At 41.5% G+C, this 62,416-nt stretch overlaps 1 protein-coding gene across 5 annotated transcripts; it reads right to left on the bottom strand.

Annotated features, from left to right (window-relative positions):
• Positions 1–15,305: 15,305 nt before the first annotated feature.
• Positions 15,306–58,637, bottom strand: VAMP7 (vesicle associated membrane protein 7). Of its 5 annotated transcripts, XM_074323253.1 has the most exons (10): positions 58,484–58,612; positions 52,491–52,592; positions 50,535–50,689; positions 44,904–44,961; positions 42,755–42,892; positions 40,456–40,546; positions 28,056–28,123; positions 25,262–25,334; positions 20,924–21,016; positions 16,964–17,186 (listed from the first exon to the last, which is right to left on the bottom strand). In XM_074323253.1, the coding sequence occupies exons 3-10, from the start codon at positions 50,678–50,680 to the stop codon at positions 17,059–17,061; spliced, it is 795 nt and encodes a 264-aa protein (XP_074179354.1). In that variant the 5' UTR covers positions 50,681–50,689; positions 52,491–52,592; positions 58,484–58,612; the 3' UTR covers positions 16,964–17,058. The 5 variants fall into 5 exon arrangements, with proteins under 5 accessions (XP_074179353.1, XP_019571646.1, XP_019571645.1 ...); XM_074323252.1 differs by lacking the exon at positions 52,491–52,592 and having other exon boundaries at positions 15,306–17,186; positions 58,484–58,623; XM_019716087.2 differs by lacking the exon at positions 25,262–25,334 and having other exon boundaries at positions 15,306–17,186.
• Between the last annotated feature and the right edge of the window lie 3,779 nt (positions 58,638–62,416).

The raw sequence follows: 62,416 nt of genomic DNA, 5'->3' as shown, positions 1-62,416 counted from the left end.
AACTGAAAATCACTTCTTACATTCATGAGGAAATTGAGGTCGCAAGGCAAATCAGTTCCCTGAAAACTGGAGAGACAGGCAAACACAGACAAATGCACCACGCCGGGAGTAGAAAAGGCTGCTGGAGTCAGCCTCTGGGAGGGATACTGAGACCATCATCGAGAGATTGCTGGAGATTTATCATGGATTCCCTTGAGAGATAAGAATGCCTGGAAGCCCAGTCTCAGGGGATTTCCAAGTTACTTGAGTTTTCTTCCGGAAGCCCCACCAGGTGCTCATTGTAAAGACCACAGAAAGCTTCCTACATTCTTCCAGAGGGGGAGGAAAATCATCCATTTTGGAGCGTGCTCAGAGTATTGTGTTCCCCTTAACACAGGCCTGGCTGCACAGGAAATTCTTTTACCTGGGCCTAGTCAACGCGTGGGAAAGGGCGTACCCACCTTGGGCCTGTCTGGCCTGCAAAGCAGGGGAACGATAACAGGGAACTCCCCCCCCCTCCTATCCTTCCTGTTTCACCTAAGTGATAAAGAAAAGCTGAGAAGTCCCTGTGGAAGTCATGGGCCAGGGGCACCGGGTCACTGAAAGCCTGAGGCTGAATCACAGGCCTATAGGACACTGGTACTCCCTCCCCTCCCCCAATCTCACCACCATAACAATAAGTGTTCTGCACACTAACAAAGGGTGGCAGCTAACAGGAATTGCAAGACTCAGACCCTGTTTAAAAAGGAATCTTTAGGGAAACCCAAGACCACAAGGGAGGAGGCTCAAAGAAGGATAGCAGGGGATTTTTAGCCTCTGACACCGACAGCGGCAGAAAACAGTGAACAGTCTCAGGTGTAACCTCATAGAACCCTGCTCCAAAGGCCTTAGAACTCATGCTAATATAACTCTTAACACACAGTGTGAAGAGACAGACCGAGCATCGCAACCAGACTCAGACGTGGCAACTATTTAGCGATGGCCACACTGAGCCTTAAAGGTAACTGAGAGTAATACTGCTAAGTCAGGGCTCCAATGGGGAAAGGGGACAACATGCAAGAACAGATGGCTAAAGTAAACAGAACGATGGAAACTCTGAGACTCCAGAGGAAATGGTGGAGATTAAAACAAAAACAGTAACAGAAGTAAAGAAAGCACACTTTTTAAAATGGATGTGAAGCTCCATTGCTTCTAGGAAATGCTACCACATTCTGAATAACAATAGGAACTGTCTGGCAAACCAGGTGATCACTTGTTTTTTGACTTTTTGTTGATCGGCCAAGTAATATGACCGAACTTGACAGAAGTCCACCATACAATTCCTGGACTTCTCCCTCAACTAAAATAGTAGAATGCAAAATCTTCAGGGGTTTGAAGTATCAAATGTTTTGGTCATTTGTTTCAAAGGCGGTTCATTTCTTTAAGGCTTTTATATATGAAGGCATTATGTTACATAACAGGCGACTGCTTCTTGTATATGAAATCGTATGAAAACCACATCACATGTGATATATTAAATCATCCTCAGGGAAGATCCAAGTAGCCTTGTCAAACCTAGGAAGGCAAAGGAATCCTGATGCAGAAACAGTGCCCATGGAGAGACAACGTACAAGCCTCGGGGAAACTGAGAAGGAAAGAAATAGGGATCATAACTGAAGGGGAAATTGTGTGACTTATCTTAAGATGATGGACGGTTTGAGACCTTTATAAAGGAGTGCCCATTTCTGTGAGGAGATGCTGCTTGTACTGAATCAGGTATTGGGATGTGAGAGGCGGAGGAGGACTAGAGGGAGAAGCCATGGCTGGAGGAGAAAATTAATTACACCTTCTGGGTTTTCCCGAACTTCTCCTTCCTCTAGCATTCTCTCCAAGGCGAAGAAGAGTTCTCCCTCACAGCCCCCTCCGAGGGTAAAAGCCTATTCTTTCTTCAGCTTGTCCTCCTTGATCGAAGCTCCCAGAGAAGACGTTTGCTTCAAACAAATTGTTTTGTTGGTTCTTTGGTCTTAAATTTCATTCTCCCCTTTCCCACCAAGAAAAATGAGTCAAGTGGTTGATTCACACTCTCACGTCACCTTGTAGAGCTTTGTAAAGCTCACAGTGTGTCTGTGCACCCAGTATGGGCGGGGGCAGGAGGTCTTGTTGTGCAACTCAACAATTCTTTCTCAGTACTTCCCCACCTTTACTGCTTGAAAGGAAGTGGGCAAGAGGAGAGTGAGGAGGAAGCTAATTTCTTTCTTTTGAACAGGTGGTGAGCCCTTGGAATCACCTGGGGGGGCGGGGGGAACAAACCCTGCATCTTGTGTAACATTACTTTTAAATGTGTTACTTGTAAGGACACACCTGGCATTGTAATTTGGTGAAATTTCTTGTGAAACAGCTTTGCAAAGACCACCTCAAAAATACAGTTGGCTACAGACCTTAGAACTAATAGACAAAAACACTTGAGAGTACAACAGTTGATGCTTCACAATTACATCGGATGATTTATTTGGACACAGGACAGCTGAGTGGACCATTTGAATATAGTGTTGAACCCATAATAGTTTGTGTGTTAAATCATCCTTGCGGGGTTACTCTGAAACAATGTTTGTGTAGGTGAAAAAGAATCGGGTCATCCCTCAGGCCATTTCCCCGGTAACATTGCAAACCATCTTGGGCCCACCCAGGTCTTGGGGGTAAAAATGGAAGCAAAAACATTCGTATTTATCCGTCAAATAAGCATAAGTAGAGCTTCAGAGGGAATTGAGTAATGATCAGATCTTGTAATTTCCCCTCAAAATGTGCTGGGGGGAGGTAAAGTCAGAGTGTTCATTGGGTTCAGACTACTAGTAAATATGGAATACGGCTGCTACAGGGGTAGCGTCTCCATAGAGGGCATTGCTTCCACCCAGGGTACGTTTTCTGCAGCCCCAGCCTGAGTACCCTGGAGGGAGCCGGGCTGTTACTGGGCGAGAGTGGTTGTGGGGTCCTCATTACCGGTGCTGGGCTTTTCCCTGGGTTGAGCATGGGTGTCTGCAGTCCCTGTTTCGTGCTCGCCCTCCCTCCCCTGGGGCTTGTGGACCTGGGCTTCCGGGGGTGGCGCCTGTGGGCGGCAGTGCAGCTCCTTAGGGGCAGTCACTAGGTAGCGCTGCAGGGGCCTATTCCGTGCGCTGCCGGCATCACATAGGCCCTCCGTGTCCTTTGCTCGAGGCTTCTCAGACGTGTGGGGTGAGAATCTTGGTCTTGAAACGGCGCTGCGGCCCCTTGGGCGACTCAGCAGGTCGTAGCAGGGGCCTGGCTCCCTGCGCGGCGCGCTTTCTGGGCCTATGGTCAGGGTGCATCCAGGCAGGTGAGCCGCACGCAGGCCGCTGCTGGGAAAAGGGCGGCAGGCTATGGCTGGGGCCCCTTGCAAGGGCGGGAGGCGCCGCACTTGTTGACCTACGCGGTTGTCAGGCAGCCGGCGACGAGGACCCTGGGCTGTGGCGAAGCAGTCCTCCTGCTCCTGATGCGTTTCTTTCTTCTGAGCCTGGGCGACCGTGGGCCCGTGGGGGGGCATGCGGTGGCGGATGGAGGATCCCCGATGGAAATAGGGGCGCTGAGCGGCGGCATCTTTGGCCCATTTCTGGTCCTCAGAGCACCGGAGGCCAGCCGGGGTTGCGCGGAGGCGCATGGCCGTGTTGCTGCGGTATTCGGGGCGCTCAGAGGCCAGGGCGCCGTCCCTGCCCGGCTTGTGACCCTGGGGACTCTCGGGATGGCGGAAGGGCACAAGGTACCTGAAGCGGAAGCCCCGGCGCTGGTCAGTGGTGTCCTTGTCCCCGTCCTGGTCGTCAGAGCTGCGAGGGCCATACGGGGGTGCTGGGCGCCGAATGGACAAGCCACGGGGGGTGCTGGGATGGTCAGCGGTGGTGGCGGGGCTGCCGTCCACCCCTCGGTCCCCCACTCCCCAGGGGCCGGGAGAGTGTGTGCCTGGGGACATGAAGAACCCGCTGTGCTGGCGGTGACGGCCATCGGTGTTGTCCCTGTCCGCCTCTTCCTGGTGGGAGCCCAAGTGGCCTCGTGACGGCACCTGGCAGCACAGGTATGAGCTCCTGCGGACCCCGTGGCGTTTGCTGGCATGACAGCTGCCCTGGACTGGGGTGCCCCCCGGCCCGGTCACCTTGGCTGCCTCGGTACCCTGAAGGCTCCGCAGCACATCGAATTCGGCCATCTCACCGTCCCCCGCGCTTGGCTGGTACTTATACGCGTTGTCCTGGGTGATGGCCGATTGATGAATGAACACGTGTTCCCGTGTGTCCTGCGTCCTGATGAAACCGTAGCCGTTCTGCACGTTAAACCACTTTACGCTGCCTATCACCTGCTTTGCAGTGGTCTTCTTGGATTCCTTTCCCTTGGTGTCTGTGGCCCCAGTGGCCTCGCGGGTCACTTCCCGGGTGACCTCGCCCTGGACTAGGCCCTGGGGGGAGTCTCCACTGGTGAAAGAGTCCTCCTCGGGCGTTGGCGTGTCTTCGGAGGAGGGTGAGTCAGAAACCTCCGAGGGGGCGTCCTCTTCCCTTGCACTCATGAGTCTGACTTTTCTCAACCTCTAGGGACAAAGTGAACAAAAGTTGGCCTCTGAGAGTGGGGGTTGAGGTGGGGGGGGCAGACGGGGATCGGCGGAAAGAGGGCTCCAGGCAGGGGCCTCGCATGGGGAGGGTTAGAGCTGGGGAAACGAGGACTCTGGACACTGGCAGAGAGGCTTATGTGGTCACCCGGGGCAACAGGACAGAGAACGTGTGACGCCCCAGTGACGTCTCAGTGATGTCCTCGCTCTGGCTGGGGGGTGGGGAAGGGTGAGTTCCCTGAGCTCGTGGCTCAGCCTCACAACAGATCTTTGTGCCGCGTGGACAATGGACACACTTGAAGCTACAGGGAGTGGTCAGTGTGAAGACCGTCGGTTTGGTTGGATGAGAAGACGAGACTCACCTCCTATCCCCCTCCCTAGGTGGAGGGGTGCTCATCGTCTTCACAGGTCACACTGTCAAAATCACCTCTTGCAAAGCCCTCCTGGTCTGGTAAGCCCGCGTGGAGCTTCCGTGTGGGTGAGGTACTCTGTGTAAAGTAGAGTTGACACAGACTGACGTCCACATGGAACTAAGACTCTAACGGGGAGGCCCACTCTTTCTCAGAGGGACACAGGCGAGCTGCCAGAGCAAGAATGCCAATAAGAAGAAGACACTAAACTCACACAGGCTTATCCAGACTAGGGTTAATCTCCTCATGGAGTACAGCTTAGTAGGAATACTTTTGTGACTCAGATATTCTGAACACTGTCTTCTTGCACACAGAAAGCAGTATGCAGGCACAGTAAGATGGAACTGAGGGAATTGGCCCTTACTGTTAATGGCAGATCAAAACATTCGTTCAAATAGCTCGTGACTCTGTGGTCCTCATCCCAAATTGGGCTTCTACTTTAATTATATACGCACCCTAAGAATGTACAAGTTGTTATTAGGGTGCTTACGCACAGCGGCTGATGTTAATATAAACTTTCTGAGGTGATAGATGACGTGACTAGGTATGTCAGAGATATAAATTAATAGATATTCGCTGGTCAGAACAGTCAGTGTCCCTTGTCAATGAGAAAAAGAAAGACAAGCTGTGTTGTCCTAGCCCTTCAGACTTCAAACAACCTTTCACATTTCATGTGCTTGGTCCTTGCAATAACCCTGTACTGTAGGATACTGGGCAGATGCTGTTTCAGCTTCCGTTTAGCAGATGGGGGCACTGGTGTCCAGAGCGAGGAATTGGCTAGCCTGACTTCACATGTTCATGATGACCCAGATAGGTTTCCCCCAAGATCCAGGTCTCTTCCAGTCACCCTGCTCTAGCCTTCAGGAGCACAGTCCTGTCTCCTGTTTCATCTGATGTCAGAAGCCAAAAACTTCTCAGAGATGTCACTGTTTGGCACATCACAGCACGGAACCCAAGAAACACTTCTGTCTCCCCTGCTCAAACTCCCCACAGGGGTAAAGATGGTCTTCTCCTTTCCTAATCACCTGCCACACCCCGCCATGGCGGTAATCTTCCTCCCGCAGCACACAAGAAATCAAACCCCGCTGTGGGCCGTGGAGCACTTTCTCAGCATGCCGATGCCGTACAAGGTTGAAGAAGGGGGTCTTGATTTTCAATTTATTGTTTAACATACATCTCTTCACGCATCACCTTTCCTAGTTGTGTAAGAAACATGAAAGAACAGCAGGCTCTTATCAGCATCCTCCTGTGAAAGTGACTACAGCCAGGACTCTAAGTGACTGAATGACCTCATGAAGGCTACCCACCTAGTAAGGGCAGAACCAGAATAATTCCTGAAGCCTTCTGATCCTCTCAGTTGCGATCCACTGTGCTCTCCATGAACCTACAAGGCAGCTCCTATGATGTCTCCCACAGACTTTTCTTTCCCTGTCTAGGTAGCTCTCTTTGCTGTTCCCCACACTTGCCATGCTCATTCCCATCCCTACATCTTTGTTCACATTTCCCTCATTTTCCTATTATCCTCTCCTCTGTCTGTGTAAAACCTGCCTGCCTTTCTAGGCTTCGTTTTACAACCCCCTCCTACCACCTTTCCAAATGCTGCAGTCCATGTTGACCTCTCCTCTCAGAAAACCGGTTTATGATTTCTGGTCAAGAACGAGGAGTAGGTAAACACTGTGCTCACCTGTTCCCCTGACCACATGCAAATCACAACTAAACTACAAACAACCATCACTGAGAATTGCCTCAAGCCTACCTGAAGCGAAGCCCCACAATTAAGGACCGGCAGAGGAGGCCACCTAGAGACTGGTAGGAGGAGCAGAGTAGCAGAACGGGCTGGTCCCACAGCCATGCATGACCTTTAAACATGGGGAGAGATGTTTCAGCTGGGGACGTTCCCTGCCCTCCCAGGAGTGAGGGTCCCGGCCCCACACCAACCTTCCTAGCACAGAGTTCCAGTCCTGGGAGAGAGGTCCCCAAAACCTCTGGCTGTCAAAAGCAGCAGAGATTGTGGTTGAATGAGACTGAAGGTGGCTGCAGTCTCAGGTGCTCTACTTGAAGGGTCGGCACAGGGACTTACCCGCTGACGGACTCACTCACTCTGAGCTCCAATCCTCGGGCAATGGCTCAAAAAGCACCAGAGACATATGGGGATGAACTGAGTTCTCTAGCTGCAGGGCGAGGGCTGGAGGGGCAGCTTTCTCAGGATCGGAGGAACTGGCGAAAGCCGTTGTACATTTGTTGAGCCCTGCCCCTTTCTGGCATGCAGACACAGGTTGCCCTGATATCTGAGTCTCCATCAACCTGGCTAACCACAATCATTGGTCGTGCCCTGGTGATTCTGAGCCTCCGCCCTACCCTATTTTGGGGCACACCCCAAGCTCTTTCCATTGGCTTTTCAGTACAAACTGCCTGCCTTCACTCATGTTGCAGACTTTCCTAAAATCTCTCAAAGGTTCACAAAGTGCAGACAAGAGCATCTGTCTTCGGTGGGTCCTATACCACTGGCAGAGCAGCCCTACCCCGGCACTAGCAACCGGTGACCTGTGTTTGTGGCATGGCTTCTTGACGTACCTGTAAGCCCAGCCCAGCTGGCGACCATTTACAGATTGCTTTGTGGCTCATGCCAGGTGGCCCCCCGCAGGGCACAGGCTGCTGCTGAACTTGGCCTGTGGCTGGTCCCCTTCCAGGTGGCCCCTGGTCTGGCACACCCAGTGGCCAACTTCAGACCGAGCCAGAGCAATACCTGGTCGACTATAAGGATGAGACACCCAAAGGGCAGACTGGGCAGGCATCGGAGCCCCACTGAAGCAAATCCTGCTCTGTAGTGTTAGCCCCTGCGTAGCAGCTTCTCCACTGTAGTCACAGCCATTCCTCACAACCATGGAGCCTGAGGGTCAATCCCTCCGAATGGTATGCAAACAGCAACCAAGGCTGAACTACAATAGGAGGACACACACATCCCACACAGGGACACACGTGGAGCATACGGGAGCACTGTACCCCACAGGACACCTACTATATAAGGCTACTCTAATAAAAAAGGGAGCCGTAGCAGCCCTTCCTAACACATAGAAACAAACACAGGGAGGCAGCCAGAATGGGGAGACAAAGAAACATGTCCCAAATAAAAGAACAGAACAAAGCTTCAGAAAAGGAAGTGAACAGAATGGTGACAAGCAATCTACCAGAAGCATAATTCAAAACATAGGTTACAAAAATGCTTCATGATCAGGGAGAACTTCAACAAAGAGATGGGAAATACAAAAATGGAAATAGTAAACATGAAAAAAGATCCTGTCAGAAATGAAGAATACAATGACTGAAATGAAGAATACATTAGAGGGAATCAACAGTAGATTAGATGAAGCAGAGGGTCAAATCAGCCATTTAGAAGATAATACTCAGATGGGGGGTGGGAGATGAAGTTAAGGGGGCTCAAATATATGGTGATGGAAGGAGAACTGACTCTCTGGGTGATGAACACACAATGGGATTTATAGATGATGTAATACAGAATTGTACACCTGAAATCTATGTAATTTTACTAACAAATGTCACCCCAGTAAATTTAATTAAATTTAAAAAAAAGAAGATAGTACTCAATCAGAACAGAAAAAAAAGATGTTTAAAAAATGAGGGGAGTTTAAGGGGCCTCTGGGACAACATCAAGCACACCAACTTTCACCTCATAGGGGTACTGGAAGGAGAAGAGAGGGAGCAAGGAATTGAAAACCTATTTGAAGAAATAATGATGGAACACCTCTGTAATCCAGTGAACAAAATAGACATACAAGCCAGGAAATGGAGAGTGTCCCAAACAAGATGAACACAAACAGGCCCACACCAAGACACATCATATTTTAAATGCCAAAGGTTAAAGACAAAGAGAGAATCTTAACAGCAGCAAGAGAAAAGCTGTTAGTTACTTACAAAGGAGCTCCCATAAGACTGTCAAGTGATTGCTTATCAGAAACTTTGCAGGCACGAAGGGATTGGTATGAAATAGTCGAAGTGATGAAGAGCAAGGACCTACAACCAAGATTACACTACCCAGCAAGGCTATTATTTAGAATCGAAGGACAGATAAAGAGTTTCCCAGACAAGAAAAAGCTAAAGGAGCTCATCACCGCCAAACCAGTATTACAAGGAATCTTAAAGGGTCTACTTTAAGAGGGAAAAAAAAAGATAAAAAATATGAATAATAAAATGGCATTAACTACATAATCTCACTTCTGGGTATGTATCTGAAGAAACCCAAAACCCTATTTTGAGTGGATATCTATATCCATATGTTCATTGCAGCATTGTACATTGATGGGTGTACATTGATGGATGAATGGATAAAGAGTAGGTGGTACATATGTACAGTGGAATGTTGCTCGGCCCTGGAAGGGAATGGGTTCTTGCTGGCATCGGTGGCATGGATAGACTGGGAAGGTGTTGTGCTGAGTGGAATGTCAGACAGAAAAAGGCAGATGCTATGTGTTTTCACTCATGTGGAATCTAAACAAAATAAACAGTCAAATCAGAAACGAACTCATAGATACAGAGAACATTGTGATGGTTATGGGAGAGGGGGTTGAGAGGCTGGATGAAAAAAGATGAAGGGATTAAGTACAAATTGGTTGTTACACAGTTGTCATGGGAATGTAAAGTGCAGCATAGGGAATATACTCAATAATATTATAACTATGTTTGGTGCCAGGTGGGTACTAGACTTATTGGGGTGATCACTTTTGTAGGTTATATAAATGTCTAATCACTATGTTGTACACCTGAAACTAATGTAATATTGTATGTTAACTGTAATTGAAAAATAAAAAAATATTTTTAAAAATAAAAATTTTCTCATTCTAAATGCAACAAAAAAATATTGCCTGTGGTTCTTAGTATGCATAAATGTATAGGGCAGGAATACGCAGTGCTGACTGGCCCCAAAGCACTGCCTAGTTTAGCCTGAGCCCTTTCGAGTTGCCACTTGGAGGCTGGCTGATGGTAATGTATTCCCCTGTAGCTCAACCCCATTCTCTCCAGTTACTAGAGGCCACCTCTCCAGGTACTTGGCTCCACCTCCAGAGGAGCTCAGGCCCTGGAAGACCCTAGTGGCCAGAAAGAAGAGCAGAGGGTGAGGAGAACCAGCTAAGAGTGGAAACTACATCACAGTGACAGGGGACCCTCCAGGGCAGTGGCAGAAATGACAGAAAGAGCAGGGCACAGCCAAAGGGCCAGTGATCACAGACACCCAGGAGCCAGGTCAGCTGATGGGTGGTGGCAATGGACCACAGTGGCAAGAGCTGAAGAAATGGTCAGAGATTGACACAGAGGAAGATGACCAGTGAGATGAAGAGCCCCGCCTAATCAGAGAATGATGGAGAGACAGAGATTAAGGAAGGGTAAGGAGGGGCAACAAAAAGTGCCTGAAGCTGGTGATGGAGAAGACAGTGGGGGTGAAGCAAGTATCTGTATACTGGCCTGGAAGGAGAATGTCATAATGAAGAAGTGATAGGGAGGAAGGGAGAGGAGTGAGGGAGGGGGCATTGACCAGGATCAGGAGTTCAGCCTTTGCAGAGTGAGGATGAGGGATGAAAAGTGCGAAACTTGAACCTAGTCAGATGAAGATGGACATTGACAGAGAATACAGGAGTTGGCTGGACGGTGATGAAAGGAGACAGCAAATGTACGGTGTGGATGCTGAGCTGCTGCTAGCCCATGGTTGCTGATTGTGAGTAGTGTATGGGTTTGGGATCTCTTTGGGGAGTCTTGACTGACTCTTCACTGTTTTCCAGGTCTTCCATATATGCCTTTTGTTCTTCCAGAGCTTGAAGTTCCCACACCGGCCCAGCCCTCTGGACCTGAGAGTGGCCCCACGTTTGAACAAGACACCTTATGCCAGAGCAAAGCTGACAGACTCTATCTGAACCCTCCAGACAGGTCCAGCTACCCCAGCTGTGCAGGGGGGAGGCTGTTCCAGCAAGGCTGCCCGAGGAGCCTGGTGTTCAGCTCCCCCTGCATATACTGTACCTGGACTTGAATCCCCAAGAACCCCTCAGCCCCAGCCCACAGGGCAGAGCCCAGAATCCCTCACAGCCTGCCTACCCAGCTCTCCCTGGGGGCTGCAGTCTGGCTCCTGCAAGCCTCCCTGTGGTCTTTTCATATCTAAGCTTTCTGCTCTCAGACCTGGGTTTCTTTTGATCAGGTCCTGCTGGGTTGCCTCATTTACATGTAAAGTAAATCTTTGGCTTGCACCCCACTGGCCCTGGACGTGATGACTTACAGAGCCTCTCTAAGCACACTGTTAGTTCAAAACCGGCTCCAGGAAATGTAGGGAGCCAAGAGGAAAGGCGGGGGCATAAGGCATGCATACGTAAAAGGCAGGTGAGAAGGCAGTTGACTCAGGGTGTGCCAAGTTTCACCTTGAGGACTCCATATTAACTGTGTGCAGCTTCCAAGGCACAGGTGACCATATCTGGTGCACAGCACGTTCTTAGTTGGCTTAAAATCTGTGAAGAGAGAAAAAAGCTTTTCCTGGTGATCTCCCCTCAGGTGTTATTCCCAAGATGCACACTAGATGGCAGCAGAGAAGAGCTTTTCCTGGTGACCTCCATTCAGCTGTTATTCCCAAGGTGCACACTAGAAGGCAGCAGAGAACAACATTCCCCTTTCTTAGGGTCTCTGCCCACTTGGCATTAAAATGAGAATGCAGACCCCTGGTACTAAGCTCGCTTTGAGATAAATCCTGTTTTAGGCCCTGCAACGTCCTATCTCACCTACTGCTCCCATTTGCCAGATGAGAAAGGGACAATATCTTCTCCATTTTATAGGTATTTAATCTGAAGACTGATTCTAACACAATTCTGAGTTCAGAATCCAGGCCCAAATGGGTCAAGATGGGCCAGAAGAGCATACACACACACAGAAGCCTGGACAGAGTAATCCAAATAGTCCTTGAAGCTTTGGGTTGAATCTTGGTCATTGTACTTGAAGAAAATCTGCACATAACCTAGTGGCCCAGTTTGCCATGCACTCACCCAGGCTAGTTTTGGGGTGGGACTTGGGCAGTCAGCTGGGGATGGGGACAGGTGTGGAGGGAGGAGGTGGCTTCTTCCTTCACATGCTACAATCAGCACCAGATCCCTGACAACGAATCCCACACTTCTATGCCCTGCCTGTGTTCAGGCCTTTTACAATGTTCTTCTTCTGTCCAGAGCACGGGTCTGCTTCTGTCCATGTTCCTTTCCTCTGAGGTCTCAACTGACAAGAGCTTCCTGGCTACTCAGAATACAGTCCGGGGTGACAGTGTCTTTATGGGGGAGAGCCTGAGCCCCAGACAGGTGCAGACCTGACTTGTGGCCAACCACCTACTACTTGTGTGACTTCAGGCAAAGAAATGGAAACTCAGTCTCCTCACCTATCAGATGGGGATAACCACGCCCACTCAGGATGGCTGTGAGGCGTCAGTGAGGTGGTGTGTCAGCTCCTGCCCAACACGTGATCGGCATTCTCCCTCCCTCTTCTTTTTTAATTTTTATTATTTATTTTTTTCAGTTACAGTTAACATTCAGTATTATTTTATATTAATGTCAAGAGTACAGCATACTGGGTACACATGTATATGAGTTAGGTACTGATCCCCCCGATTAGTCTAGTACCCACCTGGCACTATACATACCTGCTGCAACATCACTGACTCTCATTGTTCTGGGGTTCCAGGACCTCTGCCCTCTGCTGGTTCCCCTCTCCTTGTTCTGGGGTTCCTTCTCTTGGGACACGGAATGAACAGGGACAGAGCTGTTCAGCAGGTGCCTTAAGATCTGACCCCACAGTGTCCTCATGTCCCCCAGCTATGCCATGCCCAGTGATGACACTGTGCTGGAGAGAGTCTCAGGGATTATTGATTCTGATGTGTCAGCCAGGACTTTGATTGCAAGGAACTGGACCCATTTACTCACTAAATGGTAGAAATAAATTGATTGCAAGAGGCAAGTTTAAGAGTGGGTTTGGACCTAGCAGGTCCCGGTTCTCATACTCATGCAATGTGACTTGTTTTCTGTCCAACCCTCTGTCCTGCTAAGTGCCTTTGGGCAGCCCCATTCACAGGCACAATTTCCCTGCATTCAACAACGCCAGGTTGACACCCACTCACCGTCCATTCTACAGGAGAAGGGGTTCTCCTTCCCTTGGGTTCCATGCAAGGTCACGACTTAAAAAACCTATGGCTTGGCTTGGGTTACAGTCTCATGCTCAAACCCATCACAGCACCCAGAGGATGGATCGGGGACGGGCTAGACGTGAGGTCAGCCCTTTGGAACTGTTTGGACCGGAAGCAGGTGAGATGAATTCTCAAAGGAAGCTGAGGTGCTGGACTTGGGCCTGGAAAGCAGCATTTTCCACGTCACCGACACCCCAATTGTAGGACCTGAAGCCCATGGAAGGAGGGCTTCACAAGGACAGTGGCGGCAGCCACCTGTCCAGTGCTCTTGCTGTCCCCCCACAATGGCAAGAAGCAATTCCACTTGCTGAAAAAGCAACATTGTTAGTGGTAAACTCAGGGCTTCCACCTTGGGCATCGGGTCCTCGCATCTCATTCTTTGGAAAAGAGATGCAGAAAATCACAACGTATTTCAGATTTAGATAATGCTTTTGTTTTATAAACAGCATGAATCCAACATGATTTTGTACAATGTACCATGACCAAAAGAATGCTTTAACTTACCCAAATGGCTTTTCTGCATAAGATAAAGCAGTTGAACTGATCTCATGACTACCGTGCTGCCCCGAAAATAAGACCTAGCTGGACAATCAGCTTCAATGCATCTTTTGGAGCGAAAATTAATGTAAGACTCAGTCTTATTTTACTATAAGACCCAGTAGAATATAAGACCGGATCTTATATTAATTTTTGTTCCAAAAGACACATTAGAGCTGATTGTCCGGCTAGATCTTTTTTTCTGGGAAACAGGGTAAACCTGGGAACAACCACAGCTCTTGCCAGAAGCTGGGAATTTCATTAAGTCTTTCCCTGTTTGGACAGCGAAATGAACTCGCGTTGAGACTTGGAAAGCAGAGAGGAAGTGGATGGCAATACTCTCTGAAGGTCAGGGCAATGAGACACGAAGATGCTCAGGTGCCTGGTGTCCACTCTACACCCAGCTCTTCCTATTGGCCCTGCCTGCCAATTTGGGCACAAGTTATGTACTTGGCATCATGTCTACTGGGGCTGTGGCTTCCACAAACCTTTCCACACATCACTCTTCACACACCCACTTTGGCAAACAGATACGTAGGCATTCTCAGGTTTTTCAGCAAGGTCCAACCTGTGCTTCAAGTGCAAATGAAGTCCTTCAAGTGCAAATACTTAGGACTGCTCCTCTGATCCCCTGGGGCCTCCCTTCCAGGCCTTCTCTTCCTTGTCGGTCACATACCCGCATAAGCTTGACTCCTGTATTAAACCCCTTGTTTCCATAACACTTGTTTTGGCTCTGTTTTCCTCACTGAATTCAAACTGAATATGTCAACTACCACCACTCCACAACATTTATTATTCTTGAAAAAAAATGGAGCGGTCAGAAAGAGACCTGCTTCTAACGTGGAATGTTGATGCAGGGCCAGAGGGGTGTCTAGGGCTACTATTATTATTGTTACATCCATTTCCACCAAGATACCCTGGAAAGCAACCCAATTTCTTCGTCTATCTCAAGACCAGGAAAGAGGTACCAGCCGAGCTAAGCAAGGAGAACCCATTATCTGATGCAAGCCGTATCCATTCATTCAGAAGGAAAACTTACGGATTGTGACACTATTTGATCTTGTGGCCAAGGTTTTGAGGTTAGGAGAAATACAATCCTGGAGGTATTTGTTGTTGTTGTTGTTGTTCTGTCTCAGCTTGTTATCAGGATAATTGTGGAGGCTGTGTGGTCATTTCAGGATCTTTCATTGCTTTCAGTATAACCTACAAGTATTTTTAAGTTCTTTTGTGTCTTTTGGATTTCAAGACATTTTATAAACCTGAGACAATGCTTTTGCTGAAAGGCTACAAGTCACACTTCTTTTTTTTCCCTAGTATTGTTTAATTCTTCTGTATTCTTATGTTTTCGGTCTGCCTGTTCTATCACTTCTTTTTCTTTTTTTAAAAAATAATTGTTTTCTTTGTCACTTGCAGTTGACATCCAATATTATACTAGTTTCAGGTATACAACATAGTGATTTAAAATGTCTTGTATACAAGTCACACTTCTTAATGTATTTCCAGCGTAAGTAAAATACATTTGATCTGTAAACTATGGCAAAATGTCATCAGAAGTTAGATTCCAGAAATAAATTCTAAAACAAGCAACTCATTGTATTACTCTTAAATTTTATTAATGCCTTCAGTTTGTGCATCATTTAAAACAATATATGTGCTTTAAAAAGCATTCTTATACATAAAGAGATCAAGGGACAGTTAAGTAATTTATCCCTAAAACATGCACATCATTTTTACTCAGTTGTGTATAAGAAAGGGGAATAAACTTTAAGTCTTTTTCTTTGGATTAAAGACATTTGGAAATTATTATTCAGGAATGCCACGTTTTCCTGGAACAAATGCGTTTTCCAATAGGAAATGCTCATGTAATTAAAAGGCATTAGTGTTGATAAAAAGAACTGGAAAAACATTGGAGCGCTGCATGATCACCAGGAAAAGAGTTCCAGTGGGGCCTAAAATACATGTCAAATAAATGAACTGGAAGGTGTAGAAGGAAGAACAGGTAGCATGAGCCAGATTCTGTCACACATATGTATTCAAGGCACATGACTAGGCTACACAGGTGGCTAGGCTTTATAGACTAATTTGTTCTTTCATTGGGAAAATGTCAAATGTAATGTGACTTCCATTTACTGGCACTTATTGATAAATAAATGCAATTAGGTCTAGAGCAGCAAATGTCCTTTTAGATACACACCAAAAGAACATAGCGGCTTGCAGACGCCAGAGTAGACGAAGCAGTGCGATGGCATTCCAGTTTTCTTACAGTGCACTTAAATGAATGTTACACTGCCTTGGATTGTTTCTATACATCATACTGCCTACTCTCGTTTCTCAAGAGTTCTTCAAGACTAGGCAGATTAAAGGACTTACTGAACCACACAGGATGCTCCGACGAGTACTGAACAGCAGTCAAAGCCAAACCTTGCAGTTGACCGTTGACTAGATTATATTGTTTGGGCTTTTCCCAGACTGGAAAAAATTACCCACATTATCTGCCTTCACACAGCTAAAATGCTAGCACATCCACTGTGGTTCTCTTCTTTTTCTTTGGTGAGCCAGAGGAATTTGCCTCCCCACTCCCTCCACTATGTGGTCTATTAACTATAGAATTGCCCTAAAAATCAAGTAAAGAAAAAGAAACATAAAAAACCATAACCTTAAACAATATTTAAACCATCATCTTCTCAAATCAACTGCAATGGCAAAACAGGATATCAAGCTCTGCAAGGTTTGTGAACAGTCAATCTTTTTCCTAAAAGTGAATACTAGGAGGTCAAAGATAATTAATTCCATGTGCTTCTAACAGGCTAGCAAAATGATCTCCCTCTGACTGAGATGCAATGTCTAATACTTTACCTGCTTGGGCTCCTAGATGCAAGCAGCACCAACAATTTAATTACAGTTCCCCAAATAACAATGAATCTCCATTTATATATTGTTCTCAAGTACCTAAAACTCTTCAATTACAAAAGACATAAAGATGAGACGTGAGCAATGCTCTGTCTCTTGAACACCTCTGTGCACACACAACGTTCATCTGCAGTGTTCACAGACAACTACTCATCAGACTGGTGCGTTGCACCCTGGTCATAGCTGTGTGCAATCACAAACAAAAATGTTTCTCTATGGAGGTGACACTAGTTAAGAAACCGAAGAAACAAACAAAGGGCCTTTTTAAGGCTACTCCTGCAATAAATGGCTCAATTTGAAGTGGACTGGAATAAACTGGTTAACAGGACAAAGAAAAATCTGGATGCATAAAACAAGATTAAAAACAGAAAAAGAAACAAGAGGGTTGAAGAGACTGGCAGACACCATCTGTCGCTATTAAAAGGCTTCAATCACAGGGAGCCTTTGACTCCGTGTTCTCTTGTACCCTTTGGTTGATGGTAACTTTTCCTTATTTCTTCACACAGCTTGGCCATGTAAATCCACCACAGAGAGGTGACACGATGATATAGATGAAGACCTGGATGGAAGAGGGAGGTAATTTTATTTTCTTGAATCCATTACAAGCTTCTAACCTGTTAACAAATACTGGTCCCATCAGAGTGTGGCTGTGTAATAATACACTACACTAATCAAGTATTTTCAAAGATGGAAGCGCAATTAAATTACCCTTCCTGATAAAGTCTCACCCACTTGAATTCTGTTGTGCTTTCTTCAGCAGGACAGAGAGCAGGGCGTGTTTGTCTTTATGGTAATTGGAAAGAATGGAGGTAGGGGAGCCTGTCCTACAGAGACGCCATTGTCATAAGGATCCCAAATTGCTGTAGTTCCCTTGAAGTATGATTTTATTAAGTACAATCTTAGGCTTTATACATGGATTAGGATCATAAAAAATTAAAAAGCGTGAGTAGAGACTCTTCCTCTCTACCACTTGTGAGCAAGAATGTCATTACTAACATCTCAGTGAAGACACAATTATAATCACCAAATCAAAGGAAAACTGATGATAAAAGAAACACAGCAAAAACCCCAGTCCTATGAGAGATGTGTTAGCTTTTTAATTAGAGTATTGTCATTTTAAATTATGGTATTTTAATAGTATATGCTTGCTCACATCACTTCATTCCAAAAGTAGATTTATTTTAAACATCAGGTTCACTGCAATAAATTAGTCATTCTGGTGTGCTTTAAATTACAACTTTTTGAGATCTTTAAGTGACTGATGTCATTATTCACATGCTTGGGGGAAAAAAAATTACGAATTTCACGCCCCCTCCCAAAAGTCATCAAACTGTTTTACCTTACTTGTCTACAAATGTTGGGAGGTGGTTTACAGCAAATTCTGCTTATTAATGAATCAGTTAAACCATGCACATCACATACACTGACACACATATACAGTCACACACACTCACACATGCACACACATATTCCAATTTGATATAAAGTCGACCATTTGCCATAAGTGAAATATAAGGAATTTTAAAGCTGAAGTACAATGTTAGGTGACAACACCATTTGGCAAAGATTGGCATTACACTTAGAGCAGTACTCTGCATGTGCTAAGTAATCAATAAATACAATTTGAATGTAACAACAACCCAGCTTCATAAATCAATCAAAATTCCCAGACCAAAGAAGAGGGGAGAAAAAAGCCGAGGAGCCTAGAATGTGCCACCTGGGGATCGTGAGCGAGGAGACATTTCAGGTCATGACGCAATGGCCAGTGAAACACCAACAGGTCTGTGCCTGCCCTTCTGCCAAACCTGAGGACCTCCAACAGGGGTCGAGGCAAAGTGGACTGAGGCAGGGTATCTGCTCGGAGGGAACTTCGGGCTTCTGCAAATGCCAAGAGGACAGGGAGGAAAGCCTGCTTGCCCAGTCACCAAGCACCCCCAAAGTTATGCATCCCCCCTCCTTAGAGCAGCAGCTCTCAAATGTTTGCTCCAGGAACACTTGACACTCTTAAAAATTAGTGAAGACTCCAACAGGCTCTCACTGAAGGGCGTCAAAATGATCAATACTTACCATATTAGAAATGAAAAATTAAAAAAAAAGACCTAGAATGCATTGCAAAATAACAATAATGAACTCATTACATATATAGAAACTATATTTCTGTGAGATCGGCTTTATGTGTCCACTCGGCTTGGCTACAGTGTGCTGTTTTATTCTGCAGCTGTGATTAGAACGCCTAACAGTTGACTTTAAGTAAGACAGTTTATTCTATATGATCTGAATGAGCCTGACTCAGCCAGTTAAAAGGCCTTAAGAACAAAGCTGAGGTTTCCTTGAAGAAGGAATTCTGCCCTTCTTGACAGCCTGCTCTACAGATTTGGGGCTTGCCTAGCCAGCTCCCAGCATTGTGGAAGCTATGTGATTCCCTGTGATATAGCTCTCACTATGTATCCAGAGAAATTCAAGGATACAGTACATCTGTTAACAAGTACAAGTTCCATTAAAAACAAGGTTAAAGTAAAGAAGAAGGAAACTTCTTAGAAATCTAAAACACGGCTATACAAATAAATAAACAGAAGAGCTAGATAGCAGAATGAACAGAGCTGAAAATAAATTTAGTTTGCTGGAAGAATTAGCTGAGTGATTCTCCCAGAATGCAATGCAAAAAGGAGTTTAAACATGCTAAAAAGGTTACTAGAGATGCAGAATAGTGCACAGAGGTCCAATAATCTGTTTACATAAGAGTTCCAAAAGGAGAATAGCATATAGACTAATTTATACTTACAGACAAGAGAACTACTAAATAAATATTAGGAAGTTGAACTCATCATGCATTAAAAGACTACATAATAACTTCTTAGTATTTATCCCAGAAATGAAAGAATAGTTATCTATAAATGCATTTATTAATGTAATTCAATACATTAATATTAAATATAGTCACATCAATTCATTGGGTAAAGAAACATCATTTCCTAAAGTTAAAAGCCTATTCCTGATAAAAGTTTTAGCAACCTAGAAATAAAAGTTCCTTAACTTGACAAGAAAAATCTAGTGAGAATTCACAGTAAGTATCACTCTTCTGAATGAAACATTGTAAGCATTTCAGTTAAAACCGGGAACTAAAAAATGCCCACTGACACCATAATTATTGAACATTGCTACTAGTAAATTCAAGAAAAAAAGTATAAGTATATACAATTATATGTAGTGTGTGTGTGTACACACACACACACACATACATATATGAATTTGATGAAGTGAAAATTATTAACAGATGATACTATAAATTTAGTTATATAGCAGGGGTCAGTAAACTACAGCCCATGGCTTGTGAGCTAAGAATAGTTTTTATAATTTTAAAGGGTTGCTTAAAAATAAGAATTATGTAACAGACTGTATGTGGCCCGCAAAGCTTAAAATATTTATTATCTGGCACTTTACAGAACATGTTTGCTGACTCCTGACCTATAGTACACTGAAGAATCAACTAACAAACTATGGTGATTAATAAGAGGTATGTGGGGCAGACAGGTGTCTCAGTTGGTTAGAGGGCGAGCTCTGGGCAACGGGGCTGCCGGTTCGATTCCCACATGGGCCAGCGAGCTGCGCCCTCCGCAACTAGAATGAAGTCAATGAGCTGCTGCTCAGCTCCCGAGTGACCAGATGGCTCAGCTAGTTGGAGGACGGGCTCTCAACCACAAGGCTGCCAGTTCAACTCCTTGACTCCCACAAGGGATGGTGGGCTCTGCCCTCTGCAACTAACAACAGCAACTGGACCTGGAGCTGAGCTGCGCCCTCCACAACAAAGATTGAAAGGACAACAACTTGACTTAGAAGAAGTCCTGGAAGTATACACTGTTCCCCAATAAAGTTCTGTTCTGCTTCCCTAATAAAATCTTTAAAAAAAAAGAGGTATACAAAATTGCCAGACACACAATACAGCAATTAGAAAACAGAAAACAGAAATAAAGTAGTAGTAAATAGAATCAACTACTAAACAGAAATATAATTAGAAAATATGGAGTAAGAAAATGCAATTTTAAAAGAATCCCATTTCAGTAGTGGCAAAAACATTAAACATCCAGGAATATTTGGAATGCCTTGCACAACTCCTCATAGTAAGAATTCTCAACAGGGAGATGGGGTTTAAGTCAAGATAATATTCCAATGTGACTTCATAGGCAAGCCCCTGCCTACGTAGCTCATGTTAGAGTGCTCATTATTAGAAAGAATTCCACCACCCAATTTCCTAGAGATTGAAAAATAAGATCAAACACAAAAAGAACAAAAACTTACAATTGATACGATGATGATGATGATGGTGAGCTTGAGATTCTTCATACACATGGCTCGGGCAAGATTTCTGCTGGTTGTTTTGAAGGTGACAGACTAGAAAAAAAAGCACGAATTGTTTGGTTCCTGGCACTGAGTACGTGATTGATTTGCAGAAAGACCTCCAAAACTTTTATTTTCATTTACTCTGTTAGGTCCCAGTGTTTCTAGCCCTCCTTCTCTTCACGTGAGACTGGCCATTCATGATCACTAGTTCCCCCAAAGCAGTCGGAGCCCAGGGGAAAGGCTTCTCTCCTTTTTCTTCACCGTAGCCATACCCATGATGTCAACCATCAGAAGTGGTTCCTCCTGTTGGTGGGAAAGCCTTATCCTCCATGCTTCCAATGAGAATGGCTTCTAGGCCAGCTGGCTGCAAACACATTTGCCTGTTCTGCTCAGTATAATGCTGGGATGCTGAGCCATTAAGCCTGTTCAATTTCCACAGGAAGGGTAAGTTCTTACTTGTATGAGGCCAAAACCCAAAAATTTCACTCCTTCAGTTATTCATTTTCTTTTGAAACATCAATTTCTCAGTATCAACTGAACCACTCCCACCAGGACACATGCAGTTTAAATCAAACAAACAGTAAAATTTCCTAATAGCCCAGCAATTCCACTCCTAGGTATACACCCAAAAGAGATGCATGCACAAGTTCACCAAAAGACACACACAAAAATATTTCCAACTGTGCTATCTGTCTTATCTCAAAACTGGAAACGACCCAAATGCCCATCAGCTGTACTGTGTAGTGAAGAACCTAAACTTGCCCCAAAAGGGGTCTGACATTTGCCCTCAGCTCCTGGGAGGTAATTGTTGCTTGCCTGGGGGCCACTGGCTAGCCAAAGAGTAACAATGCCATTGAGGATGGGGACTAGTCACTACAGAGAAACCAGCTGTACACCTAGAGAAGCTGGGCACTGGAGAGAAATCAAGCAAGTCAGTTGTGCTTACGTAATGAGATCTCAATAAAAACTGATCACCAAGGCCTGGACAAGCTTCCCTGCTTGATGATATTGTATGCATGTTGTCACACATCTATGCTGGGACAGTAAAGCGTCCTGACTCCATGAAGGCAGGACAACAGGTACCTGTGAGTGTAACAGCTTTCATGGGGTTCTGTGAGTCCTTCTAGTCAATGAGCAAACCTGAGGGTGGTTTGGGGAACAAATACACTTGCAGTTGGAGTCAGAACAGGCAGGTCTTGGGGACTGTGTCCTCTAAACTGTACAGTTTGTGAACGTCTCAGTTATCTGAACTCTGCAATTACTCACAAATTAAATCACAATAAAGAATCCAAGAAAGAGGACAATAATGCGGATCAGAAAATATAGTGAGCAACAAAACGAATAAACCTAAATGTAGTCGTGTGATTCAATACATCGGAGTGGAGATTCCTCTACAATCCTCAAGTCAATATATGAACACTTACAAATCACCTATTTTAAAACCAGTTCAGCTATAAAGGACAATTGTTTCACCTTACCAAAGCTTCCCTTGGGGAGTCGAGTAGGGGGTAGAAGAGAACAAGAAGATATAAAAATCCCTGTGAGAATGACAGGGGCAAGCTGACCAGCCTGATGATCTCTTTGCTCCATATAGATGGTTTCATTAGAAGCTGATGACTCCCTTTTAAAAAATGGGCAAAGGACTTGAATAATTTCTCCAAAGAAGATATACAAATGGGCGATAGCACATGAAAAGATGCTCAATGTCATTAGTCATCAGGAAAGAGCAAATCAAAACCACAATGAGATACCACTTCATAACCACCAGGATGGCTAAAATAAAAAGATGGAAAAATAACAAGTGTTGTTGAGGATGTGGAAAAACTGATACCCTTGTATATTGCTGGTGGGAATGTAAAATGGTGCAGGAACTATGGAAAAGTTTGGCAGACCCTCAAAAAGCTAAATATAGAACTACTATATGACCCAGCAATTCTACTCCTAGGTACAGACCCAAAGGAACTGAACACACGGACTTGAACAGATACTTCTATGTCAACATTCACAGTAGCCTTACTCACAATATCCCAAAGATGGACACAACCCAAAGGGTCCATCCATATTAATGGATACAAAAAATGTAGTGTACGCATACAATGGAATATTATTCAGTCACAAAAAGAAAGGAAATTCTGACACACGCTACAACATGGGTGAATCTTGAAAATATTATGCTAAGTGAAATAAGCCAGATGCAAAAGGGCAAATATTGTGGAATTCCAGTTATATGAATGTACCTGGAATAGGAAAATTCATAGAGACAGTAAATACGATTAGAACTGGGGTCTGGAAGTAAGGGGAGTGAGGAGTTACTGATTAATGGCTACAGAATTTCTGCTTGGGATGATGAGAAAGTTTTGGAATTAGTGATGGTTGCACCACATTGTGAATATAATTAATGTCACTGAATTATACGGTTAAAATGGCAAATTTTATGTTATACTCGTATATATCTTAACCACAATTGAAAGAATTGTAATATTCCAAGAAACCATTGAAGTGTATACTTTAAATGATGGGTCAATCATATGTCTGTGGATTATTTATCAATAAAATAATAGTTCAATAAAGCTGTTAAAAAACAAGATGTGATAAAATGAAATAATTTTTAAAATACCTGAGTAAACAAATTAAGAAAGATAAAGAGGAACAAAGACACTGGGGCAAATACAAACCAAAGACCAACATATCTTACTTAAACCCAACTCTATCAATATTTACATGACACGTAAGTAGAATAAACATTTTAATTATAAACATACTCCATATATTCAAGAAGGTAGAGGAAGGCATGCACATGTTAAAGAGACACATGGACGATATGAAACGATGTAAATCAAACTTGTAGAGATGAAAAATACATGATATGGGAGTATTAGCACATTACAAACTGCAGAAGATACGTAAACTTGAAGACATACCAATAGAAACTATCCTAAGTGAAAACAGAAAGAAAAGAGACTGACAAAAATGAGCACGGCATCAGTGAGCTGCGGGACAACTTCAAGTGGCTTAATGTACATGTAACTGGAGTCCTAGAAGGAGAGAAGAGGGATAGAAAAATATTTGCAGAAATAATGGCTGTATATTCTCATGATTTGTCAAAAATTACAAACCCACAGCTCAACACACCCAAAGCTGTAGAAACATGAAAAAACCACACCAAAGCACATTATAATCAAATTTCTTAAAACCAATGATAAAAAGTAAACCTTTAAAGCACCAGGGGGATCACTTCATAGACTGTGTAGATGCCTGACCTCCACGCTATACATCTGAAGCTGAATAACACTGAATGTCAAACACACACACACACACACACACACACACATAGTCTGTATATATAGTCATGGGATGTAGAGTATAGGGAATACAGTCAATGGTATTGTAACAGCTATACATGATATTAGAGGGGTAGTAGATTGGGGAGGCTTATCACTTTGTGAGGGGTGTAAATGTCTAACCATTATGCCGTTTTGTACACCTGAAATTAATAAAAAAGGAAGCACCTAGAGGAGAAAAATATACATTATGTATGTAAGAATGACAGAATTTTTGTCAGAAAGAATGTGTAAGACAGTGATGGAACACCTTTAAAATATTGAAAGAAAATACCTTTAAAATAAGGAAGTGAAATAAATAAAGGCTTTTTTTGGACATACAAACACTGAAAATAATTCATTATTAGCAGAACTGCACTATGGAAAATGTTAAAAGACGTCCTATGGGTAGAAATAAAATGACACCAGATGAAAATCTGGATCCAGAAAAGAATGAAGTTACAAGAAATGGGTAAACAGAAAGATGTTTTTTCTTATTATTTAAATCGCTTTAAAAGATAATCAACTGTTTAAACAAAAATAATAACAATGTATTGTGAGGTTTCTAACATCTGTGTAAATAAAAGTATTATAAAACAGCACCATGGCCAGGAAGGTCGGATGGAGGTATGCTATTGGAAGGTTCTTATACTATTTTGTGAAGTGAAATAATACCACTTGAAGGCGGACTATGATAAGGTAATGACTTATACTGTAAACCCTAAGGCAAACATCAAATAACAAAGAGGTATAGCTAATAAGCTGATAGAGGAGGTAAAAGTGGAATTTAGACAACACTCAACGAGTTGATCAGAAGGCAGAAAAAGGCGGAGAAGGGAACAGACAGATGGTACAAATAGGAAACAAGTATCAAAATGGTAGATTTAAAACCTTCCCACAAACAAAACTCCAGGCTGAGACAGCTTCACTGGTGAATTCTTCCAAACAGTCAAGGAACAGATAATACCAACAGTACCTAAACTCTGTTGGAGGATAGAGAGGTCTTCCCAGCTCCTCTGATGAGGCCAGCATATCCTTGATACCAAAGCCTAAAAAGAGTAACATATTACAGACCAATATCCCTGATGAACGCAGATGCAAAATTCCTGAACAAAACAATAGCAAATCCAATAAGATGTTAAAAGCAAATGTTGACTGAGTAAGTTATATTCAGTCATAGTAACTGAATAAAGGAGAAAAACCATACAATCCTTTCAATGGATGGATTTGATAAAATTCATGAATAAAACTCTCAAATGAAGAACTGAAGTGAATTTCTTCCACCTGATGAAAGGAACGCTCTTAAAACAAAAAATCTATGGTTAACAACATAATTAGTGAAAATACTGAATTTTCCCCCATAAGATGTGCTACACAAAAAAATTTCCACTGTCACTGCCTGCATTCACTATTGTGTAGAAAATTCTACCAAGTGCAGTAAGGTAAGGCAAACAAATAAAAGGCAAGAATCTACAAAAAAGTTCCAAGAAGTAAGTAATAAGTGAATTTTGCAAAGTTGCAGGATACAAACCAGGTCAATATACAAAAATCAATTTTATTTCTATATATTAGCAATAAATATTGGAAAATGAAATTTAAAAATTTATAGACTACATAAGCACGACATTCTTAAGGGTAAATTTCACAAAATATGTGCAAGATCTGTACCACCAAAAACTACCAAACATTGTTGGAAAAAAACAAAAGATGTTCTACGCAGAAACAGAGACATGCCATATTTATGCAAAGGAAGACGCAATGCTGGCAAGATACCAATGCTCCCTAAATTGACCTATAGATTAAGTGCAATCACAATCAAAGATACAAGATTTTGTTAAAGGTGAAAAGCAACAAGCTTATTCTGAAACATAACTGGAAATGCACAAGACCGAAAATAGTGAAGACAGTCCTGGAGAAGAACGTAGTTGGAGGACGTAGGAAATTCTATAAAGCTCTAGTTATCAATACAGTGTGGTATTGGCATAAAGGCAGACAAACAGATCAGTGAAACAAAATAGAGAATCCAGAATTCAAGCCCCACAGAGGAGAATGTATAAACAAATTGGTGGTAGGCAGGTTTGTAAAATGAACAGTGAAAAATGATAAAGAATTAATGATGGACCTCACAGCTATGGTGAGGAAAAGAGGCCAGACACAAAAGCTTACATAACATATGATTCTATTTCTATACATTTTAAGAACAGGCAAAATATCGTCTAGGGTGATGTAAGTCAGAAACATGGTTACCTCTGTTGGGGATGATTACCTGGAAGGGGCATAAGCCAGCCTTCGGAGGTGCTGGAAATGTGTTCTATCTTGATCCAGGTGGTGGTCATATGGGTACAGACAGATGTGAAAACTAATGAACTGTACACTTACTAACAGTAGTACCCTTGCTGTGCATTATCATATGTATGTTATTCCTCCAGAAAGAGAGACATCTGTTAGTTAATTAGCACCTTTTGTTATCCTGGGATGTGTAGTCAACAAAATTAAGAAGACTTTCATTTGGAAAGTACAGACTATACTAATGCTGGTCAAATACAGACTGTTCCAGCTAAACGGGGTAACCTTCCTGGATTAGGAATAGCTAAGAGATGGACTGGGAACAGCAAAGACACTGGTCTGCAGATCTGGCATTGCATACTGCTTTGCCCTCTTCGGCCCCCAGCAATGGGTTATAAAGGGAGCCACTACAGCATCCTGGGGTTTTGACTTCCTGTATGGTGCCATCCTTCCTGCAACTACCATGGGCTTTGATAAAAAAACAAAACAAAACAAACAAACAAACACAAACAAAAAACTGTTGTCCTTCTAAGACATACTGTTAATGAATGTCCCAGTAAAACCAACAATAACAATAAATATCTAAATAGCTCTTACTATGTACCAGACACTGTGTTGGGCATTTTGCATGCATCATCTGACTTAACTCTCCAAACACTATGGAGTAGGTGTCTCTACTTTACAGATAATCACTAAAGTACAGAGAGGTTAAGTAACTTGCCTAAGGTCACATGACTAGTAAGTGGCAGAGATGGAGTCAATCCCAGGTAGCCGGCCTCTAGAACTTGTGCTCTTAACCTCTACAATCTAGCTGCCAGTAAGAATGAACCTGATCACCCATGGGTCTGTTCCAAGGTGTAAACTTCCACTCTGCATTTCAATTTGTAATTGTAGAGACCCAAACTGTAACTGATCTCTGCCCTCTTTCTATTCACCATGTATCTATCATCTTTCCTCAAAACCTTCATCCACTAATCGGATGGAGAGTGCAAAGACACACGGGACTGTAGCGTAAGTAGGTCACAGGGACACTGACTCTTTTAAGGCTCAGTGGCCCTTCCCGATACTGCCTCTCGCTTGACACACGGAAGGCTCAAGCTGTCACAGCGAGCAAGAAAATGAATGAATTGTCCAGTTTTCAGGATTCACACTAGGTCGCAAGGGGCCTGAAAATTTGTTTCGTGTTTTACAAAATGTGCTTAGGAGGTGTTGAATTATGTACACATCAGTCCAAAGCTTTAAACAAATTGTTTCTCTAAATTGAGTATGTTTTCCAAACCAAAGCTTCCTTAATGGGTATTAATGGGTCCTGGCTTTTTTTCTATGCCTCTTTGTTATCCTTGTAATCACAATGTAATCAGATAATGGAGGTTAGAAAAGAAAAAATACACTACAGTATTAAATTTAAGACATTTCCCTACTATGTTAGCTATCAACCACACATTCTCTACATCCTGAAAAATATTGTCATAGCCGGTACTTACCGAATCCACAAGATTTTCTGTTTTATCTATCAATAATTCCAATCTTTCTCCTCGCTGAGCTACCAGATCTAAAAATGGTGGAAAAACAGAAAATATCATGTTTACATTAAAAATCTGCTATTTTTGTCTTTGTTTTAAGACAAATCTTATTTTTAATTATACTTGGTATTCTTGACAATTCACATTTACTAGAGAAGCACTTATATCTTTAAGTAATAAAAGACTTTAGTAAAGCTTATCAATTAAAGTAGGGGTTGGCAGTTTTCTTTCTGTAAAGGGCCAGATACTAAATATCTGGCTTTATGGGCCAAACTGTCTCGGTAGCAATTACTCAACTCTGTCAGGCAGAGAAAATATGTAAACAAATGGGCATGACTGTTTTCCAAGGAAACTTTATGTAGAAAAATAGGGCAGATTCTATCCAAGGAATATAGTTTACAAACCTCTAAATTAAGGGTATAATCTGAAAGTGAACAAAAAGGAACCTTCAAAATAAGTTGAGAGTTGGAGACTTCAAGACTTGTGGTGTGAGGAACTGCACAGACCCTCTCTCCAACAAAACAACCATAACCAGAAAAAATAAAAATAAAAACAAACAAACAACAACCATTTAAAGTTTCTGAAAACTGGGACTGTCCCAAGGACATACAGCAAATGAAGAAACATTTATGGAAGAAAATCAACTAATTCTCAGTAAGAACAGTGAGTCTATGGCATTTAAACCAGGACCTGCTCTAACCCAAAGCTCAGAGAGATGGAAGCTCTGTTCCTGGCAAGTAAAGCCGGGGGGTTCTCTTTCTCCTGAGGTCCCAGTCAAAGGCTATGCTTACTACCCATGAAGGCAAGTCATCAGCCTCTATCCTCCTATCCCACCCCACCCCAAGCCACAATGCAGAAGTTCTCCTCCAGCAAGGCACAGGTGATAGGTCTGGGGCTTCCTTCCTCCACCTAGCCCCAACACACAGGGCAGAAGCTCAAGTGGCAGGCCGAGAATACTGGGCCCCGAGTGCCCTTGCCCTGACTTACTCATACAGCTGAGGTTCCATGCTGGCACAGGCAAGCCAAAGACCACAAGTTACCCAGCACTCCACAGGTAGAGCAAGGCTGTCACTCCAAGAGAAGTAGTCCACTGCCCCTACCCACAGCTCTAGAGCAGTGGCTTGGGGATTGTTCCCAGGCGGACTGGCAGGCCTTAGGAATAGAGAGCTTTCCTAAGAGAACAGACTTTATCTGGAACAGAGCATGGGGAAGTTCAAGCCTAAGGATGCTGTCAAAACAATGGAGATAAGCAATTAAGATGCAGCTTCAAGAGAACCACAAGTAAAGCCACAGGCCAGCCAGAAGTTTAACAGAGAGTATCAGGGGAAGAGACAACTAAGAACCCTCCTGAGGTCAGAACAAATGTCTAAGACTGGCCACAAAGACAAGGCAGCCCAAATCTAATTAGATCAGACTGGAGCAATTTATGTCTGGGGAACTGCTGGAAAAAAATAGAGCAATTAGCCTGCAATTAGTAGAGGCTAATAGCTGGGCGAGACACCCACAGGAGCAGACTAGCTGGAAGCACAACAGGGAGATCAGGAAAAGAGACACTCAATGACAGCCATGTCATTCCAGGGTGACTGTGTGCGTGCCCAAGGTTGTTCCCTCGGAGAAGTGCCATGAGAGGCTGCACACTGTGGGAGAAACACACTTAAAAAAAAAGCCCAGCCCAATCACTAAACAAATAATCAAGCAAACAACAAACCCTGGGCGTTGAGAATCAGTGCCCAGAGTTGCTACATTATCTAAAATGTCCAGCTTTCAACAACACAAAAATGATGAGATAAAAAACAAACAGGAAAGTGTGACCCATGCACAGGACAAGGAGCAGAGATTAGAAACTTACTTAGAGGGGGCTCAGCTGTTGGATTTAAAGTAACAGAAGGAAAGCACATGGGATGGACTGAAAGCAGTCGCACAGAAGGAAATTTATAGCAGTAAACACCTACATTAAAGAGAAGATGTTATATCCACTGAATTGTGTCCCCCCAGATTCAAACACTGAAATCTTGGCACCCAATGTGATGGCGGTTGGAGATGGGCCTTTGGGAGGTGATTTGGTTTAGATGAGGTCATGAGGGCTTATGAGGGGATAAGTGCCCTTATAAGAAGAGACACCAGAGGGCGTTCTCGTTCTCTCTCTCTCTCTCTCTCTCCCTCTCTCTCTTGAATACAGACATAAAATAGTCTCCAATAAAATACCAGCAGAATAAATCCAGCAATATATAAATCCAGCAATATATAAAAAGGATTATAGGGGTGGCTGGTTAGCTCAGTGGGTTAGAGTGCGGTGCTCTTAACACCAAGGTTGCCAGTTCGATCCCCACATGGGCCGCTGTGAGCTGCGCCCTCCACAACTAGATTGAAACAACTACTTGACTTGGAGCTGATGGGTCCTGGAAAAACATACTTAAAATAAAGTTTAAAAAATAAAAATAAATAAAAAAGGATTATAGACCATTATGAAGTGGCATTTATTTTAGAAATGCAAGGTTGATTTAATATCCAAAAATCAATTATTGTAATATAGTGTATTAATAGAATAAAGGACAAAAACCAGATGATCATTTCAATAGATTCAAAAAAGCAGTTGACAAAATCCAACACCTTTTCACTATAAAACCACTCTACAAACAGGAAACAGTAGGGCACTTCCTAAACCTGATAAATGGCATCTATGAAAGAGCCACAACTAATATCATCCTTAATTGTGAAAGACTCTCTAACACCAGGAATAAGACAAGGATGTCCAATCTTGCCACTTTTATTTGACATACTGGAGGTTCTAGAAATGGCAACTGGGTAGGAGAAAGAAATGAAAGGCATCAAGATTGTAAAGGAAGAATGAAACCCTATGTCTATTTTCAGATGATATGATCCTGTATATAGAAAATCATAAGGAATCCACTAAAAAGCTTTTAGAACTAATAAAGAAGTTGTCCCAGGGTTGCACAATACAAGATCAGTATAGAAAAATCACCTGTATTTCTATACATGAGCAATGTGTGCTCCTGAGTGCAATGGCAAGAGCGAGTGCCAGTCAGTAAAAGGAATGCTCTCAGAATATCAGACCAGGGGCTGTGGACAAAGGCAAAACCATAAAATTGAACTGTAGTGCCATCTTCTGGAAAACGAAAGAGAGGTTTCCAGGAGAGCCTGGTGAGTTTAAGACCAGAAAAGATATAAAAGTTTAAGAATTCTGCCACAAGAGGGAGCAAGAAGCATGGAGGTGTACCCGTACAAGGTTGACGAAAACTCCTGATATAAGAGGACTGATGAACAGTATTTCCCACCTGAAGGCAACTAGTAAAGATATGAGGGGGTGTCTGATACTTCAAATGAGAAAGCAGCAGTACAAAACTCCACGGAACATTAAGAATCAAGGAACTCATAGACATAGACAATAGTTTAGTGGTTACCAGAGGGTAAGGGGGGTGGGCGGTGGGAGATGAGGGTAAGGGAGATCAAATATATGGTGATGGAAGGAGAACTGACTCTGGGTGGTGAACACACAATGGGATTTATAGATGATGTAATACAGAATTGTACACCTGATATCTATGTAATTTTACTAACAATTGTCACCCCAATAAACTTAAAAAAAAAATCAAGGAAGCATGTCATCACCAAAAGGTAACAATCATCCTCCGATAACTGAAATCAGACACAAAATTTTGTGATCTAGTTGATAAAGAATTCAAAATAGCTGTTTTGTGGAAACTCTACAAGGTACAAGAAAACACAGAAAGGCAATTCAATGAAATCAGGAAAACAGTACATGAACAAAATCTGAGATTTAACAAAGAGACAGAAATCATAAAGGAGAACCAAACAGAAATTCTGGAGCTGAAGAATTCAATGAATGAAATGAAAAAATTGCAGTAAAGAGCATCCACCAGAGAGTAGGTCGAATGGAAAACAGGGTAAGTGAGCTAGAGGATAGGAAACTTGAAATAACCCAATCAGAGGGTACCAACAACAATGAACACAAAAGAGCAAAGAATGCCTATGTGATCTACATGAGACTCCATCAAATGTACAAATATTAGAATAAGTAGTGTTCCTGAAGGAGAAGGGTGGTAAAATTAGGTAGATTGTAACATTAAAAATATAACAGAGTAGGAGCAAATGGGGAGCTTTTGTGTGTGATTGAAGTTAAGCTGCTATCAGCTTAAAATGGACTATTAGGTTGGTGCAAAAGTAATTGTGGTTTTTGCAATTATTTTTAACCTTTTAAACTGCAATTACTTTTGCACAACCTTTATCAATAAGATGTTTTATGTAAGCCCCATGGTAACCACAAAACAAAAACCTAGAGTTGATTCACAAAAGATAAAGAAATGGGAAATAGAGTATACTACCACAGAAAATCCCCAATTTCAAAATGAAGGCAGAAATACAGGGAAAAAGGAACAATGAAACTAGAAAGCAATGGATACGATGGAATTAGTAAATCCTTACATATAAATAGTTACTCTAATTATAAATGCATTTAATTCAGCAATCAAAAGGCACAGAGTAACTGGGTGGATTAAAAAAAAAAAAAGCCCAAATATATGCTGCCTACAAGAGACTCACTTCAGATTTAAGTACACTCATAGTGAAGGAATGGAAAAAGATAATCCACACAAGTAGAAACCAAAAGAAAGTGAGGATAGGTATACTTATATCAAACAAATAAGACTGTACGCCAAGAACAGTAATAAGAGACAAATAAGGTCATTACATAACAGGAAAGTGGCCAATACATCAAGAAGATATGACAATCATAAATATGTACACACACAACATCGGAGAAGTATCTTAAGCAAACACTACCAAATCTGAAGACAGCAATAGACAACAATACAATAATAGGTGGGGAACTCAATACCCCACTTTCAGCAATGGATAGATCATCCAGACAGAAAATCAACAAGGAAATATTGCACTTGAACCATACATTACACTACACAGATCTAAACAGACATGTACAGAACATTTCATGCAACAGCAGCAGAATACAGGTTCTTCTGAATTGCACAAAGAACATTCTTCAGGATAGATCAGATGACAGAACACAAAACAAGTCTTCACAAATTTAAGAAGACTGAAATCATACTACCTATCTTTTACAACCACAATGGTATGAAACTAGAAATCAACGATAGGAAGGCTGGAAAATCTACAAATATGTGCAAACTAAACAACACACTCCTGAACAACCAGTAAGTAAAAGAGGAAATAAAAAAGGAAATAAAAAATACCTCAAAACAAATGAAAATGGGAACACAACACACCCAAAACCTATGGGCTGCTGAAAAAGCAGTTCTTCACTCTGGGTGGTGAACACACAATGTGAAATATAGATGATGTATTACAGAATTGTACACTTGAAACCTATGTAATTTTACTATCCATTGTCACCCAAATAAATTTTAATTAAAAAAAAACAAAGAAGACAATAATCAGATAATATTTGACTTAAAAACATCAACCAATATAAAAAAAGAAAAAAGCAGTTCTGACAGAAAAGTTTATAGTGATAAATGCATATATTAAGACTATAGAAAGATATCAGATAAATAACATAACTTTACATCTCAAGGAACTAGAAAAAGAAGAACTAAGCCCAACATTAGACAGAAGAAAATAACAATAAGAGTGGAAATAAATGAAATAGAGATCAGAAAAAACAATAGAAAAGATCAATGAAGCTAAGAGCTGTTTTTATTTTTTGTTTTTTGAAAAGATATACAAAATCGACAAACCTTTAGTTAGACTAAGAAAAAAAGGGAAGACTCAAATAAATAAAATCAGAAATGTGGACAAAAAAAGATGTACATATATACAGCGGAATACTACTCAGCCATAAAAAAGATGAAACATTGCCATTTGTGACAGCATGGTGGATACTGACAGTATTCTGCTAAGTGAAGGACGTCAGACTGAGAAGGACAAAAATTGTATGATTTCACTCAGTTGTGGCAAATAAAACCAAAATTAACAAACTAACAAAACAAAACTTACTCGCAGTTACAGGACACAGAATGGTGGTTACCAGAGAGGAACAGGGTGGGGGGAGGGGGAGGTAGGTAAGGGGGTCAAATATATGGTAACTGAAGGAAACTACTCTTCAGGAGTACACACAGATATCCAATTATAATCTTGTACACTTGAAAATTATATAATGTTATTAACCAATGTTACCCCCAATAAATTTAATAAATAAATTAACAAAATCAGAAGTAAAAGAGGAGACATTACAGCTGATATTACAGAAATACACAGGATCGTAGGATATTACTATGAACAATTATATGCCAACAAATTGGATAACCTAGAAGAAATGGACATACAGTTTACCCTTGAACAGCATGGGTGTTAGGGGCACTTACCCCCCCGTGCAGTCAAAATTCCATGTATAACTTAAATCAGCCCTCTGCACCCACAGATTCCCAACTGCAGATCAAATACTGTTTTCAATCCACGGCTGGCTGAATCTGTGGATGCAAAACTGGGGGATACGGAGGGCTGACTGTGTATTGTTCTGGGGAAAAAAATCCACATCTAGGTTGGATCCATGCAGCTGAAACCCATGCTGCTCAGGGGTCAACTGAATTCCAAGAAACATACAATCTCCCAAGACTGAATCAGGAAGAAATAGAAACTGAATACTCAAAGACCTCAAATAGCCAAAGCAATCCTGAGAAAACAAAGCCAGAGGCATCACACTTCTTGATTTCAAACTATTCAAAGCTATAGTAATTAAAAACAGCATGGTATTTGCATAAAGATAGACACATGGACCAATGGAAAAGAACATTCAGCCCCAAAATAAAGCCCCACATATACGGTCAACTAAGATTTGACAAGGGAACCAAGAATACTAACAGGGAAGGGATACTCTCTTTAACAAATGATGCGGGAAAACTGTATAATCACTCACAGAAAACTGAAACTGGTCTCCTATACACAGGAGGTCCTCAAATTACATCATTTCATTATAACATTGATGAGAAGGAAAAAAACTGATGCCTGGCCAGGGCCCCCATCTGTGTAGAGTTTGCACGTTCTCCCCATGTGTGTGGGTTTTCTCCAGGTACTCTGGTTTCCTCCCATAGCCCAAAGATGCACATGTTAGGTTAATTGGTAAATGTAAACTGTGTGTGTGTGTGTGTGTGTGTGTGTGTGTGTGTGTGTGTGTGATGGGATTGCATCTTTTCCAGGGAGGGTACCCGCCTTGCACCCTGAGCTACCAGGAGAGGCTCTGGCCATCCGCAACCCTGAACTGGAATAAGTGGGTTGGAAAATAATTCTACTTCTTCTTATTAATCTTTCTTAAATGTAGGTATAGCTCACACTCATTTCAATATTTAATATTAGAAGTGTTTTGGGTCTTTCTTTAGAAGTTTGGTGATATTTTTGTGACCAGAAATATGCTGTAGGAACTTAACTCTTGTTTATATCAATTAGCCTATGGTCAAATTGATTTCATTGTATGTCTTTGCACTTAAAGTTACAGTTTCCAAGAACCCATGGATGACGGTAAGTGAAGGCGTACAGTACACCACTCAAAAAAAAATTAACTCAGAATAGATTAAAGACTTAATTAAATGTAAGAACTGAAACCATAAAATACCTAGAAGAAAACATGGGAAGAAACTCCTTGACATTGCTCTTGGCAATGGTTTTTTAGGATATGACACCAAAGCACAAGCAACAAAAACAGAAATGAGCAAGTGGGACTATATCAAACTAAAAAGCTCTACACAGCCAAAGAAACAATCAACAAAATGAAAGGCAGCACACAGGATGGGAGAAAATATTTACAAACCATATATTGGATAAGGGGTTAATATCCAAAATATACAAAGAATTCATACAACTCAGTTACAAAAACCCAGTAAGCCAATGAAAAATGGGCAGAATTTTTTCATTGGTTGAATAGACATTTCTCCAAAGAGGACCTACAGATGGGCAATAGACATATGAAAAGACAATCAAAGTCATCAGGGAAATGCAAATCCAAAGCACAATGAGATACCACCTCACACCTGTCATGATGGCTGTCACCAAGAAGAGCTAACCAGTGATGGCAAGCACATGGAGAAAGGGAACGCCTTTGCTCTGTTGGTGGAAATGTAAAATGGTTCAGCCAGGTTTCTCAAAAAAATAAAAATACAACTACTATATGATCTAGCAATTCCACTTCTGGGTATATAGCCAAAGAAAATAAAAACAGGATTTTGTACAGATAACTGCACTCCCATGTTTTTTGTAGCATTATTCACAATAGCCAAGACATGGAAACAACCTAAGTACCCATTAATGAACGAATGGATGAAGAAAATGTGGTGTGTGTGTGTGACTGACACAACTACACACACACAAATATTGAGCCATGAGAAAGAAGGAAATCTTGTCATTTGCAACAGCACAGGTGGACCCTGAGAGCACTATGCCTTGTGAGATAAACCAGACAGAGAAAGATAAATACTGTCTATTACCTATGTGTGGAATCTAAAATTGCTGAACTCATAGAAACAGAATGGAATGGTAGTACCAAGGGAGAAACTGGGGAAGTATTGTTAAAGGCACAACCTTGCAACAAGACGAGGAATGTGTTCTGGAGATCTAATGCCAGCACAGTGATGACAGCCAAGAGTACAGTATTATAAACTTCCAAACTGCTAAGAGACTAGATCTTAAATGTTCTCACCACAGAAGAATAATTTATGTGATGTGATAGATGTCAGCTCAAGCAAAGGTGGTAATCATCTCGCAGTATTATAAATGTATTAAATCAACACATTATACACCTTCAACTCACAGGATATTGTATGTAAGTTCTATCTCAATAATTTTAAAAAAGGACAAGTGGGGATTTTTAGGCAATGAGCAGAGTGAGGGGGTAGCCACTGGATGGAAAATTACTAAGAGAAGAAAACAAGTATAGGGCAATCTTGCTAAACCAGCCTAAACGGATCTCCGTCAAGGCAGGACAAAGATTTCTACATCAAAGGTAGGGGATTAGGAACTGGATCAGCTATCAAGGGTGATAAGATATCAAGGGTAGCGGATTGACTTAGCAGGATTCTTTGCTAAGACTGGCTTAGGCAGGCAGAGGACAGAGTCCAAGGATGAGGCCTGGTCAAACAGAAGGCTCAGAGGAGCATGTCCAATGTTTGGTCAAGCAGAAAGTCTTTGTCATGTAAGACTTGCACACTGAAAACTACAAAATGTTGTTGAAAAAAACTTAAAGACCTAAATAAATGAAAAGGCATCTCGTGTGCATGGATCAGGCATTTAATATTGTTAAACGGGCAATACTCCCCAAATTGATCTACAGAGTCAAAACGATCCCTATCAAAATCCCAGCTACTTTGCCTGCAGAAACTGACAAGCTCACTTTAAAATTCTTATGGAAATGATAGGTACTCAGAACAGCCAAAGAAATCCTAAAAAAGAAGAGCAAAGTTGGGAGACACATACTTCCTGACTTTAAAACTTACTACACATGTACAATAATCATGACAGTGCAGGACAGACATACAGATTAAATGGCACAGAACTGAGAGTCCAGATAAACCCATACATCTATGAATAACTGATTTTTGGTAAGAGTGCTAAGACCATTCAATGGGAAAAAAAAAATCTCTTCAACAAATGGCATTGGGACAACTGGATGTACACATTTGAGAGAATTAAGTTGGACCCCTTCCTTACTTTATACATAACCATTAACTCAGAATAGATCATAGACCAAATGTTCAGAGCTAAAACTATAAAACTCTGAGAAGAAAACAAAAGAGTAAATCTGTACGACCTGGCTTAAGCAATGGTCTCTTAAATATGACATCCAAAGGACAAGCAACAGAAGAAAAAAATAAATTGAACTTCATCAAAATTAACCAAAAAGTAGAAACCACCAAAATGTCCATCAACTAACAGATGGTAAATAAAACGTATCAATACAATGGAATATTATTCAGCCATTACAAGGAATGAAGTACTGATATATGCTACAACATGGACCTCAAAATCATTATGTTGAGTAAAAGAAGCCAAGATACAAAGGCCACATATATGATTCCATTTACATGAAATTTCCAGAATAGGCAAATCCATAGACAGAAAAGAGGTTAATTGTTGCTTAGGTCTGGAGGTGAGAGGAAAAAAAGGAGTGAGTGTAAGTGGGTACAGGATTGCTTTTGGGGGTGATGAAAATGTTCTAAAATTGACTGTGGTGATGGTTTCACAATTCTGTGGTTATAGTAAAAACCACTGGCTTGTATACTTTAAATGGGTGAATTGTATGAGTGAGTTGTATCTCAATAAAATTGCTAAAAAATCAAATCAAAGGGAGATGGTTAGAAACGTTTTTGATTACAGTTTTAATCTGCTATTTATATTATTCTAAAACTAAGTAAGTCTAAAAGGAGCTGATGAAAGAGGTTCATTTTCTGGAAACATTATGCATCTGCAATGAAAAATATTGTAGTAGTTGGCTGCTTCCGCTTTCAGGCAAAACAAAGATGTTTGGAGACCAACAAAAGGGGAAAATAAATATTAGTAGTTTTTTCAATAGGTTCTCATCTGCATCTAAACATAGACTTAAAACTAAAATGAGCAAAAGGAAATCACTTCAAATAGCCAAGAGACATACCTATCAAGAACCACAAAAATGTCTCTGCCTTTTGAGTATTAATCTCGTTCCTGGAAATGAATCTTAAGAAAATAAAAAAAAACATAATAGGCATAAAAACATTTCTATCAGAACTGTTATTAGAACACGATCCTCTAAGTCAGGAGGACTGCTGCCAAAGAGGGCTTGTTACTGCTTTACCTAAGTCTCTAAGCACACTGTTCAGCCCAACGGGCATTTTCAAGGTCAGACGTTCATGAAGGAAGCAGTGTTTACACTCGGAAGTGAGCTCCTTATGTGGGTGTAAAACAGCACCCTGGGTACCACAGCTCTAAAGAGTCAGTGTCCCAAATAAGGACACAATTGGTAACTTATGACACAACTCAGTGAAACACTACATGAGCATAACGTAAACTAACAATTGCTAACAGTCACTCAGCTCTTACTTATGTGCCAGGCACGGTACAAAGTGCTTTTACATACATTACCTCCTTTACCCTGGTACCCTCAGGTTCCATTACCTCTCTTTTGCACATTAGGAAATAAAGCTCACAGAGGTTAGAGGATTGGTCAAGGGCTAACAGCAAGCAGGAAGTGAAATCAGGATTCAATCTCAGGCATGTCTGCCTCCACAAAACTGAATCTAAACTATGACCACAACTATGTATACATGTGGATAAAAATGGAAAGGAAAGAAAATGGAAATGAGTCTTTAGGATGGTGAGACCAAAAGTACATTTCTAAAAACGTCCTTTCATAATGTGTAACTGTTCTGATAATAAATATAAAAATAACTCAAATGCTAAATCCAAAATTGTAAGTAAATGGACATTTATGAAATTTGATAATGTCTCAATTAAATATCTTATAAAACAACTACATAATCACTTCTGTTCAATTTTATAATAGTTATTGTCTGTGAGATATTCATTCCCCTTAGAAGATATATTTAAAGGAGTGGTTCTCAAACTTGAGTGTGTGCTGGAATTCTCCAGAAGGCTTGTGGAAACAAAGATTGCTGAGCTTCACTCCCAGAGTGTCTGATTTGGTAGGTCTGGGTCGGGGCCTGAAAATCTGCTCATTTCTAACAGGATGCCAGGAGATGCTGCTGCTGCTGCTGGCCCTGGGACTACACTTTGAGAACCAGTGCTTTTTAAAAAATTAGCATCATCCTAAATCGAAATGCCACTGAATAATTAAAAATAAATTTGATGCATGTCTCTGGATTATTTTAATGTGCTAAACAGGTTCTTTAATGTGCTAAACAGGCTGATGGAATTTATATCACAGTTCATACTTTGGAAGGCTATTACAGTTTTTTGGTCCAATTCTTTTTTTTTCTTAATCAAGAGCCACAAACTTTCTAAGGATGTCAAATAGTTGTACTTTAAGTATCTAGTAGTGATAACATCAGCCATCTGAGTATCTCTACCCAAAACTGACTAAATGATGGTAAGTTGCTGGACTGTTGTCAGGGTGTCAGAAATTAGTTTTGCTAAGTAAATTAACAAATTTAGAATGAAGAACAGTTGTAAGTACTAAAAAGAAACTATTCTTTTCAGAATAGAGCCGTCTCACAGATAATTCATCTCTACATCTCACCTGACAATTAGCTTCCAATAGTAAGAATAAGGAAGTTCTGTTTCAGCCTCTCTAGAATAATTTGACCCCAATCACATATACTATTACCATTTTTACCCATGTGCGTATGGACTATGCCATGAAACATACCTATGTTTCTGACCATGATTCCTTTCAGTTCATCCACTTGGGCTTGAGTCTCCATCACTTTGTCTAGGCCCTTATTCTCAGAGTGATGCTTCTATAAGAAAACAATATTTAACTTATGTTATGGTATCCACACATTATTTACAATAGGAAAACAAAAAGAAGAGGAATGATGTTGAGAAATGCTATAAAATTATGTCTCTATTGATACAAAAGATATATGTAACTTCATTCAAAAACTGTTACCAGACCTAGCAAAAAATACAGGCAGCACACACAAAAAATGCTGCCATATGAAATGTGTTCCAGTATAAAAATACCAACCTATTTTAAATTAAATAAAGCTAAGTGTATTACAACATATTAAATATACATCTGAGACTCTTGGAGCAGAAGCAGGGGGTGATATGGTCTGTGCTCAGACAAGGAAGAAAGAAGAAAAGGTGACTGGAGTTGGGGCAAGAAGAACAGGACAGAGAAAGGGCACCCTCAATTCTTCCCCACTTCTTGGGTATCATGAGGTAGGGGATGACCCAGCTTCTGAGCATCTGTTCTTGTCTCAGCTGGGATCAGATATGCATCCTATTTTCATTGCCTTCTTATAGGATCTATAAATGTAAAACACTGATGATAGTATGTATTTTGAAATTATCATCCACAGCTAACAATTATGGAGTAATTAATAAAGGATATTCCAGTCACTTCACGGTGCGAAATGCTTCAAGTAGGGGATATTATTTAATCCACCCAAAACCTCTATGATGAAGATGCTATTATTATCTCCATTTATAGATGAGGAAATGGGCACAGATTTTTCAGAGGGTCACACACGGATCTGGAGCTAATGACAAATTGGCTAAGTTGCAAGCCTAGCTGCCAGCTGACCCTATTTACTTTGTGTGCTGGTACATTTTTGTTGGTGACGTTTTACATAGTTTCCTGTATATGAATGTTTCCTAGTGAGAAGTATAAAACAAACCAACTGACTGAATAATAAAGATTTATAACTAGGTAAAGAAACTTCGTCTCCAGAGGAATGCATATTTCAAAGTATAATACTCAAAAATCTAGAGTAAAAAAGAACACTCACAGAAGAAGTGAAAAGGAAAGTATACAATTAAAATAAGCCCTTTTTCTCATTCACTACACAGTCAAAGATAGAACTTATGTCTTTGCACTCAAATAGTTTCGTGGATAAAAGGTAAGCATTTCTAAAGGTCTCAACATCATTAGTCATCCGGGAAATGCAAATTAAAACCACAATGAGATTACCACTGCACACCCACTAGGATGACTAAAATTAAAAGGCAGACCATAACAAGTATTGGCAAGGATGCAGAAACACGGACCTGCTGGTAGGAATGTAAGTGGTACAACTACTTTGGAAAAAGTCTGATTTATTATAAAATTAAATAATACTCACCATCTGACCCAGCAATTCCATTCCAAGGTATTTACCCAAGAGAAATGAAAACATACATCTGCATAAAGACTTGTATATGGATGTTCATAACAGTTTTATTCACAATAGGGGAAACTGGAAGCAACTCAAATATCCAGAAACAAGTGAATGGATAAAGAAATTGTGCTATATGCATACAATACTGCTAGGCAAGAAAAGGCACTACTGATTTACAAAACATGGATGAATATCAAAAGCCTTACACTAAGTGAAACAAGCAAGGCACAAAAGAGTGTATAACGTATGATTCCATTTACAGGAAATTCTAGAAAAGACAAAACTAATTTATGGTGACAGCAAATAGAAATAAAACAGTGATTGCCTGAGGCAGAGCATTGGGGAAGGAACTTTTATTAGAGTCATGGAGATGTTTTCCGTCTTGGAAAGAGTGGTATTTCACCCGTAGGTGTATACATACGTCAAACTTCACTGAGCTGACAATTAGGTATTCATACAGATTAACAGATTTTCAAATGACTCCTTTGAGCAGCTCAAAAATGAAACTTGCCTCATGGGATGGTAGAAGATCAATGACTAGGTTAACAGGCCATGTGGCACGTTAAGTGGATTCTTGCATAAGATAGGTTGCTTAACTAGATAATCCTTAATGTCCTTCCCAGTCCTGAGATACTCTGACCACTATTAATCAAGAATGTCACCAGTTATTAGCTCTGCCCTAAAACGGCCCCTTTCCATTTTTTTATGAGGGAAACTTTACTATGTTGGCATATAATAACACAATAGGAAAACCACTGCAGGTCAGGGTCCCCTATATTTGTGGTGCTTTGATGTAATAAAGAAGATATGATTGAAAACACTGTATTCTGAGAAAGATCTTACCAGCTGTGCAGCCAAGACACTTGAGAACTCGCTATTCATGGCATATGGAAGTGCTGTCTGTGCTCTTGAACCATATGTAGTCTGGAACCTCTTCTTTATCTCATTCAGAAAATTAAAGGCTCGGGAACGTTCAAAATCCTGAGAGATCAACACAGAGTGTACATTAAAAAGTAAACAAAGGATGAGATGGATGATTAACAACAACCGTAAGAACAGCTAACATTTACTGAGCAATGATTCCATGAGCAGGAACTAGCACTGACCTCACTTTACGATAAGGAAACAAAGGTTCTGCAAAGAGAACTAACTTGCCAAAGGTCAGACAACTAGTAAATAAAAGAGCTGAGAGTCCAATCCAAATATGTTTGATTACTGCTCACTGAAGATAACAGAACCAAGGTTAGCTTCTTGAGAGCAGGCTTTGGGTTTTACCTCCTCTGTATCTTTCACAGGATCTATTAGATGGCCTAATACAAGATGTTTAATAAATCCTTAATAATAGCAGTCTTTCATACAAAGATAACACCACTGACATAAACTCTGAATGAATTTTTTTATTTCAACAATGGTGATAAATTTGAAAAGATCGAGTCTGGGCCCAGTTAGCCAAAAAGTGTTTATGTACACACACACACACACACACACACACACACACACACACACACACAATTATAGCTCGAGAAATACAAGAGTCATCTCTGTCCCAAATTTAGTGATATTTCTCAACTACTCCAAGCCCATTCACATTAGTCATTTCAGATGTAGCTGGATTTTTTTAAAGTAATTTTAGAAAATGCTGTGAAACCAAGAATAAAAATCTCTGTGGTGATCACTGTGGTTGACATTCATCTCCACGTCACCCAAGGTGTTCAGTCTCAGCCAGGGCTTCTTACACTGGGGTCAATGGTCCAAAATCAAGGGGCCCAGGTACTTGGATAGAAAAAAAAACTACATTGTTATTTTCACCAATCCTTAAGTTATATTTCAATTGTGAACATAAGAAACCATAATAGTATTAGAAAGTAGCTGTGACTCTGTCACCAACAGAAATCTTATTTCATCTTGAAATCTCGTTTTTACTCATCACCACTTAAAATTATTATTAGACCTATGACTAAATCTTGTTATTTAATGAATTCATAAAGCAGTATATACATCACTATATCAATTTTTAAAATATTTTACTGCCTTTCAATATACTTGGTTTCGTTTAGTCACATACTTTACTTTATATTTAAAAACACCGTGGGAGGGGCCCGTGAGTGTCAAAGGGGTCTGTGACACAGTAAAGGTTAAGAACCCTGACCTATGGCAGTCATGCCAATTGCATGCCTCTTGTCAGTGATCAATTTAGAAATAAGTATGTAACCTAGCCCTAGTCAATAACACATAAAAGGAAGTCCACTTTGAAAACAGGGGGAGGGGAGAGTATGCTTCTGGGAAAAGTTTCCTCATTCCTACAGCAAGACATAGTTCCTCTTCTCTGCACAGGGGTAGGCTCCATGCAACCAGGAGGGTAATGTGTCTAGGAAGAGGCTGACACTAAGGACAGCAGAGGAGAGAAAGGACCTTGATGACACGGTTAAGTTATTGAGCGTCTTGAGTCTAGAAACTACCAATGGGAACTATGGGTTTATGAAGCTGATCATAATGTATTGTGATTTTGTTTGCACAAAGTTCATATACATTAAAAAATTAAGTATTGACTGGAGGAACGAAATACTTTACTATTTCAGATAAATTTTGAGAGGATTTGATACCAAAGGGTCATAATTCTGAACACCAATTCTCATTACTCAATAGGATACATGTGTAAGTTACAAGGGGTTAAGTGAAAACGCTACCAAAACTGAGCTGATTTGCATATGCCCAGGTATCAACTTTTCTTGTCACCTGCTGCTCTATATGATAAATGCAAAAATTTCCAGCTGCAGACAGTTACATCTTGTCACCTTTACCTACTACAGATATAGCTGATTAAAAACTGACTCCGTGGTTCTCTGCTTTTTCTGTCTGAAATCTATGTAATTTTACTAACAATTGTCACCCCAATAAATTTAATAAAATAAAATTTAAAAAAACAAAACAAAAAAAACTGACTCCGTTAACAGTACACAGTTAAACAGCAACATGTCTTCAAGTTACTTACATCATCAGTGATACAAAGGTATATAATCCTGTCTTGGCAGATGTAATGAAACAAATAACTGCAGAATAAAAGATATAAAAATTACTGTGATTCTGAGCCATCTCTTTCACGTCTATCTTCCGTATATAAGCAACGTCAGGACCACTAATTACAGATACTGTCTGCCTGTTCTCCCTCTCCCCCTCCCCCATGCATACCTGTTTTTCTCAAGCCAAACCAATAAGAACAAATGAGAAATTAAAAGCAGCTCTCTACCCTAGCTACACAGCGCAGCAACATGCACAGTACGCATTAAAATGATAGTGACAAAAGCATAATTGGACTCTTAAGGCCTGAACATGAGAGGACACCTTAGGAGGGAGGCAGTTAGACTAACCTCCAGGAGCCATACGTTCTTCCTTGCCCTCTCCTAAGATCGCAAAGCAAACGCTTTTTTTTCTACCAAATACTCAACAGCAATATTTATTCGGTGTCTGCTTTGTGTCAGTAGCTGCCTGGGTGCTGAGGATACAAATAAGCCAAATCATCAGTCCCTGTCTTCAGAGATCAGTTGACAGAATTCCAGGGCAGCAGGGTAGGGTGAGGGGCTGAGGGCAGTACATGGCACTCCAGGGACACAGGAGGTACCTAACAGAGTTTGGTGAAGGGTAACAGGAGAGCGATGTCTAAGGTGAGAACTGAAGGCTAAGTAAGAGATGGCAAGGGGAGGAGTGTGCGAAGTGTTCCGGAGTGAGACCAAGCAGCACCAGGGCCTGCAGCACGTAACAGGTTCACGACAGTAAAATTAGGTCACGTGACCAGGGGCCGGAATGTAAGAACAATAAATAAAGTGACTGCACACATGAAGCTGGAGAAGTGAGCCAACACCAGATTATACAGGACTTTCAACCCTCCCTGTGCATCAGACTAGGAACAGTGAACAGGCATCAGAGGCCTTCAGCTCTGGGCGAGTGTGATCAGATTTCCAACAGGAAAGGATGCTTTGGTTAGAGTGTGGGGAACTGACTGAAAGGAGGGCCAGACAGGAGACTCCCCTGCAGCAGAGCAGGTAAGAAACAATAAGGGAAATAAACTCAAGTCCTGTAGGCAGTGAAGAAGAGGGCACACAAAAGAAATAGGAGGACAGAACTTGATGACTGGCTGTTGGGAGTGGGCCATGGGGATAATTCAACTCTGCCTCCCACATTTCTACCTGGGGCGAGTGGATAGACAGGAGTACCTGCTGAATTATATTATTAACGCTCACATGCAGGCTTGACAGGAAGTACGAGGAGGTATGGACACTCAGGCAAACTGTCTTCACTTCTCTAAAAGTTCACATCAATTTCACCAAGGATTTCCATGTGGCCATAGCCAGTGGCTCCCTCTGAAACACTTGGTAGTGTTGACCACTTTCTTCTTCTAGACAGTGTTTTCCCTCCACTATACTACTTGACACCAGGCTCCCCTGCTTTATGCTTCTCTGTTGATGTTTTCCAGCTTCTTCAGGCCCCAGCTTTTCTCACACATACTCCCTGGAGGGTGGCATCCACTTTCATGTTTTGTGGTTGATGTCCGTTTTCAGCTACCACAATTACGATGACGATTTCTAAATCTATATCTGACCTATCTCCTGAGCTCCAGGCCCACATATACTGTCTACTAGACATATCCAACCGGATGTACCACAGACAACTTAAACACAACATGTCCAAAATGGAAACCATCCTTTTCACTACAAAACTTATTTCTCCTAAACCACACTTGGGAATAACTTGGTGCAATGACAACAAAAGGTAACAGGGACAGTCCCTGCCATCGAGAAGCCTACAGTCAGGGAACAGAGACAGAAATAAAGATTGCAATTATAATACAGTCTGGTAAGTGCTACAATATGAACAAACCAAGGATTCTAGGCAGACTCACAAAAAGAGGGCACCTGGCCCAGTTTTGGAGTCAGGGGTTTCTAGGAGAGGAAACATCTAAGCTTAAGAAGACAGAGTCAGCTTTTTTAAAAGACAAACATATTCCAGTAAAAGGTAATAGCCATTGCAAAGGCTAGGAAGAAACAAAGAAGCCAGCATTGAAATGCAAATAGCTAAGTATGGTTGAGAACAAAAATGAGGGCTGAAGTAGTGACAGATGAGGCCAGAGAAGGGAGCAGCGCCAGATCTTGAAGAATCTTCCAACTCCTGTTAAGAAACTTTAGCCCGACGGCAAGAAGTACCTGCTGAAGGAGGGGGCAGGAACAGAAGTGCCCTTTTAGAAGAATTAAAGAATTAAAAAAGTACTTCATTTGAGATCTGTAAAATGAACAAAAATTTACCATGGGGCCTAGGAGGGGAAGGAAATTCCAAGATGCAAAAGCCTAAAAAAAATATACTAAAGCTTGAAATAACACTCGTAGGTCAGGGGACAGCAAGGAGTCCTACAAAGATAAGGTATAAAGGTCAGGAATGGACCAAACTGCAAAGGTCAAGTATGGGCTTTATTCTAAAAACACTGGGCTTTAAGCAAGGACGTGTAATCACAGAAATGTGGAAAACAGATTTAAGGAGGGAGCAGAAAAAAACAGTCACGAGGAGGCTATTAGAAATGAGAAATAATAAAGGCCTGAACTAACACTGTGACAAGTGGGGACAGAAAAGAGGGGATGGATTGAAGTACCCCTGTGGGAGAAGCAAGGGTTTGGTGACAAGTCAGAAATGATTCCAAAGTTCCAGGCTCAGCCAACTGAATGGCTGGTGATGCCACCAAAGAAGAAAGGAACAGCAAGCAGAAGAGCAGATTCCAGGGTGGAAATGATGGTCTTACGATAAAATGGCCATTTTTCTTTTGGTATACAGCAATAACAGATATTTTTGACTGGGGTGATAGAATATGATTATAGGAGAGACCAAGGCAGAAGGTTAAAAGGAAAGAAAAACAACTCGGTGATGGAGCCTCACTCCAGAAGATACTAGGCTGAACTGGATCAGGACGCAGGTAGACGTCAGCAGTCGGAGAGCGCAGCCTTCTTACACCATTAATAAAGCCACATTTTCATTGGATTCCGTATTCTGGCTTCCCTTGGAGCTAGCTATGGCTATGTGACTACGTTGTGGCTGATAAAACGTGAGTGGAAGGTACATGCCCTACTTCCTGGTCTTGCCTCAAAAGGATTGCACGTGCTTCCTCTAGGCATTTTCCTGGGAACTGACTGGAAACACAGATAGTAAGCCTGATAAGTTTCTGAAGAAACTAGAAAGCCATACTGACAAGAAGCTGGGAGTATTTAACCCCGAAGGGCAACCTGTAGGCCAGTAAACCATCCCAGCAAGCAGCAGGCAACAAGACCGTGCAGTTCCCACACATGACAACTCTCTAACACCCAGTCAATGTGGCCAGAGAGGATAACGGAGCAGGAAGAGCCTCCTGGAGAACCAGGCCAGGAGTCACGGAGAAAGACAAGGGATCCTCTCATAAACCAGGGCCCTAACCACTCCCGGGGCACAACACGAAGTCTGTGCAATGGCGGTGAAGCACAGATTTTAACGTTGCTAGGCCGCAGAGGCCTCTACATGTTTCTCGTTCCTCCCTTCGTAAGTTGGAGTTTGTAACTTCCACTGCAGTGCTGCTGTTCTTATTTCACCGTTGTCCACTGGGTGGGGCTGGGGGAGCAGGGGAACACATGGCTTGTCGTTCAGGTTAAGGTCAGTGGGCTACAGGAGCCATCCCTGTGTGTCACCCACTCTCGGGACTTGGAGCTGGGCACAGTGACCAGATGAGTCTTTGGGGCCACCTCCTGCAGGGAGGAGGAGTGTTCTATGTTGGGGAAGAAGAGTGCGCCCAGATATTTGGGGGGCTGGGAAGAGTACACTGAGATGGTAAGTTGTCTCCTGATATCCCGTAACTTCTTCCAGAGTAACAGACTTTGAACTGAGCATATGGCTGCACAGCTAGAAATAACAAATCCTAGCCTCCCTTCCTAGATTAGCTACATAACTGCACAGCAAACAGTCAAATGTAAGCAGAAGCTTCTGAAGAGTAACATGTCAGGCCACCAAGCTACCACAGGGAGGCAACACGAACTGAAGGGGCTGCCATGACCAGAGTTGGAAAGCACTAATTAAACACGGCTGAGCCGCCCCACCAGCCCCAAAGTACTCGCCTGTGGGCTATCTCATTTCAATCAACAATGTACTTTGGGGTGTCTCTCTTATAGTGGCTTAGGCTACATCCTAGGCTATGGACTTAGCCCTAGAAAGCAGTAAGGACCTCCTTCTGAGGTAAGAACTAAGAAAATTAGGATGGCTTAAGTAACCAAGTTTTTTAAGTACTGATGAGGCAGGTTGATGTACTTGTTATCTGATTACTAAGATTTCCCATCTATACCCTCTCCAATCCATTCTCCAAGCAGCCACCAGCATGGTCTTTCTAAAGCAAAAGCTGACCACGTCAACCCCAGCTCAAAACCTTCAGTGCCTTCCCACTGCCCACAGGATCAAGTCCAATCTGTTACTTGACCTGTAAGGCCCTAAGTGGCTTCTCTTCTACCCATCTCTCTAGCTCTATTTTCACCACACTGGGCACTAGTCACAGAAACCTACCTGCAGCTCCCTAAATGTGCCCTTGATCTCCTGTCTCCATACTTCTCTACTACCGTGTTTCCCCGAAAATAAGACTTCGTTGGACCATCAGCTCTAATGCGCCTTTTGGAGCAAAAATTAATACAAGACCTGGTATCATATTATATTATATTATATTATATTATATTATATTATATTATATTATATTATATTATATATTATACCAGGTCTTATATTATATTATATTAAGACCGGGTCTTATATTACTTTTTACTCCAAAAGACACATTAGAGCTGATGGTCTGGCTAGGTCTTATTTTCGGGGAAACATGGTAGCTGTTCCCTCTACCTGGAATGCCACCTCCCTCACCACTACCACACCCTCTACTACAATTGTCCATGGATTTGACTGTCTCCTTCATTAAACTATAACCTCTAGGAGGGCAACTACTGTGGAAAGTCTTGTAGCCCCAACACCAGGCAAAGTGCTTGGCAATAGTCAACTGCTCAGTAAATTTTTACTAAAAGAATGGAGAGGGTGGCCAGAAGGCTCAGTTGGTTAGGCACGAGCTCTTAACGACAAGGTTGCTGGTTCAATTCCTGTATGGGATGGTGGGCTGCACCCCCCGCAACTAGATTGAAAACAACGACTGGACTTGGAGCTGAGCTGCGCCCTCTACAACTAGATTGAAAACAATGACTTGACTTGGAGCTGATGGGCCCTGGAGAAGCACACTGTTCCCCAATATTCCCCAATAAAAATTTAAAAAAAGAATGGAGAAAGGAATACTATATATCTTATCTATATCAACATTCACATATCCTAGAGGGCAAGTCATTTTTACATCTAGCATTTCCATTATCTTTCTTTAAAATATTAACATCACTTCAATGATATAATAAAATAATTACAAGTTAAATTTCTAATTAATACAACTAGACACTTTCTAAGATGGTAGAGGTTACTGTCGTGTCAGCTTATTCAAATTATCTACCAAGAATTTTGTTTAGTAGTTTTCCACTGTCCTGACTATAATACTAGAATTGACTTATTTCACCCTCTACCCATGCAGAGCAGAACTCACTTGCCATGTGAATACGTTAGTTTGTTATTTTCAGAAGGTATCTTAGCCAGAATCTGCTCTGTCACTTCCAGGAAGTTTCCTCCACACCAAGCATGTTTGGCAAGGATAGTGGTTCCCCTGGCAACAACAGCAAAAAGAATGGCCATGGCTTCAATCTATCAAAAGGAAAAAAAGACATATGAGACTTAGAATATTTCTTTAACATGATCTTTCAGAAGGAACTTAGTAACTTACTATCATTAATCAACATCTACCTGGAGACAGTATAGACAAGGCACTAACTGTAATATCAAATGTAACAAATATAACAATATCACAGTCTTGTACAAGCGTTCAACCTAAATCATGCTGATATGCGTACATATATAGAGACATACCAAATATGTACCTGAGTATTTATGTGTGCATATGTAACTATGTGACACACACACACATTACATTGATAAATAGGTTGCATTTATAAATTAGACAGCACAAACTCATTTCACCCTTTGAAAAGCAATGACCACAGATAGCAAAGGGACATAAAGATGTCTTCATCCTTTAATGCAGTAATCCCATCATGAAAATTTATCCTAGGGAAATAGTTACAGAAGTTAGCCTCTAGATTCATAAAGATACCTATTAACACTAATAATAGCCCATATTTATTAAGTGCTTACTTACTATGTGTCAGGCACCATTTTAAGCATTTTACAATTATCAGCTCGTTTAATCCACACATCAGTGAAAGCATACACTATCATGATACTTAAAATGAAGAAACTGAAGTATAGATGACTTACATAATCTGTCCCAAATTACAGAGCTAGTAAGTGGTAAGAGTTGGGATTCAAACCCACAATCTTATCCCTATGTGTATACTGCCTCTACTAGAAAGGCATTACCCATATTATAGAAACAAAGTGAAAAGGACCCAAACCTTCCACAAGAGAGAAATGCTTCTATAGATTATGGTAAGATCCTTCATAAGCAAAACATTTCTAAAACAATGGAACATGAGGTTAAGGTTCTTTTTCTCTTGTTTGTGGATCTGTACTATTTTTCCCCCAACAGAACAGCCCAGTTTGTTTTATCTAATAGTATAAATATAAAAAGAGATGAGAAAATGCCTTTCTAGTCTTCAACTAACTCTTCAACCTAATGTTATTTGTAAGTATGTTCAGTTTTATCCAATAAGCCAGTGGTTCTCTAACTGTAGTGTGAATGAGGTAGCTTAGGTGGCAGAGTTGAGAGTCGCTTGTTAAAAATTCATATTGTTGGCATCATGCCCTGAAATTCTGACTCGGTAGACCTGAAGAGGGGCCCCGAGCTATGACAAGCCTGCTGGCTGCAGGTGACCCGCACAGCCATATTTTGTGAAACTCAGCAACAGATGATAAAGTGCTTGAGGTCAGGGAACCCACCAATCCCTTCAGGGAATCCCAGCATGGAAGGATAGCACACAGCAGAAGTGCCCATCTGTCTTGTGAACTGAACTCCTCTCAGGGTCTCTTCTTCGTACCACTCTCTAAATGAGGGTGTTCCCAGAGTTATGTCCTCAGCCATCTTCTTTCTGGATTTCTCCTTACACATACGTAGCAAGTTATAATTTCCAAATCACTTTCCATACATCACGTCTCTTGATCCTAAAAGTCTCAACTGACCCTGTAACATGCTCCCAGTATGGCTCCATTTCTTAAAATCATAATCTATACTCTCTCTCTGCTTCTCTACCTCCTTTTAACATCTCAACTTACTATAATCTGGCTTTTGTCCTCAACAGTCCATGAAACCATGCCTGCCAACATCACCAACAGCCTCTATGTTGCAAAATTCAGTGGTAACTTCTCCATTCTCACTCTACTAGACCTCCCAGAACAGTCAGCATCGCTGACTAACCCTCCTTCTTGAAACACTCCTACATATCTGGCTTCTCCTTCTGTCTTCTTGCTGAGTCCGCCTCCTCCAGTTTACCTCTCAATGTTGAATTTCCACAGGGACTGGTTCTGCACTCTTATCTCTAGATGAGCTCATCCAGATTTGCCATTTTAGACGGATTTATTAGCTGAAGACACACTGCATGCAAAAGAAAAACAAAACAAGAGCAGAGCACACCAAAATTGAGGGAAAACCAAAGACAAAACCCAAGGTGCAAGCAACAGCTGAGGGAAAGATGGAGGAATAGGGACCCGCAAACTGGGAAAAGGAGAGGAAAGCCAGAAGAGTGTGGTGGCCTGGAAGCCAAAGGGAGAGAACGCTTTGAGAAGGAACAAGTGTCAGCTCCTAACTGTGTTCACTGATGCACAGTAAGATGACTGTAAAACAGTCACTGAAATTTTATAAGGAAGTAGGTCATTACTTAGGGTCAAAGAGACATGAGGTGGAGTGGAACAAAAACAGAGAAACAGAAACGCAAAATCATATGGTTCCTGACACAGAGAGATGAAAAAGCAGCAGCCTCAGTCCCTCAGCAGCTTCAAGAAGAAAACTGAGTTTGGCCACAACACAAAAACATCTCGTGTCTTAGTGGACCATAAGTTCATTATGAACTGACATGAGGTAATTGCTTAAAATGCTTATGTAATCTTAAATTACATTAAGAAACAGGGTATCTTGATCTCTTTAAGCACTATTGCCATTATACTCTGTGGAGTTAGAACACAAGTGGAATACTGAGTTCATTTGTGGGTATAGCATTTCAAGATTGCACAAAAGGGCAACAGTATGGGTGAGAGACCTGGAGAATGTGTCATTTGAAGAATGGCTAGAGGAACTAGAAATATTTAACATGAAAAAGAGAAGGCTTAGGGGGAATGTGACGGCAGTCTTCAAGTTTATATAAAGTACAGTTACCTGGAACAGGGAGTGCATTATTCAGAATATAACTAGTAACAAGGGATATAAGTTATAGGGAAGCAGTGTTTTGTTCAATAAAAGCAGGCCCCAATTTTAAAATGTCTGACTGTTAAACATCGGGCACATAACAACAGAAACTTTCCTTTCAGATGTCACTAATAGGAATTTCTTACTCTCTCCTACACTGCTAAAAGCCCCACCTATAACATCTCACGTGCCCCCATTGTAAGTCTCTTGCAATAGAATCTGTAATATCTTGAGTATCGGGATAATAGAAACAACTGTGGTAGAAATATTTAAGTTGGTACAAAAGTAAATGCAGTTTTAAAGGTTAAAGATAATTGCAAAAACCACAATTAGTTTTGGACCAACCTAATACCATGTTTCCCTGAAAATAAGACCTAGCTGGACCATCAGACTGGGTATAATATAATACCGGGTCTTATATAATATAATTTTTTTTTTTGTATAAATGACTTTTTTTATTTATTTTTTTTAATTAATTTTATTGGGGTGACAATTGTTAGTAAAATTACATAGATTTCAGGTGTACAATTCTGTATTACATCATCTATAAATCCCATTGTGTGTGCATCACCCAGAGTCAGTTCTCCTTCCATCACCATATATTCGATCCCCCTTACACTCATCTCCCACCCCCCACCCCCCGCCCCTCCTACCCTCTGGTAACCACTAAACTATTGTCTGTGTCTACGAGTTTCTGTTTCTCATTTGTTTGTCTTGTTCTTTTGTTGTTTTTGGTTTATATACCACATATCAGACAGAAAAAGCAGAGAACCATGTGATTTCACTAATATAATTTAATATAATAAGATATAACGTAAGACCAGGTCTTATATTAATTTTTGCTTCAAAAGACACATTAGAACTGACGGTCCGGCTAGGGCTTATTTTCGGGGAAACATGGTAATACTGCATTTGAAGTCAGAAAACCTGGCTCTGCTAATTATTACCAGGATGCGAATGTCTAGTAAACCATAGAGCGCTACATAAATATAATATTCAAAAAGAAAAAGAAAAGCCAGAGAAAAGAGGGGGGGAAAGCTAACGGAATGTAAAGGAAAGCCTTTCCCGACACTGCCCTTCCCTGTTCTCACTCCTTGCTGTCCTAGCGCCGTCATCCCCATCCTACCTCATTCTGCTAAGAATCCTGTATGAGTTTTCTGTAGCTGCCATAAAAAAGTGCCAAAAGCTACAAGGCTTAAAACAACAGAAGTTTATTGTCTCATAGTTCTGGAGGCCAGAAGCCTGAAATCCAGATGTTGGTAGGGCCGTGCTCCCTCTGAAATCTGTTGGGGAGAATCCTTCCTTGTCTCTTCCTAGCTTCTGCTGGTTTGCTGGCCACCCATGGTGGTCCTCGGCCTCCAGCTGAAGCACTTCAGTCTCTGCCCCCATAGTCACGTGGTGTTCTCCGTGTGTGTCCAGGTCTTCACATGGCACTTTCTGTCTCTTTTCTTCTTACAGGGACACCTATTCCAGTATGACCTTATTTTAACTTACATCTTAATTACTACATCTGCAAAGACCCTACTTCCAAATGTGGTCATATTCACAGGTACCAGGAGTCAGGATATAACATATCTTTTTTGAGGACACAATAAACTCCCATCTTAGAAACTAACTGTTCTTCCCAAATCACCCCTACTCTTCCTCTCCACATACCACATCACCCCAACCTGCCTCCCTCTCCTCTCCAAAACCTCTATCCCATCTCTTTCCTTACTCATTTAAGAGCCCTTACAGCAGTGGGCCAGACAGTAATTCCAACAGCTTGGAGTTAGAAAGGCGTTTCTATTGCCTAGAAGGTTCCAAAGAAAGGACATTTTTGTTCCAGTTGCTGGGATTCCAGAAAAAGATATACTGTGGGGGAACCCAAATGAGAATTCTGGATGTAGTTTCTTTTCTTTTCTTTTCTTTCTTTTTTTGTAAGTATTATGGAAGATTTTTATTTTTTTAAATTAAAATTTATTGGGGTGGCTTTTTTCTTAATGAGGAATTATTATAAGTTGTGGTGAAGCTCTTTAAGTCCATTAAATTAAGGTCAAGTAAGATGCTACTGGTTGGCATAACAACCGAAATATCATAAATAGCATTGCATACAGAGGAAATTGCATCCAGAGGGTCAAACAATAATCTTACAAAGAAACCTTTGGAATATATCCATTTGTGAGTAAAGGACTGCCTGTTTTAAAAAAATTGCTAACCAAATAGCACAACAATGATGCAAATTCCTCCTGGGTGGAGGCATCTTCCAGTGGAGGTTGGAGAGTTTCAGGGAACTGATTGGGGGGAAAAGGCCAAGTCAGTGTTTCTCAAACTCAAGTCTACGTGTTCTGAGAAATGTTTAAATTCTATAGCTTTATTTTGGGAAAATTAAAAAAAATGTATATGAATATTCTAGATGACCCACACACATATCTTATAAATGAGATATGGCACACAATTCAGTGTTCATTTGCATTAGGAAGGCATAGGCAGCAAGAAATTCCCTAAAATGACAATGCTTAATTTTTAATGTCTTAGAAGCATGGCTGGCTGCTCTTACGTTGGCACATCCTAAAATCATAATGACAGTCATGAGTCAAGCACTCTTGTATTCCTGTTGTGTTTTTTAATCAGTTATAAAGATAAAATTTATCTTTTGCAGTAATAATTTACAATTGAAATATATCTGCATGGAACAAAACTTTTAAGAACTGAGAATTTTATCTGCTATTCTGAAAATGACAGTGAGGCAGAATAACATGAACCATGCATTATCTCAGGCTAAGGAGAAAATGATACTCAAAGATGTGTTTGTACCAAGAGGAAACCAAATGATACCATAATGTGCTATATGAATAAAGGTTGTGCAACTGTTCAAACAGAAAAAAGTGGAAGAATCAACTCATTGCATAGCACATGGCAATAGTCAATGCAAAATAAAAAGCAAGCATCCTGTATCATCACTTATATTATTGCAAGGGGATGTATTATGCTAATCCTTGCAAGAGTTGATTAGCAGAATGTTTCATAGGAACACAATGAATACTAAATTTTTCCCACCCTTGTTATCATGGGACATACTATTAAATTGGCCCACTGAATGAAATGGGGGCCTGGCACGCAAGGTGCTCAGGAAAGAGATGGGAACTCATTTTAGGAGGGACCTAAGGAACAAGAGAAGACACAGACATGAGAACAAGCTAGGGAAGGTAAATAAACTAGTCTGATGAAATGGAATGGTCCACATTTGGTGAATGAGAAGGTTTAGGGATAAATCTAATGGCCTTATACAAAGAAGGCCTCGTACAAATTAAGTGATTTGGATTGGATCAAGTAGTTTTTCTCTTTCAGTTCAACACACGTTCTGAGGGTTTACTATGTGGCAGTCATTATAGTAGACACTAGAGACATGAAGAGCCTTGAAAAAAGACCTCTACATTCAAGGGAGTCATACACAATGGGGAAGACAGACACAAACAAATAAATGCAATAAAGCATAATGAGTGAATAATTTAACAATGTACACAATTGTTCGGGAGATTTCTTAAAGTTCTGTGATAATCTCACCTTGAATGAAGAAAAAAGAATGCAGGTGAGAGCCTATGTATCAGGAATTTTCTCAATATACTGTTACAACTATTTCTCCTTGGAAGAGAGGTCAAAATGTCTATTTTATCCTCACTAGGTTCCCAGTGCCCAGCAGTGCCTGGCATATACTATTCCCTCAAATATTTGTTGAACAAATGAATGAACACTGAGTGTGTTTTGGTTTTATATATACTATAAATGACAGATAACTTTATATTCAGTAGGACCTGGCAAGAAAAATATTTTGATTACCAACTAGCTCCCTAAGTAAGGTAAAACGTTGAGCTGAGAATAATCCAAACCCCAACTCTTCTGTCTGGGTCTTAGGAGGAACTAAGCCAACGACAGATAAACCACCAATTCTGATGTAATAACGTTAAGGGAGACAGAAGACTAAAGAACAAACATTGATATGACAGAAGAAAAGAGGGGTATTTATGAAAAGCCTTAAGTCTGGTCACAGATCAAGACTACTCTTGCTGGTATTAGAAATATTCTTTTTGGGTGATGCTCTGAGCCCCAAACCAATTCCTCTGACTTTTTCAAGATAGGAGCCTACTCTGTCAAGTCAACCACCTGTGTTATTTTACATTCACCACCACCACCACCACATTACATGATCTTGATTACTCCTGTTTGCTCCCACACATAAACATGTAAGCTACTGAGAGTAGTGATCTCCTATGTCTTGTTTCCAGCTATATCCCTTGCGCTTAGAAGAATGTCTAGCACATATTACCTGTTCAGTAAATATCTGTTAAACATATAAGTGGGTATGCTCTCAACCACAGCCATTCAAAGGGAGAAAATGTCCCAAACATGACAGTATCCTCTGGGATCAAGGGTGGGACAATGGAGGTACAGATAGTTGAGAGCAATGAATAAGACAGAAAAGGATTTGATAACTGATTGTTTGTGGGGATTATGGGAGAGGGAGATGTAAAGCATGTCCCAAAGAATCTATTACATGGTCAGAGTTGGCCAATAATAACAATGACGCCATACAGGTCTAACGCTGAGAAAACAGATCTGGGCGGAGATAAAAGTTCCTATCACAACTGAGGTAGAAGAATGTCAACACTGGGTGGTGGAGAAAGGGCACGCAAAGGACTAGAAACCCACGTGGGAGCTCAGAAGGAGGAGATGAAGTAGAAAGTGACGTCATCGAAACAAGGGCGTAGCGAGGAGTTTTCAGAAGGCTGAAGAGATGTCAAGAGATTCAAATGCTATAGAGAGGTCTTGTAGAACGCGAGCTGAGGGAAAGTTAACATTTTTCCCCTTTCTGTAACAACTTAAGTGACGCATTCTGACACTCTTTAAGTCGAGGCCATTTCAGTGGCATAAAACGCACTTCGCCAAAACTGGACCTGCCTGACATTTCGAACTGTCGACACCAGAGAAGTACGTCACCCTTGCGCTGCCTCCTCCTCCCACCCCAGTACGTTCCGGTCGACACCTCTGCTCTCCCACCGCCGTCATTTCCCTGCCTTCCGCTGAGCGCGCCCCGCTTCATTTACCTGTCCGGGCACCCTCTCAGAGCGCGCGGGCTCGGGACTGAGGGGCGCCGGTCAGCGCGGCGTCGCCGACCGCCCGCTCCCAGAGACGGTAGGGACCGGACACCGCCAGCTTCCGGGTATAGAGCCCCGCCCGCGCGCGGCCTCCTGGGAATGTGCGCACTCCTCCAATGGCTGCGGGCGGAGGGGCAAGGCCTGAGCGTTCCCAGCCACCGTACTTCCTAGGAGCCGCACTGCTTTCTGGGAGTGGTAGTTCCGACTATCATACGCCGAGTCTGTCACACGTTCGTTCAACTCTTGTAAACAACGGCAAGCACTGTTCCTCCGGGAAAACAAGAGGATACAGGGCCACAAAGAATTGGCCAGCACTGAGTCGGCGTGATAAATGAAGAGTCGATCTTGTCCCACCATCTCCTCGCTTAGTCTCAGCAGGTTACGTCGCCTATTTCACAGACAGAATAGAATTCATCTGACAGGAACTCCCTGTACTTCCGCCACAAAAATTTCTAACCTCCTTAGACCCCTCACAGTCTTCTCTCTCATTCTTTTGCAGCAGCAGTAGCAACAACAACTACTACTACTACTTTGATCGAAGTTCCTCTATCTGCTTTGCATCACTATTCCCTCTTACCAACTCTGAGGCTAGCTCCACTGATGAACGCTTCTGTCTCCTGACACATCAATGGTGCCCTGCTTATTCACTCTTTATTGTCAGCATTTAAAGATTGTCAGAGTTTCTCTCATCTAAAACATTCCAGAGTCACCTTTCTCAACCCTACACGCCCCCCCCCAAAATAAAAACACTCACCACAGCAGACTTCATCTTGTTGTCTTCCTCCCACCTCTCCTTTCCAGTCAAAATTCTCAACGTAGTTGCTAAAATAAATGGGCACTTTTAAACTATTACCATTCTTCAATTATGCCGATTTTACATTGATTGTTCCCTCCTCCTTGAAACCTTCTGTCTTAGTTCGAGCTGCTTTAACAAAATACCGTAGTCTCTGGATGGCTTAAACAACAGAAATTTATTTTTCACAGTTCTGGATGTTGGGAAGTTTCAGACCAGGGTGCCAGTATGGTCAGGTTCTGGTGAGGACCTGTTTGCTGGCTCACAGACTGCTGCATTCTTGCTGAATTCTCACAAGATGGAGAGACGTCATCTCTTTCACATCTTTTTTAAGGGCACTCATCCCATTCACGAAGGCTCCACCCTCATGACCTATCACGTCCCAAAGGACCCACCTCCTAACACCATCGCTTGAGGATCAGGGCTCAGACACATTTGGGCGGGGAGCACAAGCATTCACTTCATAGGAGCCTCTAGTCTCTTAGCTCTTTCTAAGATGTTGCACTCTTCCTGGTTCCCCTCTCACTTATGTGACATAGCCTCATTTTCCTTTGAAATATTCTTGTTTCATAGGACTCCGCCCTAGACTCTCTTTTTTTCTTACTCTTCACACTTTTCTTGGGTGATCTTAACCATTACCATTGCTTTGGTTGTCATCAGTATGCTGATTAATCCCTCAGATTGCAAACCTAGACAGGACTCCTATAACCCAGACTGGAATATCTCATGACAGCTGGGCATCTCTTTCAGGCACCTAAAACTTAACGTAGTACTCATTTGGCCTAATACATTTCTACTCTCTTCTCTCCCATAACCTGCTCCTCCTTCTGTAATACCATCTTGGTGACTGGCACAACCACACAATCAGTAGCCCACACTAGAAAGCTGGGTATCATTTTGAATGCTTTCACTCTCTCAATGCTCACATCCAAACAATCACCAAGCCATTTTAATTCTATCTTCTAACTAGTATCTCATTTGTCAAGCTTCAGTTTTCTCATGTTCAAAATGAAGATAATAGTACTACCTGTATGCAAGGATTGTTGCAATGATTAATAAGCAATAGTACCAGACAGAGTAAGCACTCAAGGATACGTAAGTATTTATTGAACAAGCATTCTGTTTATCATTAGTTCTCCTTCGTTAGGTCTTGCATGATAGCTAGCATTTACCTTTATTTAGTTTATATTTAGACAGAAAGGGAAAAAAACAAGACATGATGAGATAATTTGTGCAAGTTCCCCAAACTCTGTCTTGAGTATTTTTTCAAGTATGACAAAAATATAGTACTGGTTATGAGGCACTATACACAGGGTTCTTCTCTAATGCATACAGGATATACTATCCTTTAGTTATTGTTATCAGTTCTGGATGGGCAATAGTGTGTTTCACCGAAAATAAGACCTAACCGGAAAATAAGCCCTAGCATGAGTTTTCAGGATGACATCCCCTGAATGTAAGCCCTAACGCATCTTTTGGAGCAAAAATTAATGTAAGACCCGGTCTTATTTTCAGGGAAACATGGTAGAGAAACAAGTACATTCAGGGAATCGTGAACAAAATGATCTGGGCACTAGCAATCAGAATTAATGTCTCTGTACCTATTGTATCTCCTTCACCATCCCCCCTTTGTCACTTGATATTGTCTCTAAAACAAAACCTGATCACTTCAAAATCCTACTTAAAATCTTCATTGGCTCCCCATTATGTAGAGGATACATTCTAAGATTCAAGGCTCTCCTACCTTCCCTGCTTCATATTCTGCTTCTCTCACCAACACACCCTGTGTTCAAGCCTCTGCTCCTCTATGGTAGTATTCACTCATCCATGCATTCACTCCTTCAGGAAATGTGTACTAAGTGCCTACTGTGAGCCAGCCTGTTCTGAATACTGGAGATATAATAGTAAACAAGACAGACAATGTCCTTGCATACACGGAGTTAGCACTTCAATAATATGCTCTTTCACACCTCAGTGCCTTTGCACACGCTGTCCATTGTCTAAATCTTATTTATTCTTCAAGACCTGTCTCAAATAGCATCTCTTCATTTTTGAGCAAAGTATATGCTGCTTTTTAAAAAAATTTTATCCACCCTCTGCAAAGGTTTGCTTTACATATTAATTTATTTTTATTCGATACCTATACTTTGAGAGGCAGCATAGTATCTTAGAAAGAGAAATGAGTTTGGGAGCCTAAATCACTCCGTATTCTCTCCGAAAGTAATATCTGTGCTCCAAAATTTGTATCTCTAGCCTAAGCCGTTATATTGGGAAGTCAAAGAAGGTCTCTCTGAGGCAGTAACACTTAAGCTGAAACCTGAACGTCAAGGAGGAGTCAGCCACAAGAAGAAGAGAGGGAACAGAAATAAAGCCAGAGTGACTGATGGTAGCAGAAATAAGGGGAGAGTGGTAGGTGAGAAGATCACACTGGCCTTCTTTCTGTTCCTCAGATATGTCAAGCTCCTCCACATCTTATGATCTTTGCACCAGCTTTCTCTGCTTGGAGTTCTGGTCCCTCTTATCTTCTTGTGACCAGAGAGTCTTGCAAGGCTAGAAGGTGTTTGGATTTTGTTCTAAGTGTAATGGGAAATAATTAGAGAGGTTCAAGCAGAGGTGCGATATGATCTGATATATGAGTTTTAAAAAATTTATCTGGCTTCATTTAGCATGTCAATTCATTGTCTATCCTAGCAATAAATTAATATGTACAGTTTTCAAAATATGTTGGGTAGTTTCCAAGAAAAAATGCTTCTGGATGTGTACACTAAAGTACATGCAGAACCATTGAAATAGGTGGTTTTATAATTTTCAAATTCAGATGTTCCGGTACCATTTCATCAAGTTACTGAAGAATAGAATCTTTCTTTTTATTTTTACAACCCATATTTTAGATAGTTTGAGTTTATGGAGTAAAGGTTCCAATTTCCATTTCAGTTCCTGTATCTACCAAGCCTGGAATTATAGAACTGATGGCTTAGATAGCCTATTATAATCTAGTCCCCTAGTTGTACACATGATAATTTTTCCGGTCTTGACAAAGATTACAAAACTAAAATGAGATGGAACCTGGATTACAAATCAGCTCACAT

This window comes from Rhinolophus sinicus, chromosome 18, assembly GCF_057876585.1.
Source record: "Rhinolophus sinicus isolate RSI-liver-muscle chromosome 18, RSI-T2T, whole genome shotgun sequence".
NCBI lineage: Eukaryota > Metazoa > Chordata > Mammalia > Chiroptera > Rhinolophidae > Rhinolophus > Rhinolophus sinicus.
Note: the sequence above shows the minus strand (reverse complement) of the source record. Positions and strands in the feature narration are given on the sequence as shown.

Bases quoted from the DNA above. Each gene is read 5' to 3' on its own strand.
- VAMP7 (XM_074323252.1), bottom strand. From the start codon at position 50,680: ATGGCCATTCTTTTTGCTGTTGTTGCCAGGGGAACCACTATCCTTGCC. The intron at 28,124-40,455 runs GTATGTTTCATG...CACCATTTTTAG, and splicing joins AATCATGGTCAGAAACATAG to ATCTGGTAGCTCAGCGAGGA. The intron at 17,187-20,923 runs GTAAGTTTTTGT...TCTTCCATCCAG, and splicing joins TCATCATCATCGTATCAATT to GTCTTCATCTATATCATCGT.